General features: G+C 50.9%; 3 long non-coding RNA genes across 3 annotated transcripts; all 3 read right to left on the reverse strand.

Moving 5' to 3' along the window:
* Window positions 1-11,882: 11,882 nt before the first annotated feature.
* LOC144740855 (uncharacterized) lies at window positions 11,883-13,258 on the reverse strand. The gene is made up of 2 exons (XR_013589802.1): window positions 13,019-13,258; window positions 11,883-12,839 (listed from the first exon to the last, which is right to left on the reverse strand). It is a non-coding gene; the product is annotated as an uncharacterized LOC144740855 (long non-coding RNA).
* An 8,544-nt stretch (window positions 13,259-21,802) lies between these two features.
* Window positions 21,803-30,743, reverse strand: LOC144740857 (uncharacterized). Its single transcript, XR_013589804.1, has 3 exons — window positions 30,533-30,743; window positions 23,457-23,519; window positions 21,803-22,047 (listed from the first exon to the last, which is right to left on the reverse strand). It is a non-coding gene; the product is annotated as an uncharacterized LOC144740857 (long non-coding RNA).
* A 2,626-nt stretch (window positions 30,744-33,369) lies between these two features.
* On the reverse strand, window positions 33,370-52,408 carry LOC144740856 (uncharacterized). The gene is made up of 4 exons (XR_013589803.1): window positions 51,660-52,408; window positions 41,042-41,161; window positions 38,515-38,736; window positions 33,370-33,584 (listed from the first exon to the last, which is right to left on the reverse strand). It is a non-coding gene; the product is annotated as an uncharacterized LOC144740856 (long non-coding RNA).
* Window positions 52,409-68,374: the final 15,966 nt, after the last annotated feature.

Here is a 68,374-nt window from a genome sequence, read left to right on the forward strand (position 1 = left end):
CTCTCTATTGCCAGTTAATTTTACGAGCCATTGCATCACAGCAGCCCCCTCCAGTATTTAATGTTTAACGAGGGTCTCTCTCTCTCTGCGTGTACATCAGGGTAATATTTAATGAGGTGGTGTGGACGTCTCGCTGCTTCGTGATGGATGTGATGGCAGTGGGAAAGTGGGGCAATGGAACAGCGGGGCATAAGGGCAGAGTAGCACCAGCGCAGTGGAGCAGCGGAGCATAGGGGCATTGAGGCAGTGGGGCAGAGGGGCAGTGGGGCAGAGGGCATTGGGGCAGCAGGACAGCGGAGCAGCTTGGCAGAGGGGCAGTGGGGCAGTTAGGGGGCGGATGTGTCAGACGAATCGCCTGATTATCTTTTCCCACCACTGCCTGTACACGTTCTGAAGAAGGGCCATTGCCTGAAACTTCTCTCATGACATCGTTGTCATTGTGTAGTGGTGGTATTGACGTGCGCCGACTGTGACAGTGATGGATCACGGGGCGGCGCGGGGTGCGGGGTTGGGCACGCGTTGTGGGCGTGGTGTGGACGCGCGCGCCGGGAGTGACAGATGACGGGGCGGCGCGGCGTGAGTGGTGAGGCACGATGAGATGTGGGAAAAGAGGATCGTAGCCAGCGCCCGGCGATTGGTCGAATAAGTGGGTGCTCGCAGCGACGTCCGCAGGTGGGGTATAAAGGGGGACGCGCGAGAGCACTCGGGGAGAGTTACCCAGTTGAAGACCCGAAGACGGAGCTGAAGACCTAGTGCCACGAGACCCCTAGTCCCGCCGTCCTTGTGGGGACCGGGGCCCTGTGTGGCTCGGAGGCGAGGCTGTGGGACCCGGGGTCCGACGCCCCCGTGGGTCGGGCTGGGGACCCACAGTCGAGACGGATACCCCGGGCAGGGAGTGTCCCGAGTAGCTCAGGGGCGTTAGTCGCCGAGTAGCTAAGTGGATGTTGGTCATCCGAGTAGCTCAGTGGCGTTAGTCGCCGAGTAGCTAAGTGGGTGTTTGTCACCCGAGATACTAAGTGGATGTTGGTCATCCGAGTAGCTCAGTGGGCGTTAGTCGCCAAGTAGCTAAGTGGGTGTTTGTCACCCGAGATACTAAGTGGGTGTTTGTCACCCGAGATACTAAGTGGGTGTTTGTCACCCGAGATACAAAGTAGGTGTTAGTCACCTGTGAACGAGTTTGATAAAATAAAGAGTGTGTTACCCGTGAAGTCGTCTCCCGCCGAGTTACTACATTACAACTGGCGTCAGAAGTAAACCTGTCTTCAAGAAGTATGGACACAAGGAAGACTACCCGTACCCACGAGCGAGGTCGGGATGACGACGGCGTACCGGGGACACCGACCTCGGGAGTAGAGGACGAGGAGTTGCCGCCGATGCAGCACTTCGCGGTGATGGCCGACGCTCCGCTTGCCTCCGACACCAGCCTCCAGGACGCGCACTCCCGGTTGGCGGAGTTGCTACTCGCCGCCGCCGCTGTCTTGCCCGACATCTCCGTTCCGGCGAGCGGAAAAACGGCTGCGGGGGTCGTGGAGGAAGCGACGTTGGAGGATTCCCGCCAAAAGGCGCTTCGCGCCAAAAGTCTGGAAGATGCCGCCGTTTTTGGGGGGCCGCCACCGATTGGCGGGAAAGACGGACGCCACGTGGCCGGACACCTCCGCGCAGCGCAGCCCACGTCATCAGCGCGCGCCGGAGCCCTCCATTTTGCGCCTGACAACCGAGCCGACATTTTACACAACTCCAGCGGAGCGCGGGAAAATCTCTCCGACGTCGACGACGATCGGGTCCTCCAGCAAAGATTGCCCGCGCTGTCGGCGTTCAAGGCGGATGGGGGCGACTGGGGAGCCTTCCAACGAAGGTTCCTCGCTCATCAGGAGATGTCGGGGTGGTCCGACACCACTGCCCTGCGTGCGTTGCCAGCGATGCTTGACGACGACGCGCTTGCAGCCTTCACATCTGCTGCAAGGTCGTCCCGCTCTATGCTCCAGGCCGCACTACACCTGATGGCGAAGGTGTTCGGGCCGCCCTCCACGTGTCGCCACCAGTTCTACGATCGGCGGAAGGTGGCTGGGGAAACGACGCTAGCCTACCGCACGGCACTACTCGCCTTGGCGGACGCAGCTTTTCCCCGCATGGATAAGGAGGGGAAGGACGCCATGGTGACGGAGCAGCTGCTGGTGTTGGCCCACGAGTTGGGGGTCCCCATCAACGTGGCAGACGAGATGGATATCTGCTCCCTGGCGATCGCCACGAGCATTCACGCGTACGAGGTCCTCAAACGCAAGCCGGGGGTCGTCTGCAAATGGGCGGGGGAACGCGGCACTGGCCGCCACGATCGCCGAACCTCAGCCAGCTGCGGTGCAGGAGCAGGCCTTCGCTGCATCGCGTCCGGGGGAGTGGAGAACGGGAGGTCGTTCGCCCACACGTTCGCCCCGCAAGCTGGAGCAACCGAAACCTACGACGTCCGTCGTCTGCTACAACTGCGGCCTTCGGGGTCACGTCGCAGCCGGGTGCCGGGCCCCGCGTCAGCGCGCCACAGGACCACGTCGGGACGACGACCAGGGCCACAAGTCATCCCAACAAAACCCGGCAAGTCGCGGCACCTCACACGTTCGGTCCACAAACACGGCACATTCGGGTCGCCGCTTCGCGGTGGGGGGTTCGCGGCTGGGTGCCGGGGGTTCAATTCGGCGAGGGGGGTCCGTACGCGGCCCGCAAGCAGTCGAGTGGTCCGAATTGGCCCACAGGATCGTGGCTGCGTCGGCCGGGTCGTCCGTGGTAACGGGGTTCATTGACGGGGTTGAGGTCCGGGTGCTTGTTGACACGGGTGCGTCGGCCACCATCATCTCGGACCTTATTTATAACATTCTTCCCGTCCGAAGTAGACCCCTTCTGCCAGTAGACGTGCCATTTTATGCGGCGAATGGGGGATCCCTGGGGATCATCGGCCAGATTCGGGCGACTATTTGCATTGGTGACATTAAATTAGCGGGCCCTATTTTTGTATCATCATCGCTGGCCGTTCCCTGTTTGCTAGGTACGGACTTTTTGTCCAAAATGCCCATCAAAATTCTTATAGATCAGGCCTGCATAGAGCTTCCGTCAGGTCGGCGGGTTGCGTTCTTGTCGAGCCCTACCAAAGTGCGCACGGTTTGTGCGACGGTGCAGGCGCTGGCGACTCACACTGTACGGGTGCCCCCGGGATCGCAAATGTTAGTACCCCTTCGGTTCAGGAAGCCACTCGAGGTGGGTGCGGAGGCACAGGGGGTGCTGTTGGGGCCGTCAAACAGAGCCAGTAAGGGCCTCGACTTAGCGGTTGCTCAAACCATGGTGAGAGGGGACAGTGAGCCGTTCGTAATGGTCCTGAATACGGGGTCGCGGCCGGCCGTAATTGCGCAGGGAACGGTGCTGGCTCACGCCGCGCCGCTAACCGTTGAGGAACGGCTCGTGGCTCAAGCAGATTTCACTGTCAAGTCGCATCCTCAAAGTGATGAGGGGACTGAGTGGTTGGACTCGCTGTGTGCGGGTTCTGCTAACTTGTCCGGGGTGCAATTGGGAGCATTGAGGGGTTTGCTCATCGAGTTTGCTGACGTGTTCAGCAAACATAAGTACGATATCGGCTGCACTGACCTGTTGCGCCACCACATAGCTACAGGGGACGCGGCCCCTATTCGTCAGAATCCCTTCCGGCTCAGCCCAGCCGAGAAGGAACATGTGCAATCGGCGGTTAATGATATGTTGGCGGCCGATATCATTTCGCCCTCTTCTAGTCCGTGGGGTGCTCCTATTGTCCTAGTAAAGAAACAAGACGGGTCCTTGCGGTTTTGTGTCGATTTCCACCGCTTAAACAAAATCTCGATGGCGGATGCGTATCCGCTCCCCAGGATGGATGAGTCGCTGGATGCCTTGGCGGGAGCGCAGTTTTTTTCCACACTCGATCTGCTTTCTGGATTTTGGCAATTGCCACTCGATAACGAGTCTAAACCTAAAACTGCTTTCCGGACACCTGGGGGCCTATTTGAATTCAACCGTTTGCCCATGGGCTTACATTCCGCTCCCGCCACGTTCCAGAGACTCATGGAATTGGTTTTGTCGGGCCTCCAATGGGATACCTGTTTGATTTATCTTGACGATATCATCGTCTTTAGTCGGACTTTCGAGGAGCACCTCCAGCGACTGAGAGCGGTGTTCCTCAGGATGCGTTCCGCTAAGCTTAAATTTAAACCGGCTAAATGTTTTCTGCTTCGGGAATCGGTCAGGTATTTGGGCCATATCGTGAGTCGTTCAGGGATCTCGACGGACCCTGCTAAGACGCATTGCGTCAGCTCATGGCCAACGCCAACCTCGGTCACGGAGGTTCGTAGTTTCATTGGTTTTGCCTCCTATTACCGTCGTTTTGTCAAGCAATTTGCCACCATAGCCAAGCCCCTGCACGCTTTGACGGCTAAGGGTGTGAGGTTTCACTGGGGGGCGGAAGAGGAGGCTGCGTTCTGCTCCCTCCGTGACGCCTTGGTGCAGGCTCCCCCCTTGTGTTACCCCGATTTCACACAACCGTTTTTGCTTGACACGGACGCCAGCAATACGGGTATCGGGGGGGTGCTCTCACAGGTGGTCGGGGGGGTTGAACGGGTGGTCGCCTACGGTAGTAGGGTTCTTTCCCCCGCAGAACAACGCTATTGCGTAACTCGTCGTGAATTGTTAGCCATTGTGTTTTTTACACAGCAATTCAGGCCGTATCTTTACGGCCGTCATTTTACGGTCCGGACGGACCATGCGGCTCTACAATACGCTATGCGCGTGGCACAGCCATCGGGCCAATTGTCCCGATGGTTGGAGGTCCTTCAAGACTACCAATTCACGACGATTTACCGCAAGGGGTTGCGACACTCAAACGCGGACGCCTTGTCGCGGTTGCCGCCGTGCACGGACTGCACATGTTTGTTGGGATCGGCGCGGTGCAAACCCCCGGTCGCCGGCACCCCGGGAGTTGCGCTCGCCGCCACTGACACCCCGGGAGAGGACGCCCCCACGGGGAGGGATTCGCTGTTGTCGTTGCCCCTCATTGAGTGGGGCCGCCTCCAGATGTCCGACAGCTCCCTACTTACGCTACGTCGGAAAGTTGGCGCTCCCGAAGAAGGGGAGGCGCGGGTCGGTTCCTGGGTGTGCAGACAGGGCCTTTTGATGAGGTGGGACAACATGTCCCGGCGTCACGTGCTCGTTGTGCCTGTTGCTATGCGGGGTAGGGTTGTTCTGGCAGCTCATGAACGGCTCATGCATCTGGGTTTTCACAAAACGCTCGCCCTAATCCAGCGAGACTATTATTGGCCGGGGATGGGTAACGACGTGGCGAATATTCTTAAGGGATGCGTAGTGTGCGCCAAAAGGAAACCGCCACCATTGGCAGCTAATCCACCGCTGCAATCCATTCAGGTTTCGCGTATAAACGAATTGGTAGCGTTGGACATCTTGGGGCCCTTTCCGGCTACACCAAGGGGAAATAGGTTCCTGCTGGTTGGCGTGGAATACTTCACCCGATGGCCTATGGCATGGCCGCTCGCCAACCAGTCGGCTGCGGCGGTGGCGGACGCCTTTGTCCAGGGTTATGTGTTGGACAAGGGCGCCCCCGAACGCTTGCTGACGGATCAAGGGAAGAATTTTTGGAGCGTTTTGTTGCGCGAGGTGTGCGACCTGTTGGGTACAAAGAAAGTGCGTACTTCCCCCTACCACCCGCAGACTGACGGGATGGTTGAGCGTCTGAACAGGACGATTACGTCTATGTTGTGCCAACAGGTCTGCGACGATCAGGTTGATTGGGACTTACAGGTGCCGGGGGTACTCGCGGCCTATCGAATGGCCCCTCATGCGGCGACGGGGTTTTCCCCATTTTTTCTTATGTATGGGCGGGAGGCCGATCCGGCCATGGACGTCCAACTGGGGATTTCCCAGCCACGTGCAAAATCTAAATTGGCAGACCACATCAAATTTAATATCGCCAAATTGACTGAAGCGCGGGAGGCGGCAAGGTTGAATTCGCGGTCGCGGCAAATTGCAAACGAGAAATTGCATGAGCGGAGGGTGCATACGCATGATTGGAAACCAGGCGATAAGGCCTGGCTGCATTGTCCACATGCACCGTTGGCTACGTCCCCCAAGTTGTTGAGACCTTGGAGGGGACCGGTGGAAATTGTGCGGGTTGCACGACCCCAGAGTATACAGATTAAATGGGGGAAACGCCGTTGGTACGTGCACCCCTCCCGACTGAAGCCCTATGCGGCACCGTGTGACCCCGTTCTGTGCCGTGACGACCGGGCGTGTGATGTGACCGTCGACTCGGGGAGGGAGGTGTCGCAGGCTGATCCTCACGTGTCTCCACCTGACCCACCCCCAGGTGCCTCGGGCTTGACGGCTGCTGACCGTCGAGAGCCTGAACCCCGGGGCACGCACGAGTCCTCGATGCCTGGCCGATGTCTTCCTGAACCGCCGGCACCACCGGACGTTCAACCGCGTCTGGTGCCGTACGACGGACCGGCAAGGCGGACTCGGGCTAGGTCTCAACAATTTTCATGAAGACGGTTTTTCTCTACACCGAGCTCGCCCGGTGTTCCCCTCTGCCGGGGTAATGTCCCGTTGTAGGGACGCTCGGAAGAAAAAGGGGACACTGCACGAGTCGAAAGAAAAAAAAAAAAAAAAAAATTTCCATTTATTTTCCTTTTTGCATACACATTGCTATTGTCACTCGCCGGTTTGTATATATTGTTCTATTGTCGCGGTGGCATTGGTTGAGGGTTGCGGATGGTAGTGTTCGCGTCGTGTTGTGTTGTTAGGTTAGTTGTTGTTCTTGTTGTTGTGTTGTGTTACGGGGCACACAGGGGGGTTTGTATATTTTTATAGCAGCCGGGGCGGCTGCGAGCTATGTGGTAGGGGGTGATGTAGTGGTGGTATTGACGTGCGCCGACTGTGACAGTGATGGATCACGGGGCGGCGCGGGGTGCGGGGTTGGGCACGCGTTGTGGGCGTGGTGTGGACGCGCGCGCCGGGAGTGACAGATGACGGGGCGGCGCGGCGTGAGTGGTGAGGCACGATGAGATGTGGGAAAAGAGGATCGTAGCCAGCGCCCGGCGATTGGTCGAATAAGTGGGTGCTCGCAGCGACGTCCGCAGGTGGGGTATAAAGGGGGACGCGCGAGAGCACTCGGGGAGAGTTACCCAGTTGAAGACCCGAAGACGGAGCTGAAGACCTAGTGCCACGAGACCCCTAGTCCCGCCTCCTTGTGGGGACCGGGGCCCTGTGTGGCTCGGAGGCGAGGCTGTGGGACCCGGGGTCCGACGCCCCCGTGGGTCGGGCTGGGGACCCACAGTCGAGACGGATACCCCGGGCAGGGAGTGTCCCGAGTAGCTCAGGGGCGTTAGTCGCCGAGTAGCTAAGTGGATGTTGGTCATCCGAGTAGCTCAGTGGCGTTAGTCGCCGAGTAGCTAAGTGGGTGTTTGTCACCCGAGATACTAAGTGGATGTTGGTCATCCGAGTAGCTCAGTGGGCGTTAGTCGCCAAGTAGCTAAGTGGGTGTTTGTCACCCGAGATACTAAGTGGGTGTTTGTCACCCGAGATACTAAGTGGGTGTTTGTCACCCGAGATACAAAGTAGGTGTTAGTCACCTGTGAACGAGTTTGATAAAATAAAGAGTGTGTTACCCGTGAAGTCGTCTCCCGCCGAGTTACTACATTACAATTGTACCGCCGCACACACAGCCGGGACACTGCACACGAGCCAAGGCACATTTAACAAACCCTGGCAGCACTCACAAGCAATGCAAAGTTACATTGTTTCCTCATAAGTTCATGTCATGACGTTAATAATAAAAACAACAATGATAAGTAATACATTGGATTGATCCTATCTCTGAACAGAGTTAGTCTGTTGGCAGCAGTCATTGTCCAGTCCAGTCCTGGCATCTGCTGCTCAGTTTCCTTCCCCGGCTGCGGTCCCAGTGGCACCGTCTTTCCGGGGAACCGTGTGGTGTGTGTGGTGTGTGTGGTGTGAGTGGTGTGTGTGGTGTGTGTGGTGTGTGTGGTGTGAGTGGTGTGTGTGGTGTGTGTAGTGTGAGTGGTGTGAGTGGTGTGAGTGGTGTGTGTGTGTGAGTGGTGTGTGCGGTGTGTGCGGTGTGTGCGGTGTGTGCGGTGTGTGCGGTGAGTGGTGTGTGTGGTTTGTGTGGTGTGTGTGGTGTGTGTGGTGTGTGTGGTGTATATGGTGTATATGGTGTATATGGTGTGTGTGGTGTGTGGTGTGTGTGGTGTGTGGTGTGAGTGGTGTGTGTGGTGTGAGTGGTGTGTGTGGTGTGTGTGCTGTGTGTGGTGTTTGTGGTGTGTGGTGTGTATGGTGTTTGTGGTGTGTATGGTGTTTGTGGTGTGTGTGGTGTGTGTGGTGTGAGTGGGGTGTGTGGTGTTTGTGGTGTGTGTGGTGTGAGTGGTGTGTGTGGTGTTTGTGGTGTGTGTGGTGTGAGTGGTGTTTGTGGTGTTTGTGGTGTGTGTGGTGTGTGTGGTGTGTGTGGTGTGAGTGGTGTGTGTGGTGTGAGTGGTGTGTATCACGGGGTGGGTGGGTAGATGGTGTGGTGCATGTGGTGATAGCGGTCATGGTAAGCACCGCACCACCTCCATCACCCCAACTGTGCGGTCGACCGGTCGCAACAAAACAGCATCATGCTGCGGAGGAGCGCACGGATCGCCTTCGCCACACGAGCCAGGCCCTGTCGTTACTGCACTACCACCTCCTCCTGCGTGTAGGTGTGTGTAAGTGTATAGAGGTGTGTGTAGGTGTTTAGGTGTATAGAGGTGTGTGTGTAAGTGTATATAGGTGTGTGTGTAGGTGTGTGTACGTGTATAGAGGTGTGTGTGTAGGTGTGAGTAAGGGTATAGAGGTGTGTGTGTGGGTGTTTAGGTGTAGAGAAGTGTGTGTTTAAGTGTATAGAGGTGTGTGTGTAAGTGTATAGAGGTGTGTGTGTAGGTGTGTGTAAGTGTATAGAGGTGTATGTGTAGGTGTGTGTACGTGTATAGAGGTGTGTGTGTGTAGGTGTTTAGGTGTATAGAGGTGTGTGTGTAGGTGTTTAGGTGTATAGAGGTGTGTGTAGGTGTAAGTGTATAGAGGTGTGTGTGTAGGTGTGTGTAAGTATATAAAGGTGTGTGTATAGGTGTGTATAGGTGTGTGTAGGTGTGTAGAGGTGTGTGTGTAGGTGTGTGTAAGTGTATAGAGGTGTGTGTCAGTGTGTGTGAGTGTATAGAGGTGTGTGTAGGTGTGTGTGAGTGTATAGAGGTGTGTGTAGGTGTGTGTGAGTGTATACAGGTGTGTGTATAGAGGTGTGTGTGTAGGTGTGTATAAGTGTCTAGAGGTGTGTGTGTAGGTGTGTGTGAGTGTATAGAAGTGTGTGTGTGTAGGTGTGAGTGTATAGAGGTGTCTGTGTAGGTGTGTAGGTGTATAGAGGTACTTGTGTGTAGGTGTGTGTAAGTGTATAGAGGTGTGTGTGTAGGTGTGTGTAGGTGTGTAGAGGTGTGTGTAAGTGTATATAGGTGTGTGTATGTGTGTGTGTGTAAGTGTATAGAGGTGTGTATGTAGGTGTGTAGAGGTGTGTGTATGTGTGTGTAAGTGTATAGAGGTGTGTGTGTAAGTGTATATAGGTGTGTGTGAGGTCCTGGGGGAGGGAAAATCTCTCAGCCAGGAAAACATCATGGCACAAAGTGGGGATAACCCTGCTGAGGCTGCGGTGCCTCAAATATTGGAGGAGGTCACCCCCTGTGAGTGGCTGGCTGAGGTGCCATCTGTTGAAGTACTGAAGGCGATCCGGAGTCTGAGACCAGGAAAGGCACCGGGCAGATATGATCTTCCAAGCGAAATGCTGAGGGAGGGTGGCGCTTGTGCACAGACTGCCCTATATGACATCATAACAACAGTTTGGACCGCTGGACGGGTACCGCAGGATTGGAAGGATGCCCTGGTGGTCCCCCTCTTTAAGAAGGGGGACCGCACAGACTGTAACAACTACAGAGGCATCTCACTCCTAAGTGTGCCGGGAAAGGTCCTGGCAAGGATTATTCAACATCGCCTTGCGAGGCACGCTGAGGAGAGGCTTGCAGAACCCCAATGCGGTTTCAGGAAAGGGCGGTCCTGTACAGATGCCATATTTTCTGTCCGTCTGCTACAGCAGAGGTATAGGGAATTCCAACAAGACCTTCATCTCTGCTTTATTGACCTGGTCAAGGCCTATGATACCATCAGTAGGCATGGGCTCTGTGTTGTTCTTCGTGCTTACGGAGTCCCTGACCCTCTGCTCACGATCATTAAGGACCTTCATGATGGTGAGCGGGCCCGGGTAAAACTACGTGGCCGGGAATCAGAGCCTTCCCCTGTACACCTTGGGGTATGACAGGGATGTCCTCTGGCTCCCACATTATTTAACATCTATTTCGACTGCGTAGTTCGTGAAGCCTTCAATAGCTGTACCGGGGGAATTACCATTTGGTACAGATATAATGGGAGGCTGATCGACGCCCGGGTGCGATCAAGGGATGGCTCCCTATTGGTCAACCACGTTATGTATGCCGATGATTTGGTAATAGCTGCTCATTCAGAAGAGGAGTTGGAGACGCTGCTGCTGAGGCTGGAGTGTGCCACTAAGAGGTGGGGCCTTACCATCAGCCCCACCAAAACTAAGCACCTGCCTGGGTATTTTGTACCATCGGGCACTCCGCCCCCACAACTCCCAATCGGTGATGGGGCAGCTGTGGAGAGAGTAGAGAGTTTCCCATACCTGGGCAGTGTGCTCATGACCAGCTCCAGTTTATCAGCTGAGGTCTCACTCCGAATCAGTCGAGCGGCAATATCTTTTCATCGGTTGCGTAACGCTGTGTGGAAGCTACCTGGTCTGTCGCTCCGCACGAAGCTTCAGGTCTTCTCGGCCACGGTCATTCCCTCCCTTCTCTACGCTTGCGAAACGTGGACCCCCCTAGTGGAGCATCTTCGCCGGTTGGAAACATTTAGGCTGGCCTGCCTACGATCCATCCTGGGTTTGACCAGGCTGGATTTTGTGAGGAGCTCACAAGTCCTTGAAAGATCTGGGCAAAGTCCCATCAGTGAGCTCCTCCGGCAGGCAAGGCTGCGTTGGCTGGGTCATGTAGCCCGCATGCCCAGCCACCGCATGCCTAAACAGCTTTTGTTCGGCCGGATCGAGGGGGCTAAACGGGCGCGGCACGGGCTAGAGAAGAGATGGAGTGATGTGGTACAGGAGGACGTGGAGCTGAGTGGACTTGCCGATGACTGGTACCAGCGGTGTCAAGATCGGCCTCAGTGGAGGAGGCTCGTGAAGGACGCTACTGGGCAGTTGGAGGCAGTCGCCCTCCAACAACAACGGAGGGCGGAGGAGCGACGCTCACAACAACGAGCGGAGCGCCGGGTGGCTAAAGCACAGCAAGTTGGCACAGTAGGGGGCACAGGTGGTGCATCAGCCAGTCATCTCGGTCATCTCGGTCAGTCGACCCGTGGCACCTGGGTCTGCCCCGTGACCTCCTGCCAGCGGGCGTTCGACACTTCACGTGGCCTCAAGGTGCACATGGCCTGGCACAAGCGTCGTGGTGACGTCACCGCCACTTAGTGGCGAATGGCGGTTGTTGTTGTGGGCGGGGTGTGTGTGTTGTGGGTGCGTTGTGTGTCGTGGGTGTGCTGTGTGTGCTGGGGGAGTTCCTGGCTAGTTGTATATACGCGCTTTTACGGATTTCGTATTTATACGGGGGGGGGGGGGGTGCGTCGGACATTCCCTTCGGGGGTGTGCTTGTTCTTCTTGTTGTTCTTGTTGTTGTTGTTCAATTTGCATTTTGTTGAAAAAAAATGAGGCACACACGGGGTTGAGGGGTAAATGTTCCTTTATTGGAATTGTTGCAGCCGGGACGGCTGCGAGCTGTAATGGGGGGAGTGATGTAGGGTTGTTACGGGAGGGCTGTAGGTGCATGGGATCCAACGGGGAATAAACACAGTGGGCGGAGCTCCGGGAGTACACGGGGGGGGTGCCCGCAGCGACGTCCGCATCAGGCAGCCTGGGGGGTTGTGATCCTGACGGGGGGTATAAAGGGGGAGGACAGAGAGAGCTCGTGGCTGAGTCTGGGAACGAAGGAGGAAGAAGGAAGATCTGCTAGTTAGAAGCCCTGGACTCCCCTCGACGCCGCCCTTGTAAGGGCTGCGGAGGATCGAGCCAGAGGCGTGGTTCCGTGAACCAGGGTCAGTACCCTGGGACTCCGGAGACCGTAGCCCGACTCACCAGTGTCGGGCCAGTTAGCCTCCCCTAGCCCGTTAGTGGAGGACTTGGGGTTAGGTCAGGATTAGCTAGGGTGTATCCCCAGTTATCCGGGTGAGGGGGCCGCTACTCCCTCTAGTGCTGTCCTGTACCGACAACTTGTAATAAAGATACGTGTGCCTCAACCTGGGTGTCCAGCGTACTTACCGGTACTTCACAAGTAATTGCAGGGCTGCACCATTAACCTCACGTGTACAACAATCATCTGGTTTACGTGCATTTCAGAACTCCTTGATCCAGACCCCAGCATCCCAGTGCTGCAGGCTCAGTGCTCTGCATCGGTGTTACCATTGCGCCGTTGCTCCTCTGCAACCCCGTGCCACCCGTTGCCGCGTGTGACGTCGCTGCGCCCTGTGCACCGCACGTGTCCCCAGCCCCTGCCGCTGCTCCGCCGGGACACCGGCTTGATGCTGACGATGTCTCAGGAGCAGGCCGCCTGCCTCCTGGCCAACGCCTTCTTCTGCACGTTCCCCCGGAGCAACGCCACCGGGACCCGGAGCGAGGACTCTGCCTGCCCCGACATCAACGTCAACAGGTGCAGCAGCAGCAGCCCATCACTGTGCATTACACAACGTACACCGTGTGTCATGCAGTACACACACACAGATGCAATGCTCTCTCTATGTAGAGTATTTCTTGCTGTATATGTAGCGTCGGAAATGCAAAGCACACACCACACTGTATGCTTACCTGTAGTTGCGGGCACGAGTCGACAGGGGGTGCCACCCTGAGTTAGAGAGAGAACCGGGACCGTTGAGAGGCCGAGTTCCCCCCCCGACCCCAGGTGAGGGGTTGGGGGGTTATTCCAGAGCCACCTGGAAGGTTCCAGAAAGGTGGCGGTACCGGGGGTGGAGAGTCCCCGAGGTGGGTATAAAAGACGGACCCCAGGACGGCCCGAGGCAGTGCTCTGAAGACGAAGACTGAAGACCGGCTAGGCTAGAACCCTGGGACCCTGGGACCCGACGTCCTTTTATGGGCCGGGGCCGAGCACGGACCAGTGGTCGAGACCAGCACCTTGGCTGGGTCGGGTCAGCATAGCCTCCCCTAGGCCACCCTTAGTCGGAGGACTCAGAGCCCGTAGCCCCAGTGATAGGGCACGTTAGCCCGGAGGCCATACCTCCCCAAGTAGTGGGAGTAAAAGGGGCTTCTGTTATAAGATTTAAATAAACCGTGTTGCCTCTAAGCAACGTCTCCAGTCTCTGTGGAAACCCACTACATATACACAAGAAATGCTGTTCTACACATAACGGCCATGCCACGTTTCAGTTCAAAGTAACGCTGCAGTACGTGCACAGGCTATGCTCCTTTACACATACTCTGTATTATACAGCACACACTTTCATGGTGCTGTGTTCACGGTATATGATGCGTTACACATAGGCCATGCTGTATTATAAACTCCGTTCAAAGTATCAGTTTATACGTAGCCAATGCCACTGTACAAAGACAAAGATCCCCCTCATAGCCTTAACAGATTTTTGAGGCAAGTGGTGTTAGTGAGGACCTACAGAGGACGGGCACAGTACACAGGGGAGTGGGTAGCCAACACCACGCATTTGTCTCCCTCGTGGTGATGTGTACACACTGTATCAGGTACTCATTTGAGGTTGAGTCGATCAAGGGGAGGCCCAGGACCGGTTCAGATATTTCCCACTGTTATACCGGTAGGAACAGGTTCCACACTGCCCACCATGGATTATTTGTCTGTCGTGCATATGGGGAGGGGAGGGTGGGGGTGGGAGGGGTGGGGCTGGGTGGAGGGTGGGAGAGGTGGGGCTGGGTGGGGAGGGGCTGGTCACCCCGTGGTGCCCTTATAAAACTCAACGTTTAACCTACACACTACACTATACACGACACGATACACTACACGATACACTACACTTATACAAGTGTAGTGAGTTCTCAGGGAGACAGACGACGTAGTTGAGGCACACTCTTTTATTTAACCAAAAGGCGGTAACATTACTTGAAGGGGTAACGGCCCCTTCACCCGTACTCAATGGGAAACACCCCGAGCACTATCCCCTGACTTCTCCTATTCCCAGTCCTCCGCTATGAGTGCTAGGGGAGGCTATCTGATCCAGCCCTGGTCAAGCACGGATCCCGGCACCCAGCTAACCAGGCCGTGCTCTTACAAGAGCAGCGGTCCTGGAGCTCTTGGGGCCGCGCCACTGGCTTGCCCTGCTCGGCCCTGACAAGGACAGCGAGCCAGGGGTGTTCCAGGGCCTATTCTGCCGGTCTTCAGTCTTCCCTGGTAAGCATCTCACACACTGGACCCGAGCTCTCTGGCTCCCCGCCTTTTATAAGAATCCTCTCCGAGGGGTGGGGCTATGGGGGATCACCAGAGGTGTGGACTCGAGTCATGTGACTTGGACTCGAGTCAGACTCGAGTCATGAATTTGATGACTTGCGACTCGACTTGGACTTGCATAACAATGACTTTGTCCCACCTATGAGATGTGGACTCGAGTCATGTGACTTGGACTCGAGTCAGACTCGAGTCATGAATTTGATGACTTGCGACTCGACTTGGACTTGCATAACAATGACTTTGTCCCACCTCTGGGGATCACAACGCCCCCATGCCCCCCCAGGGTTAACCGATGCGGACGTGGATGTAGACACCCGTGTGTGGGTCCAAACACCCTTGTGTTTGTCCGCCTTTCTTCCCGTAACAACCCTAAATTTGTATTTAGTGTTGAAAAACTGGCAGGATTTTACGTACTTTGTGCTTATATGCTCAGTTATTTTGTGACTTGCCTACATTTTTACACTTTGCACTCATTTTCTTTTGTTTGTTGTTGACACTTGCTGACCCTGTGCCTCGACTGCATATCTGTGAAAGAAGAGCTTCATAGCTTATCGGATTCCTCTTCATCCAGTCTAAATAATTTATTCTGATTTTGGAAACCAATGCAGGATAAAACGGGGGGGGGGGGGGTAGAACACACTCCACATTCCACACGGAGAAAGTGGCCCAAGTTTGGGCATCAAACCCAGGTCCCTCTGTGCGTTCCAGCCCTGCCGCCTGCAAACGAACACATGTACAGTTCAAACCCCACGTGTACATTCGGTTATATACGGATGTATTTTTATAATTGGTTTCTGGGTGAGGACAAATAATGAAGCAGCCATATCTTTGCCATGTAGCCTTTCATCCAGTGTGATATCGCAAGACTAATGCCCATTTTGTAACCAGACCCACGATGGGCAAAGGTATGCTGTGTTACTGCAGCATCGTTATTAACCTGGTTAATCTATCTCCGCACGATGGTGGGGGCGGGGAGTGCGATCTCTGCTGTAGCAGGAAGTTGGAACGGTGTCGTGCGCATCTCTTAACAGAGCGGAGCCGGCGCTGCCCCCATCCTCCGCGCTCGCCCAGGCCTCTAAATGGCTGACGGTTGTTGTGGAGGAAGAGGAGACTCCGGTGGAGGAGCTGGTGGTGCAGGAGGAGGAGACCCTGGTGGAGGAGCTGGTGGTGCAGGAGGAGGAGACTCTGGTGGAGGAGCTGGTGGTGCAGGAGGAGGAGACCCTGGTGGAGGAGCTGGTGGTGCAGGAGGAGGAGACCCTGGTGGAGGAGCTGTTGGTGCAGGAGGAGGAGACCCTGGTGGAGGAGCTGTTGGTGCAGGAGGAGGAGACCCTGGTAGAGGAGCTGGTGGTGCAGGAGGAGGAGACCCTGGTGGAGGAGCTGTTGGTGCAGGAGGAGGAGACTCTGGTGGAGGAGCTGTTAGTGCAGGAGGAGGAGACCCTGGTGGAGGAGCTGTTGGTGCAGGAGGAGGAGACCCTGGTGGAGGAGCTGTTGGTGCAGGAGGAGGAGACCCTGGTAGAGGAGCTGGTGGTGCAGGAGGAGGAGACCCTGGTAGAGGAGCTGTTGGTGCAGGAGGAGGAGACCCTGGTGGAGGAGCTGGTGGTGCAGGAGGAGGAGACCCTGGTGGAGGAGCTGTTGGTGCAGGAGGAGGAGACCCTGGTGGAGGAGCTGTTGGTGCAGGAGGAGGAGACCCTGGTGGAGGAGCTGGTGGTGCTGGAGGAGGAGACCCTGGTGGAGGAGCTGGTGGTGCAGGAAGAAGAGATGAGGGGGGAGACAGAGGAGGTATGGACGAAGGAGCAGGAGGAGGAGATGGTGGTGCAGGTGGAGGAGACATTGGTGGAGAAGATGGTGAAGGAGATGACAAGGAAAGAGGATCAGGTAATGGTGATGCAGGAGGAGAAGAGGAAGCGAGGGAGTCTGGCCCGCATAGGGGGAACCATCCGTTCACTCCTTCGACGCGTGCTGCTGTGTGGTGGCCGGTCCACCACACAGTAGAGTGGTCACGGATCGTTGTGAACCATAACCACTATCACCATACCCACCACACACACCCTGCACCCATTCACCCCCCTGTGATACCTACCACCCAACGCACACCACACACACCCTGCACCCACCCACCCCATGATCCCACCCCCACCACATTCCACACAAAGGGTTAGGGGTTTAGAGGGTTAGGGATTTATTAAGTTAAGGGTTTAGAGGTTTTGGGTTATTTCAGGGATAAGGGGTTTAGAGGTTTAGGGATTTCGAGGGTTATAGGGTTTAGGGGTTGAGGGGATTCGAGAGATAGGGGTTTAGAGGGTTGGGGTTTAGAGGGTTAGGTGTTTAGAGGATTAGGCTATTTGGGGTATAGAGTTTAGAGGGTTAGGGTTTTCAGGGTAAAGGGGTTAAGGGTAAAGGAGTTTAGAGGGTAAAGGGGTTTAGAGGGTTAGGAGTTTATAGGGTTTTGGGTTTACAGTGAGGGAAAAAAGTATTTGATCCCCTGCTGATTTTATACGTTTGCCCACTGACAAAGAAATGATCAGTCTATAATTTTAATGGTAGGTTTATTTGAACAGTGAAAGACAGAATAACAACAAAATCCAGAAAAACGCACGTCAAAAATGTTATAACTTGATTTGCATTTTAATGAGGGAAATAAGTATTTGACCCCCTCTCAATCAGAAAGATTTCTGGCTCCCAGGTGTCTTTTATACAGGTAACGAGCTGAGATTAGGAGCACACTCTTAAAGGGAGTGCTCCTAATCTCGGCTTGTTACCTGTGTAGTGGTGATACGCGCTGGGTGTATATGTCGTGTGCCAGCGCGTATGTACGGGTGTGTGTGTGGTGACGCGCGCTGACGGGGAGGAGCAGGCGTCAGTGCGCGGGTGGGGGTAGTGCTGCTGATTGGCTGTGTGCCGGTGACGCGCCCAGAGGGAGTGATCGGGTAGCAGCGCGGTGTGATTGGTCGGGGAGTGGAAACACGCGCTGAGCGGAACCGGATCGTAGGGATAGCGCGTGGGGATTGGGTAACTGAGGAGCGGTGCCGACGTTGAGGTCCGCATCCGCTCCGTCTCCCGGGAAGAAGGGGTATATAAGGTGATGCACAGAGGAGCAGGGGCAGAAGTGGAACCATCTAAGAATGAAGACGAAGGTGCAGAGATAGAGCCCGGAGAGGAGAGTAATGGAGAGTAATGGAGAGTAGAGGAGAGTAAGGTATAAGTGTGTAGCCAGCGAGAGAGAACGGTCTACACGAGCTGAGTAATGTATAGTGTGTAGCCAGCGAGAGAGAACGGTCTACACGAGCTGAGTAATGTATAGTGTGTAGCCAGCGAGAGAGAACGGTCTACACGAGCTGAGTAATGTATAGTGTGTAGCCAGCGAGAGAGAACGGTCTACACGAGCTGAGTAATGTATAGTGTGTAGCCAGCGAGAGAGAACGGTCTACACGAGCTGAGTAATGTATAGTGTGTAGCCAGCGAGAGAGAACGGTCTACACGAGCTGAGTAATGTATAGTGTGTAGCCAGCGAGAGAGAACGGTCTACACGAGCCGAGTATGCATACGGTGTAGCCAGAGAGAGAGGAAGGTCTACACGAGCCGAGTATGCATACGGTGTAGCCAGAGAGAGAGATGCAAAGTCTACACGAGGCGAGTGGAGAGTGTAGCAGAGGCGCAGAGTCTACACGAGGCGAGAGAGGAGTGTAGCCGAGGCGCGGAGTCTACACGAGGCACAGAGAGCCGGCAGCACAGAATCCAGAGTCAAGAGAAGCGCATTGTGAAGAAGAGAGGCCACGCGTTGTATTGTTACAAGTCAAGATTTAATAAAAGAAGTGTGTTCCCGTCAAGGAGTTTCCTGCCGTCATTTTCCAATACTTCATCTGGCGTCAGAAGTGAAACGGGCTTCCAAGTATGGAGACGAGGAAGACCCGTAGGACCCACGGGATTGACCGCGAGGAAGACCTGGACGACTCGGGGCCGCTGGTGGCGGGGGGTGAGGAAGAGGACTTGCCCACGCTGCAGGGTCCGTCGACGGCGCCGGCCGAGCGACCGGGGACAGACGCCGGGCTTCGTGAGGCGCACTCCCGACTGGCGGAGCTGCTGCTCGCCGCCGCGTCCATCTTGGCGGAGATCAGCTCGTCGGGAGGAGCGGGGACGGTGGGGGACATTTTACAAGGTCGCCCCGCAGATTCCCGCCAAAATGAATGGGGGATTCCCGCCATTGCGCCTGGGCCTACTTTTGGCGGGAACGGCGAGCGCCACGTGGTGGTGGGTTCCCAAGCGCGCGCATCGACGTCATCAGCGCGCGAGGGGGTCCGCCATCTTACGTCTGCTGCTGGAGCCGCCATCTTAGACACCGACGGACAGGCGGAGAGGAACCACGAGGCGGATGACTTCATTTTTCAGCAGCGCCTGCCCACGTTGTCAGCCTTCAAGGCGGAAGGCGGAGACTGGGGCCAATTTCAGCGAAGGTTTTTGGCGCATCAAGAGATGTCAGCGTGGTCCGATGCTACGGCGCTGCGGGCATTGCCCGCCATGCTGGACGACGATGCGCTCGCGGCCTTCAGGGCTGCACGGAAGTCGGACCGCTCCACGCTGAAGGATGCGCTGGGTTTGTTGGCCAGGGTCTACGGGCCTCCCTCTACGTGCCGCCATCAGTTCTACGCAAGACGGAAAGCGGCCACGGAGACCGCGCTGGCCTATCGCACGGCGTTGCTGGCTCTTGCTGATGCTGCGTTCCCTCGGATGGACGAGGAGGGCCAAGACGCGATGGTTTTGGAGCAGCTGCTCAAGTTGGCGCAGGACCTGGGGGTCCCTATCAACACAGCTGACGAGATTGATATTTCTTCTTTGAGAGTCGCCACGAGTATTCAAGCGCACGAGGCCCTACAACGGAAGCAAGGCGTTGGTTGCAACGCTGCTGTCGTCGCAGCCCCGGGTTTGGTGGTCGCCGAACCCCAAGTCGTCAGCCCACGAGAGGAGGCGTTCGCCACGGGACGACCAGGGGACTGGAGGCCGGGGGCCCGGTCGCCTCTGCGATCGGGCCGAAAGTCGGAGCAACCAAGATCTACTCCGACCCTCGTCACGTGCTATAACTGCGGCCTCCGGGGCCACGTGGCGTCCGGGTGCCGCGCTCCGCGGCAGCGCGCCATGGGAGCTCGGCTGGACGACGACCGAGAGCCCAAGTCATCTCTACAATCCCCGACTGACGGGATGGTGGAGAGACTCCACAAAACCTTGACTTCCATGCTGTGCCAGCAGGTGTGCGAGGCACATGTAGATTGGGACCTGCAGGTCCCGGGAGTCCTTGCCGCGTATAGAATGGCCCCCCATGCAGCTACGGGGTTTTCCCCATTCTATTTGATGTACGGTCGGGAAGCTGACCCGCCAATAGAAACGCAACTTGGCCTGTCCGCTCCACGAACTAATTCTAATTTGGCAGAACATATTAAGTTTAATATTCACAAGCTGACAGAGGCGAGGGAGGCCGCGCGGCTTAATTCGCGGGCTCGCCAAATTGCTAATGAACGGTTGCGGGCACGGAAGGTGTCCATGCACGAATGGAAACCAGGTGACAGGGCCTGGCTGCATTGCCCTCAGGCACCCTTGGCTACGTCGCCTAAATTGTTGAGACCGTGGGGGGGACCCGTGGAGGTCGTGCGCGTTGCACGGCCCCAGTGCGTTCAGATAAAGTGGGGAAAGCGCCGGTGGTACGTTCACCCCTCCCGACTAAAACCGTTCTCGCCTCCATATGGCCTCCCCTTGTGTCGTGATGGCCGGGCGTGTGACGTGACCGGCGACCCAGAGGGAAAAATGTCTCTGCCTGATCCACACGTATTTTCGCCTGATCTGCTCCCAGGTGTCTCGGAACTGACAGCTGCCGATCACCGGCGGCCGGATCTCCGCGGCGGGGCCGGCCCTTTCAGGCCCGTTCCGCGCCGTCTGGAGCAGCCGGAACCGCCGGACGGTCGTCAGTGTCCCGCCCCATACGATGGACCAGCCAGACGGACTCGCGCCAGGTCGTGCTACTTTGCATGACCTGCCTCGTGAGGAGTCGGGGCAGTTGGAGCGCCTCGTCAATGCGTGTAGTCGCAGGGACGTGGGGCGCGTTCGTTTCGACTTTGCTCGTATCGTGTTATTGTTGACTTTTCGGGTTCATTGTCAATCTGTACATAGTTATTCTTGTTGTTGTTGTGTTATGTTACGGGGCACACTCGGGGGGTTACGGGGTTTTTTTTTGTTGGTTGTCGTTTTATCGTCGCGGTTGGTTGTTGTTAGCAGCCGGGCCGGCTGCGAGCTATGTGGGAGGGGGTGATGTAGTGGTGATACGCGCTGGGTGTATATGTCGTGTGCCAGCGCGTATGTACGGGTGTGTGTGTGGTGACGCGCGCTGACGGGGAGGAGCAGGCGTCAGTGCGCGGGTGGGGGTAGTGCTGCTGATTGGCTGTGTGCCGGTGACGCGCCCAGAGGGAGTGATCGGGTAGCAGCGCGGTGTGATTGGTCGGGGAGTGGAAACACGCGCTGAGCGGAACCGGATCGTAGGGATAGCGCGTGGGGATTGGGTAACTGAGGAGCGGTGCCGACGTTGAGGTCCGCATCCGCTCCGTCTCCCGGGAAGAAGGGGTATATAAGGTGATGCACAGAGGAGCAGGGGCAGAAGTGGAACCATCTAAGAATGAAGACGAAGGTGCAGAGATAGAGCCCGGAGAGGAGAGTAATGGAGAGTAATGGAGAGTAGAGGAGAGTAAGGTATAAGTGTGTAGCCAGCGAGAGAGAACGGTCTACACGAGCTGAGTAATGTATAGTGTGTAGCCAGCGAGAGAGAACGGTCTACACGAGCTGAGTAATGTATAGTGTGTAGCCAGCGAGAGAGAACGGTCTACACGAGCTGAGTAATGTATAGTGTGTAGCCAGCGAGAGAGAACGGTCTACACGAGCTGAGTAATGTATAGTGTGTAGCCAGCGAGAGAGAACGGTCTACACGAGCTGAGTAATGTATAGTGTGTAGCCAGCGAGAGAGAACGGTCTACACGAGCTGAGTAATGTATAGTGTGTAGCCAGCGAGAGAGAACGGTCTACACGAGCCGAGTATGCATACGGTGTAGCCAGAGAGAGAGGAAGGTCTACACGAGCCGAGTATGCATACGGTGTAGCCAGAGAGAGAGATGCAAAGTCTACACGAGGCGAGTGGAGAGTGTAGCAGAGGCGCAGAGTCTACACGAGGCGAGAGAGGAGTGTAGCCGAGGCGCGGAGTCTACACGAGGCACAGAGAGCCGGCAGCACAGAATCCAGAGTCAAGAGAAGCGCATTGTGAAGAAGAGAGGCCACGCGTTGTATTGTTACAAGTCAAGATTTAATAAAAGAAGTGTGTTCCCGTCAAGGAGTTTCCTGCCGTCATTTTCCAATACTTCACCTGTATAAAAGACACCTGTTCACAGAAGAGTTTTAGAAGGTTATGGGTTTAGAGGTTTTGATGTTTAGGGGATTAGGGGTTTATAAGGTGAGGGGTTTAGTGGGTTACGGTTTTACAGGTTGAGGGGTTTAGACGGTTTGGGGTTTATAAGGTTAAGGGTTTAGGCAGTTAAGAGTGTTGGGGGTTTATGGGTTGCGGTTTTATAGGGTGAGGTGTTTAGACGGTTGGGGTCTTAAGGGGAAAGTCCTTCATAAGATTTGGTGTTTAGAGGGTTAGAGTTTAGAACGTTTTGAGTTTAGAGGGTTTAGAGAGTTACGTGTTTAGAGGTTTATGGGTTTTAGAGGGTTAGGGGTTTAGAGAGTTACGTGTTTAGAGGTTTTTGTGTTTCGATTGTTGGATGTTGAATGGTTTAGATGGTTAGTAGTTGAGGTTATAAGGGTATGTGTTTAGGGGTTTAGAGGTATCGGGGTTTCAAGGGTTAGTGATTTACAGTGTTAGGGGTTTAGTGGTTTGAGAGTTGAGGGTTTAACACGTAGACTTTCACAACTAATATTGTCCATAATAAAGGTTGTTTTGGTTTAGTCTCTAACACTAAATGGCACTTTTTGTTGATGTGACAAATTTTACTAATTGGCTGTTTCAGGTGGTGGTTGGTTTAACGACACGTTTATATTTACATAATCTAACAAAAAAAACCTTTATGGGTTTAGAGGGTTCCGGGTGTAGTGGATTATGTGTTTAGAGGGTTAGCATTTTAGGGGCATAGGTGTTTTAAGGGTTAGGTGTCTAGAGGGTTCGTTCTTTAGAGGGTTGGGGTTTAAATGTGTTGGGATTAGGTTACAGATTTAGGGTTCTAGAACGTTAGGGGTTTGAGGGTTAGGGTTTTAGAGGTTGAGGATTTAGGAGGTTATGAGTTCAGAGGGTTAGGGGTCTAGAGGGTTAGTTCTTTAGAGGGTAGTGGTTTAGATTGGTTGGTATTTAGAATGTTAAGGATTTAGGGTTTTAGAAGGTTAGGGTTTCAAGGTTTAGAGGGTTATGGATTCAGAGGGTTTAGAAGTTTTGGTTTTTAATGGCTTAGACGGTTAGGGTTAAAATAATAAGGGGTTTAGAGAGTGAGGGTTTTGGTGGGTTAGGGTTTTAAGGGTAAAGGGGTTGAGGGTTAGGGGTATAGGAATTTAGAGGGTTAGGGGTTGAGATGGTTAGTGTTTTGGTGGTTTAGAGTTTAAGCTTTTAGAGGGCGAGGGGTTTAAAGATTAGGGTTGTAAGGGTAAATGGGTTGAGAGGGTTAGCGGTTTAGATGGTTATGGATTTAGATAGTTAGGGGTTTAGAGGGTTTTAATTGTTCGAGGTTTAGTGGTTACGGTCTCTATGGTAAGATAAAAAGAGTTTAGTTTAATTTGTATATTTCGAAACAATTTGTTTACCTTTCCTGTGATGTTTTTGTATTGTATTTTTGTTGTTATTTTCTGACCCACCCGATTCGACGTCTGTGAAAACATCGTTATAGCTCATCAGATTCATCCAGTATAAATACATATTCAAATTAAAATTCTATTGACATCTGTGCGAATCTATGGATTTCTGTTAGTTTTTGGGCCTTTGAGTGTATGGATCTCTGTGTGAGGCTATGGGTCTCTGTGCATGTCTACCGGTCTCTGTGAGTATGGGGTCGCTGTGTGAGTCTGAGTGTCTGTAGTAATGTATGAGTCTCTGTTGGAGTCTATGGGTTTCTGGGTATGGTTGTTTGTGCGAGTCTTACATGCACAAATTTAACTTAAAAAGGCCATTGAGGGTTGCGGAATCCAAGTTGAATATTAAGTTCCCTGCAGTGCAAGCCAGCTCTCTAGTCGTGTCATCAAACAGCCCCTTTAACTCTTTATAATAATAAAATAGACTTACTCCAGGAGATCCACACTGAGTCACAGTCAGGTCCTGAATTGTTTTTTTACATTTTCGACGAATAAATGATGAGTTCTTACACAAGTGGAGGGGGGGGGGGGAATTCGAGAGACTTGCACCGTTGTTTCAACTGCCATAGAAACAAACTGGTGACCTTAGGATCATCGCAAATCCAGTGTGCTAACCATTACACTGTGGCAAATCACCCACACGCTCACTCACCGAGCTACACGCTCACCTGTACACACATTCACTCACGACCGCAGCTCACAACACTTCTCTTTCTGCTTCTTCTCTTTTACTGACCCCATGCATAAAACATCAAGGTGCCTTACAATGGGGGGGGGGGGTAAGAAGAGGCTAAATTAAAATTCGAGATGCTTTCTTAAAAGATAAATATTTTTAGGGGGGACCTGAAGGCCCAAACTGAACTAGACTCCCTGACCAACTTTGACAGAGAGTTCCAAAGTCCAATGGCCACCGAAGCAAAATCCCGGTCGCCCATGGACCACTTTGAGCTTTCTTCTCGCGACACAGAGATCTAAATCAGCGATTCTGATGATGCAATTTACATGAAAGTGACGCTTCACAGTGGACGTTACAATTCCCGCTGATGGCATTACTACTATAATAGCCCAGAAATGTGTGTAATGCACGTGACGTCACTCCACATGCCCCCTCCCCCGTCATTAATAATAAAATAATCATGAGCGGGTGGATTTTTACACTCACGCGGAAGGCCGAGTGGAAAGATAGTTTTTTCGCAAAGTTGCTTCAAATATGACGTTTCTTTACAGAAAGTAAAAAATAAATATACGCAGCAGTGCTAAATCCGTACGTGACGTCACTGCAAAAGAGACACCCCCCCCTCATTCATAATCATGAGCGGGTGGATTTTTACATTCCCGCAGGTTGATTGGAAATAATTTGTTTTACGCAAATTAACTTTAAATTTGACGTTTCTTTATTGAAATGTAATCAAATCAATATTTCTACGCAGCAACAAAGTGTATTTGGTGTCTTTATTTATTTCTTCAGCACTTGAAACAAAAGGTAAGTCTAATTTTTGCTTCTAAATTATTATAAAAGTAGCCTATACCCCGTCCAAGGACGGGTGTATTGCAGTTAATCTGAAATATTCAATCGAAAATAAAGACCCGCTCATGATTATTAATGAGGGGGTGGGGCCAGGGTCCACATGAGTGACGCCATCATTCCATGATTATTGATGAAGGGGGGGAGCTCCATGTGGAGTGACGGAATCCGCTCATGATTATTTATCAGGGGGGGGAACTCCATGTGGAATGACATCATCCACTCTTGATTATTAATGAGGGGGTGGGTGGCGTGGTCCACATCAGTGACGTCATCCGCTCATGATTATTAATTAGAGAGTTTGTGTCCCGCGCGTGACGTCACTCCACATGCCGCACCCCCGTCATTAAGGTAGAGCAGAATTATTATTTGTTGCAAATTCGCTTTAAGTTTCACGTTTCTTTATTTAAAATGAATCTAATAAATAATTCTACGCGGCAACAAATTGGATTTGGGGTCTATATTTTTTCCTAAGATAAGTCTAATTTATGCTTCTACATTTTGGTTAAATAGACATTTCTCGGTGATTTTCCAGATACTGTATTGCAATCCAATTTATTTGCACCCCAGCAACCGAAAGCAGAAAATAATAAAGTATCAGAGCAGTGAATTAGAACAAATTGAAGGTCAGTTATATACAGTGCTACAGTGAAATGCAGTGAAGTGTTTTATGACATAATTTCGTGCAAGATTCACTGCCATTCAATTAACACAAGATACAATTATACTCTGCTAATTTTTTTCGTAAATATTACAGCTTCCATCCTAGGATGGGCAAAGAAGCTAGTTTGATAAGAGTAGGCCAATGTGTGTTGCTGTCACGGTTCAAATTTTCCAAATTCACAAATGACCGACAAATTCTTCAATTGGCATTCCACAAAGCAACATCACAACATGTAGCTACTGCAGACTACTGTATGTGCTGTACTGCGCCTTCGTGATAGCCTTGCGCTGTAAGCCTTGCGATTTTACACCTCCCCCTTTTATATCATTTAGAAAATACGTTGTCACTTCATTATCAACACCACCGCTACCCGACTAGCGTTGCCTCAACCCACACTCATGTCGCTGACAGCATCGTCTGCCCTTTCTCGTAACCGTCGCCTCTCAACCTTCACCTCCACCTAACCCTGTACACAAACTACTTTGCATCGCGCATAAAGAAATGTTCTGTACTGTGGAGTACAATATAGTATCTTCTTGGTTCTTTCGGTAAAGTCACGTAGAAGGGAAGTAATAAAATAATAAAAATAAAACATAATAAAACAATTCTCACGACGTTTCGGCCACAACGCAAGCAGCCGTCCTCAGGCGAAGAATGAGAACATTATCAAGCTAGGAGCTTATATAGGTGTAGCGAGGAGGAGCGCCTTAACAAAAGAATGTGCATATGAAGAGGAATTTAGCATACCAATGGACAATTCGTAGGAGGTGGGCGGAGGGGTTTCAAAGTCCCATTATGCCCATGCATTATGCAGGATCAACAGCACCACGGGGGGGCGCAAGGAACAGCGTTAATAAAGGAAAGGAATGTTAGTAATATGTAGCTGCATTTACCAAACAACCACGTAGAAAACCAAAGTAAAAACTACATAAAAAACTAAAATATAAACTGAAACTTACTATACTCTACAATAAGCTGAGTTACTAACAACAAATAATAAATTACAATTCTACGTCGTAAGAAGTATATACTATACTTCCATCTAAACTTTATTCTCTTAGCATATACAGTACTATATACTGCCATAGATAAACCCAACATTAAATTATATACTGTATTGCTGTAAACCACCCTATACTTTATACATTTTAATATAACACTATGTATTATTCAACTCACCCTAATGTGTATCGAAATGGTTTATTACGTCCTTCCAATGATTGCTAAGCCTGAATCCATCTTCTCGGTTAAAATTGTCTCTGTGTTTGTATATGTGAATCGCCTCATGAACGAATCTCTCATGATAGCCAGATGGCTTGCAGAGAACCTCCGTCTTGGAGAAGTCAATGTCATGTGAGCCCACTGAGTTGTAACAGTGGTCTGCCACGGCTGAGGTGTTTGTCCTACCGTGTTTTAGATCAGCTTTATGTTCACGAATGCGGTCTGAGACGTGTCGTTTGGTTTCCCCAATGTAACTGCTACCACAGAGGCAACTTAGTTTGTAGACGCCAGGGTACTGTATGTCTGGAATCACATCTTTTACAGATGGTACCAGATCACGGATTTTATGTACTGTGTTGAATCGGACCTGGATCTTGTGTTTAATCAGGATTTTGGAGATCTTTTTTGTGACCCCAGCAATGTAGGGTAAGGTGATGGTCTTGAAAGGCTCCTCAACAGGATCTTTCTTGATGGTTGGAGTGATGGCTTTGCGGATTGTGTAGTCGGAGTAACCATTAGCCTTAAGAGCTTGGCGTACGTAGATCAGTTAGACAAGACACTCTACAAATCACACTTATCTTTGAGTGCAACAATGTCCACATCGGATTGGGAACACGTGGAAAAAATGACTCCCTCTTTAGCTGCCGCTATGTCGACTAAATGTAAGGACAACTTGATTTCCAAATTCAACCGCCTCTCAAACAAGAAACCGGACCCACACATTGAAAAGCTAGATGTTAACAAAGTCGTAATTAATCGCAGTAACAGTCCTATTTCTGAAGGTTTGAAATCCGTTTTAGCTAAAGGACTAAACTTTGCAGTCACACCTAGACACATACCAGTTAATGATATAATTGCTCGAGTAGATGTAGCTCTCAAGGGCTTGAGTCACATCGCTGCAGACGTAGCAAGATCTGAAATCTCTGTAACCCTCAAAAACGCTAAGATGCCAGCTAGCAACATCAGCAAAGATGAGCGTTTTGAATTAGCTCAATTAAAAAAGAGGGATGACATTGTCATCCTCTCAGCCGACAAAGGCAATGCCACTGTCATCATGGACAAAATAGAATACAACAACAAAATTCAAGAACTACTCAACGATGGCAGCTATACAAAAATAAAAAGAGACCCCACCAACAGCCTCGTCTCCAAAACCAACAACATAATTTCTGCTTCAACCGCATTAATTGATCAGACCAAACAGTTCTCGTTGAAACCTTCTGCAGCCAGGCCACCAAGATTGTACGGCTTGCCAAAGATACATAAAGAAGATACACCTCTTCGTCCCATTGTCTCTACTATCAACTCCCCCACTTACAAACTGGCTCGTTTTTTGTCCGAAATCCTACGGCCTTTCACTGGAAAAACCACCTCTGCAGTACTAAACTCTACTGACCTGGTATCGACAATCAAGGGGATTGCGCTGTCCCCAGACGACCTACTTGTCAGTTTTGATGTGGTTTCCTTGTTCACAAAGGTGCCTGTGCCTGACACCATCGCAATCATTGAAGACTTGGTTCATCAAGGACTAAATGCTGGGGTACCCCCCCTGGTGAGACACTGCTTAACCAATACATACTTCACCTGGAATGGAACCTTCTACAAGCAAATTGAGGGCACCCCAATGGGCTCCCCCCTATCTCCGGTTGTAGCCAACATCTTCATGGAGAAATTTGAGACGGACGCCATCCAGACTGCCACTCTACGCCCGACCTTATGGAAGAGGTACGTAGACGACACTTTTGTCATCTGGCCACATGGCCGGCCTGCTCTAGACAAATTTCTCGACCACATCAATTCCATACACCCAGCCATCAGATTCACCATGGAAGTCGAAAATGATGGCAAGCTACCCCTTTTTGGATGTCCTAATCAAAAGGAGACCTGATGGTTCAATGAGCCACTCTGTCTACAGGAAAGCCACCCACACGGATGCTTATCTAAAACCGGATTCCCACCACCATCCATCCCAGAAGAATTCCCTAATCAAGACTCTATATCATAGAGCCCAATGCATCTCCGACCATGAACACATTTCCAGGGAACTCAAACACGTACGCCAAGCTCTTAAGGCTAATGGTTACTCCGACTACACAATCCGCAAAGCCATCACTCCAACCATCAAGAAAGATCCTGTTGAGGAGCCTTTCAAGACCATCACCTTACCCTACATTGCTGGGGTCACAAAAAAGATCTCCAAAATCCTGATTAAACACAAGATCCAGGTCCGATTCAACACAGTACATAAAATCCGTGATCTGGTACCATCTGTAAAAGATGTGATTCCAGACATACAGTACCCTGGCGTCTACAAACTAAGTTGCCTCTGTGGTAGCAGTTACATTGGGGAAACCAAACGACACGTCTCAGACCGCATTCGTGAACATAAAGCTGATCTAAAACACGGTAGGACAAACACCTCAGCCGTGGCAGACCACTGTTACAACTCAGTGGGCTCACATGACATTGACTTCTCCAAGACGGAGGTTCTCTGCAAGCCATCTGGCTATCATGAGATTCGTTCATGAGGCGATTCACATATACAAACACAGAGACAATTTTAACCGAGAAGATGGATTCAGGCTTAGCAATCATTGGAAGGACGTAATAAACCATTTCGATACACATTAGGGTGAGTTGAATAATACATAGTGTTATATTAAAATGTATAAAGTATAGGGTGGTTTACAGCAATACAGTATATAATTTAATGTTGGGTTTATCTATGGCAGTATATAGTACTGTATATGCTAAGAGAATAAAGTTTAGATGGAAGTATAGTATATACTTCTTACGACGTAGAATTGTAATTTATTATTTGTTGTTAGTAACTCAGCTTATTGTAGAGTATAGTAAGTTTCAGTTTATATTTTAGTTTTTTATGTAGTTTTTACTTTGGTTTTCTACGTGGTTGTTTGGTAAATGCAGCTACATATCACTAACATTCCTTTCCTTTATTAACGCTGTTCCTTGCGCCCCCCCGTGGTGCTGTTGATCCTGCATAATGCATGGGCATAATGGGACTTTGAAACCCCTCCGCCCACCTCCTACGCATTGTCCATTGGTATGCTAAATTCCTCTTCATATGCACATTCTTTTGTTAAGGCGCTCCTCCTCGCTACACCTATATAAGCTCCTAGCTTGATAATGTTCTCATTCTTCGCCTGAGGACGGCTGCTTGCGTTGTGGCCGAAACGTCGTGAGAATTGTTTTATTATGTTTTATTTTTATTATTTTATTACTTCCCTTCTACGTGACTTTACCGAAAGAACCAAGAAGATGAATCCCTGCAGTCACGAAAGCTTTAAATCGAAATACAATATAGTAATTACGCATGATATTTTAGTGATTTTATTTTCATAATGTACTGCTAATAATGTTTTAACATTTACTGCCGAAACTAGTATTGAGTGTAGTATTTTTAGTAATTGAATGTAATGTTGCGGATACGTCTAGGATGAAGATGCACGCATTAACACGGCTTCAGCATTGTTTAGTCCTCGTGGCAAAATTGCGTTGATTTACGTCGTTTCGGTATTCGTTGTCGCACATTTAAGGAAAGCATCCCCAACATAAACCGGGGTATTACTGTCAACTAAATTATTATTATTCAAGACTTACCACCTCACGTGTAGGTCGTCGCGATCGCATGCTAGAAGCTTGCACATTTGCCTGTTTCTCATTACGAACGTGTCCCAAGGCCTTGTTCAGATCACCTTGAGTGTGGGCCAAGGCAACTGCGTGCACGGACAGTGACCCACACTCGGCGCGGAGACGTGCCACCACCCCACGCACCTCGCGGCTGTACAGGTACATGTGGCGCACACTCACATTCATCTCCACCTGTCAGGAGGACAGAAACAAGAGTTAGGGACAAGGACATTTTTATTATTGTTACACTTCCTGACCCAGAAAATCCTAAGTCTCAAGAATATTTTTAACGAGGGTCATGCCATTTTTTTGGCAGCAGGAGGGGATGATGATTGCATCTGTCATCCGAATTCAGTAATTTTGCAAGTAATTTCCAGCATTGGGATAGATGAGCAATACATGTTCAATTGGAAGGGGTTTTTTATTTTATGGGAGGAAATCCATGTGTAGTGAGTCCAACTGAGTTGCAGAAGTTCTTCTTCAGAGGCAACACAGTGCATCGCACGCCGTGCTCTGCTAGAGCCGGCATCACTCTGCAACACACACGATGCTGTCCGGCACCATACAGTGACATCCCCAATGTCACTCACTACACATGTGTAGAGTAGTATGACGACATGACATCATGAGCGCTGTGAGGCGCAATGACGTCATGTCACGGGAAATACTTAAGGGGGACCCCGTGGCGAAAGCGGGGTCGTTGTGGGAGCCCGGGATGGTGAGCGTCTTAAGAAGGTCTCTCCTGCTCGTGACCGGACGGTGTTGGCTGATCCCCCGTCCGGGTTCTACGAGTAGGAGAGCCGAAGATACAGCCAGGGGTAGGGCTCAGAGAAGTCTGCAAGAGCCGGTTAAGATTACGTGGGGTGCTGCTCTCCTCGGTCGGGTGGTGTTGGATAAGCCCCCATCCCAACTCGAGTGAGAGGCCAAGAGATAGCCCAGGCTAGGAATAGATAGAGCCTGACGTCCGCGTCAAGGACTGTGTGTAGGGACACATACCTCTGGTGTGTTTTGTTACCTCTGTGTTAATAAACTGGCGCAAGCCCTTACTAAGAGTTCAGTCTACGAGTCGTCCATGTACAGCAGGTGGAGAACATACACACTCCTTAATTAAGCCCACAAATCAACTATGCATCATACCTAAGTTTATGAATAAAATAATTGACGTGGCTCAGCGGTAGTGCATTTGCCACTTGTTGCAGAGGTTTGCGGTTCTATTCCGACAGGCCGTCCTGGTTAATACTAAGATGATGTACGAGCCGTAAAATAAACGCCATCGGCTTCACAGGGGACATCGTATATCCCGTTTAACACGTAGGCTTTCACGACGAATATCATCCATAAGAGGTTTGTTTTGTTAGATCGTGTAAATATATGTGTCGTTAAAATCCACCACCACCCGACACAGCCAACTAGTAAGGGTTGTAATGTAAACAGAACATGCCAATTTGTCACTAGTACAGCACACTGGTGTGTTGGAGAGCCAAGCCACAACATTTACAATCTGAGTACGATGTTTTGCCAGTATTACAACTAGCTTCATCAGGCGACAGACAGATTTGTGGAGAAGTCCACCTGTTTTGTTCCTTATATAGAGGCGTAGATGTGGTGACCACACTTCACGCTCTTGCGCAAAGTGGAGGGGGGGGGGCGAATAATGAGTCAACGTACATTATGCATGTGCATTATACGAGCCCTTTAATCTTGTCCTTCCAGTCCATTGTGTGTATTAAAATAGCCATATCAATGACAATACTATATTCTATCAAAAAAAATAAAAAATATATTTTGAAACAATCTTTTTTTATATGTTATGTTTCGGCTTGGGTCTAATTGTCAACGCTCAACTTACGTAGGCTGTAATTGACCACGGTCCCTTACATTATGGCAAGCCTCGGGGCCACTTCCTGGAGTTGTGGAGTTCTGCCATTACTCATACGGTACATTTCATTAAAGCGTGTTTAAAAAAAAGTATTTTAAAATATTACTTATCCAAAAGAAGTTTTAGCATCTGTATTATTAGTGCTGTTACCAATACCTCAATGAAGCCCTCATATATTGCTCATACATGTGCCATAATACAGGTCGACAACAAGCGACTGTGTTCATTCAGACGCTGTCTTTCCGACAGACCTGTTCTTCACCTGAGGACGGCTGCTTGCGTTGTGGCCGAAACGTCGTGAAAATTGTATTTTATTATGCTTTATTTTTATTATTTTATTATTTCCCTTCTACGTGACTTTACCGAAAGAACCAAGAAGAAGCGACTGTGTCTCCGTCTGTTTATTTCTTCGTTATATGGACAGCTTGCGTTCCGCTCTCTCGGACGTTCCACGGCGCGTCGCGTGAGCTGGCAAGTCCCGCTCTCACGCCATTCTCTCGCTCTCGGCGCGTGAGCTGGCGTCCCGCTTCCCCGCTCCCGCGCACCGCTGGCAGACGGCGCGCTGGGAGCCGTCTCCGCGTCGCCAGGTGGCCGATGGCTCACGGAGACCCGCGACGTGGTCCAGCTTCCAGCTCTCACCAACTGACCTCGAGCCCCTTCCGGCTCTCCATTATATCCCCTTCCCGCGTCACTCAGACTCTGCCCTTCACCACACCCCTTAAGAACTTTCCAGATAATACCACCCCCTAGCGCCCGCGGGCTCCACCCTTGAACCCTTTACCCGATGGCTCGTGTTGCCTGGATGGCTTAGGGGCTGGGGCGGCGAAGCCCCAGCCTACGCTCGCATTACACATGTAAGAATTAAAGCTGTTGGGAATGCATCCCCAAATATACAATTGTTTAATGAACTCCTTTATGCGCCAATTTGATTAGTGGCCACTTCTCCAGCATACACATTTTGAGCGCTAAGCGAGGTCTGCCTGTACAATAATTTTCACTATTATTATTCAAGCATACAAATACCTCTCTAGACGTGGGCAGCATGGCTCGACCTCTGGTCTTGCTCCGTGAATTGCCGGCATTCTCGCAGACGCCCCATGCCTCACTGCATGCAGCTAAAGACATGGCTGTACTCTCCAATTGCTGTCAAATGAGAAGAGAGTTTAAAACACCATGAAGCACTTTTCTTGACACTGCAACACCACCACACCATCTTGACTAGTTTTACCGTGTCAATGACCACATATGCCAATGCAATTTATATACAGTGAGGGAAAAAAGTATTTGATCCCCTGCTGATTTTGTACGTTTGCCTACTGACAAAGAAATGATCAGTCTATAATTTTAATGGTAGGTTTATTTGAACAGTGAAAGACAGAATAACAACAAAATCCAGAAAAACGCACGTCAAAAATGTTATAACTTGATTTGCATTTTAATGAGGGAAATAAGTATTTGACCCCCTCTCAATCAGAAAGATTTCTGGCTCCCAGGTGTCTTTTATACAGGTAACTTATGAGATTAGGAGCACACTCTTAAAGGGAGTGCTCCTAATCTCGGCTTGTTACCTGTATAAAAGACACCTGTTCACAGAAGAGTTTTAGAAGGTTATGGGTTTAGAGGTTTTGATATTTAGGGGATTAGGTGAGGGGTTTAGTGGGTTACGGTTTTACAGGTTGAGGGGTTTAGACGGTTTGGGGTTTATAAGGTTAAGGGTTTAGGCAGTTAAGAGTGTTGGGGGTTTATGGGTTGCGGTTTAATAGGGTGAGGTGTTTAGACGGTTGGGGTCTTAAGGGGAAAGTCCTTCAGAGGATTTGGTGTTTAGAGGGTTAGAGTTTAGAACGTTTTGAGTTTACAGGGTTTAGAGAGTTACGTGTTTAGAGGTTTATGGGTTTTAGAGGGTTAGCGGTTTAGAGAGTTACGTGTTTAGAGGTTTTTGTGTTTCGATTGTTGGATGTTGAATGGTTTAGATGGTTAGTAGTTGAGGTTATAAGGGTATGTGTTTAGGTGTTTAGAGGTATCGGGGTTTCAAGGGTTAGTGATTTACAGTGTTAGGGGTTTAGTGGTTTGAGAGTTGAGGGTTTAACACGTAGACTTTCACAACTAATATTGTCCATAATAAAGTATTTTTTTGGTTTAGTCTCCAACACTAAATGGTACTTTTTGTTGATGTGACAAATTTTACTAATTGGCTGTTTCAGGTGGTGGTTGGTTTAACGACACGTTTATATTTACATAATCTAACAAAAAAAACCTTTATGGGTTTAGAGGGTTCCGGGTGTAGTGGATTATGTTTAGAGGGTTAGCATTTTAGGGGCATAGGTGTTTTAAGGGTTAGGTGTCTAGAGGGTTCGTTCTTTAGAGGGTTGGGGTTTAAACGTATTGAGATTAGGTTACAGATTTAGGGTTTTAGAACGTTAGGGGTTTGAGGGTTAGGGTTTTAGAGGTTGAGGATTTAGGAGGTTATGAGTTCAGAGGGTTAGGGGTCTAGAGGGTTAGTTGTTTAGAGGGTAGTGGTTTAGATTGGTTGGTATTTAGAATGTTAAGGATTTAGGGTTTTAGAAGGTTAGGGTTTCAAGGTTTAGAGGGTTAGGGATTCAGAGGGTTTAGAAGTTTTGGTTTTTAATGGCTTAGACGGTTAGGGTTAAAAGAATAAGGGGTTTAGAGAGTGAGGGTTTTGGTGGGTTAGGGTTTTAAGGGTAAAGGGGTTGAGGGTTAGGGGTATAGGAATTTAGAGGGTTAGGGGTTGAGATGGTTAGTGTTTTGGTGGTTTAGAGTTTAAGCTTTTAGAGGGCGAGGGGTTTAAAGATTAGGGTTGTAAGGGTAAATGGGTTGAGAGGGTTAGCGGTTTAGATGGTTATGGATTTAGATAGTTAGGGGTTTAGAGGGTTTTAATTGTTCGAGGTTTAGTGGTTAAGGTCTCTGTGCGAGTCCAACATGTTTCTATGAGTCAATGGTAAGATAAAAAGAGTTCAATTTAATTTGTATATTTCGAAACAATTTGTTTACTTTTCCTGTGATGTTTTTGTATTGTATTTTTGTTGTTATTTTCTGACCCACCCGATTGGACGTCTGTGAAAACATCGTTATAGCTCATCAGATTCATCCAGTATAAATAAATATTCAAATTAAAATTCTATTGACATCTGTGCGAATCTATGGATTTCTGTGAGTTTTTGGGCCTTTGAGTGTATGGATCTCTGTGTGAGGCTATGGGTCTCTGTGCATGTCTATCGGTCTCAGTGAGTATGGGGTCGCTGTGTGAGTCTGAGTGTCTGTAGTAATGTATGAGTCTCTGTTGGAGTCTATGGGTTTCTGGGTATGGTTGTTTGTGCGAGTCTTACATGCACAAATTTAACTTAAAAAGGCCATTGAGGGTTGCGGAATCCAAGTTGAATATTAAGTTCCCTGCAGTGCAAGCCAGCTCTCTAGTCGTGTCATCAAACAGCCCCTTTAACTCTTTATAATAATAAAATAGACTTACTCCAGGAGATCCACACTGAGTCACAGTCAGGTCCTGAATTGTTTTTTTACATTTTCGACGAATAAATGATGAGTTCTTACACAAGTGGAGGGGGGGGGGGAATTCGAGAGACTTGCACCGTTGTTTCAACTGCCATAGAAACAAACTGGTGACCTTAGGATCATCGCAAATCCAGTGTGCTAACCATTACACTGTGGCAAATCACCCACACGCTCACTCACCGAGCTACACGCTCACCTGTACACACATTCACTCACGACCGCAGCTCACAACACTTCTCTTTCTGCTTCTTCTCTTTTACTGACCCCATGCATAAAACATCAAGGTGCCTTACAATGGGGGGGGGGGGGGGTAAGAAGAGGCTAAATTAAAATTCGAGATGCTTTCTTAAAAGATAAATATTTTTAGGGGGGACCTGAAGGCCCAAACTGAACTAGACTCCCTGACCAACTTTGACAGAGAGTTGCAAAGTCCAATGGCCACCGAAGCAAAATCCCGGTCGCCCATGGACCACTTTGAGCTTTCTTCTCGCGACACAGAGATCTAAATCAGCGATTCTGATGATGCAATTTACATGAAAGTGACGCTTCACAGTGGACGTTACAATTCCCGCTGATGGCATTACTACTATAATAGCCCAGAAATGTGTGTAATGCACGTGACGTCACTCCACATGCCCCCTCCCCCGTCATTAATAATAAAATAATCATGAGCGGGTGGATTTTTACACTCACGCGGAAGGCCGAGTGGAAAGATAGTTTTTTCGCAAAGTTGCTTCAAATATGACGTTTCTTTACAGAAAGTAAAAAATAAATATACGCAGCAGTGCTAAATCCGTACGTGACGTCACTGCAAAAGAGACACCCCCCCCTCATTCATAATCATGAGCGGGTGGATTTTTACATTCCCGCAGGTTGATTGGAAATAATTTGTTTTACGCAAATTAACTTTAAATTTGACGTTTCTTTATTGAAATGTAATCAAATCAATATTTCTACGCAGCAACAAAGTGTATTTGGTGTCTTTATTTATTTCTTCAGCACTTGAAACAAAAGGTAAGTCTAATTTTTGCTTCTAAATTATTATAAAAGTAGCCTATAGCCCGTCCAAGGACGGGTGTATTGCAGTTAATCTGAAATATTCAATCGAAAATAAAGACCCGCTCATGATTATTAATGAGGGGGTGGGGCCAGGGTCCACATGAGTGACGTCATCATGCCATGATTATTGATGAAGGGGGGGAGCTCCATGTGGAGTGACGGAATCCGCTCATGATTATTGATCAGGGGGGGGGAACTCCATGTGGAATGACATCATCCACTCTTGATTATTAATGAGGGGGTGGGTGGCGTGGTCCACATCAGTGACGTCATCCGCTCATGATTATTAATTAGGGAGTTTGTGTCCCGCGCGTGACGTCACTCCACATGCCGCACCCCCGTCATTAAGGTAGAGCAGAATTATTATTTGTTGCAAATTCGCTTTAAGTTTCACGATTCTTTATTTAAAATGAATCTAATAAATAATTCTACGCGGCAACAAATTGGATTTGGGGTCTATATTTATTCCTAAGATAAGTCTAATTTATGCTTCTACATTTTGGTTAAATAGACATTTCTCGGTGATTTTCCAGATATTGTATTGCAATCCAATTTATTTGCACCCCAGCGGCCGAAAGCAGAAAATAATAAAGTATCAGAGCAGTGAATTAGAACAAATTGAAGGTCAGTTATATACAGTGCTACAGTGAAATGCAGTGAAGTGTTTTATGACATAATTTCGTGCAAGATTCACTGCCATTCAATTAACACAAGATACAATTATACTCTGCTAATTTTTTTCGTAAATATTACAGCTTCCGTCCTAGGATGGGCAAAGAAGCTATTTTGATAAGAGTAGGCCAATGTGTGTTGCTGTCACGGTTCAAATTTTCCAAATTCACAAATGACCGACAAATTCCTCAATTGGCATTCCACAAAGCAACATCACAACATGTAGCTACTGCAGACTACTGTATGTGCTGTACTGCGCCTTCGTGATAGCCTTGCGCTGTAAGCCTTGCAATTTTACACCTCCCCCTTTTATATCGTTTAGAAAATACGTTGTCACTTCATTATCAACGCCACCGCTACCCGACTAGCGTTGCCTCAACCCACACTCATGTCGCTGACAGCATCGTCTGCCCTTTCTCGCAACCGTCGCCTCTCAACCTTCACCTCCACCTAACCCTGTACACAAACTACTTTGTATCGCGCATAAAGAAATGTTCTGTACTGTGGAGTACAATATAGTAATTACGCATGATATTTTAGTGATTTTATTTTCATAATGTACTGCTAATAATGTTTTAACGTTTACTGCCGAAACTAGTATTGAGTGTAGTATTTTTAGTAATTGAATGTAATGTTGCGGATATACGTCTAGGATGAAGATGCACGCATTAACACGGCTTCAGCATTGTTTAGTCCTCGTGGCAAAATTGCGTTGATTTACGTCGTTTCGGTATTCGTTGTCGCACATTTAAGCAAAGCATCCCCGACATAAACCGGGGTATTACTGTCAACTAAATTATTATTATTCAAGACTTACCACCTCACGTGTAGGTCGTCGCGATCGCATGCTAGAAGCTTGCACATTTGCCTGTTTCTCATTACGAACGTGTCCCAAGGCCTTGTTCAGATCACCTTGAGTGTGGGCCAAGGCAACTGCGTGCACGGACAGTGACCCACACTCGGCGCGGAGACGTGCCACCACCCCACGCACCTCGCGGCTGTACAGGTACATGTGGCGCACACTCACATTCACCTCCACCTGTCAGGAGGACAGAAACAAGAGTTAGGGACAAGGACATTTTTATTATTGTTACACTTCCTGACCCAGAAAATCCTAAGTCTCAAGAATATTTTTAACGAGGGTCATGCCATTTTTTTGGCAGCAGGAGGGGATGATGATTGCATGTGTCATCCGAATTCAGTAATTTTGCAAGTAATTTCCAGCATTGGGATAGATGAGCAATACATGTTCAATTGGAAGGGGTTTTTTATTTTCTGGGAGGAAATCCATGTGTAGTGAGTCCAACTGAGTTGCAGAAGTTCTTCTTCAGAGGCAACACAGTGCATCGCACGCCGTGCTCTGCTAGAGCCGGCATCACTCTGCAACACACACGATGCTGTCCGGCACCATACAGTGACATCCCCAATGTCACTCACTACACATGTGTAGAGTAGTATGACGACATGACATCATAAGCGCTGTGAGGCGCAATGACGTCATGTCACGGGAAATACTTAAGGGGGACCCCGTGGCGAAAGCGGGGTCGTTGTGGGAGCCCGGGATGGTGAGCGTCTTAAGAAGGTCTCTCCTGCTCGTGACCGGACGGTGTTGGCTGATCCCCCGTCCGGGTTCTACGAGTAGGAGAGCCGAAGATACAGCCAGGGGTAGGGCTCAGAGAAGTCTGCAAGAGCCGGTTAATATTACGTGGGGTGCTGCTCTCCTCAGTCGGGTGGTGTTGGATAAGCCCCCATCCCAACTCGAGTGAGAGGCCAAGAGATAGCCCAGGCTAGGAATAGATAGAGCCTGACGTCCGCGTCAAGGACTGAGTGTAGGGACACCTACCTCTGGTGTGTTTTGTTACCTCTGTGTTAATAAACTGGCGCAAGCCCTTACTAAGAGTTCAGTCTACGAGTCGTCCATGTACAGCAGGTGGAGAACATACACACTCCTCAATTAAGCCCACAAATCAACTATGCATCATAACGCTGGCCGTGGAAACCTAAGTTTATGAATAAAATAATTGACGTGGCTCAGCGGTAGTGCATTTGCCACTTGTTGCAGAGGTTTGCGGTTCTATTCCGACAGGCCGTCCTGGTTAATACTAAGATGTACGAGCCGTAAAATAAACGCCATCGGCTTCACAGGGGACATCGAATATCCCGTTTAACACGTCCATTGTGTGTATTAAAATAGCCGTATCAATGACAATACTATATTCTATCAAAAAAAATAAAAAAATATATTTTGAAACAATCTTTTTTATATGTTATGTTTCGGCTTGGGTCTAGTTGTCAACGCTCAACTTACGTAGGCTGTAATTGACCACGGTCCCTTATATTATGGCAAGCCTCGGGGCCACTTCCTGGAGTTGTGGAGTTCTGCCATTACTCATACGGTACATTTCATTAAAGCGTGTTTAAAAAAAAGTATTTTAAAATATTACTTATTCAAAAGAAGTTTTAGCATCTGTATTATTAGTGCTGTTACCAATACCTCAATGAAGCCCTCATATATTGCTCATACATGTGCAATAATACAGGTCGATGACAAGCGACTGTTCATTCAGACGCTGTCTTTCCGACAGACCTGTTCTTCACCTGAGGACGGCTGCTTGCGTTGTGGCCGAAACGTCGTGAAAATTGTATTTTATTATGTTTTATTTTTATTATTTTATTATTTCCCTTCTACGTGACTTTACCGAAAGAACCAAGAAGAAGCGACTGTGTCTCCGTCTGTTTATTTCTTCGTTATATGGACAGCTCGCGTTCCGCTCTCTCGGACGTTCCGCGGCGCGTCGCGTGAGCTGGCGTCCCGCTCTCACGCCATTCTCTCGCTCACGGCGCGTCGCGTGAGCTGGCGTCCCGCTTCCCCGCTCCCGCGCACCGCTGGCAGACGGCGCGCTGGGAGCCGTCTCCGCGTCGCCACGTGGCCGATGGCTCACGGAGACCCGTGACGTGGTCCAGCTTCCAGCTCTCACCAACTGACCTCGAGCCCCTTCCGGCTCTCCATTATATCCCCTTCCCGCGTCACCCAGACCCTTAAGAACTTTCCAGATAATACCACCCCCTAGCGCCCGCGGGCTCCACCCTTGAACCCTTTACCCGATGGCTCGTGTCGCCTTGATGGCTTAGGGGCTGGGGCGGCGAAGCCCCAGCCTACGCTCGCATTACACATGTAAGAATTAAAGCTGTTGGGAATGCATCCCCATATATACAATTGTCTAATGAACTCCTTTATGCGCCGATTTGATTAGTGGCCACTTCTCCAGCATACACATTTTGAGCGCTAAGCGAGGTCTGCCTGTACAATAATTTTCACTATTATTATTCAAGCATACAAATACCTCTCTAGACGTGGGCAGCATGGCTCGACCTCTGGTCTTGCTCCGTGAATTGCCGGCATTCTCGCAGACGCCCCATGCCTCACTGCATGCAGCTAAAGACATGGCTGTACTCTCCAATTGCTGTCAAATGAGAAGAGAGTTTAAGACACCATGAAGCACTTTCCTTGACACTGCAACATCACCACACCATCTTGACTAGTTTTACCGTGTCAATGACCACATATGCCAATGCAATTTATATACAGTGAGGGAACAAAGTATTTGATCCCCTGCTGATTTTGTATGTTTGCCCACTGACAAAGAAATGATCAGTCTATAATTTTAATGGTAGGTTTATTTGAACAGTGAGAGACAGAATAACAACAACAAAATCCAGAAAAAACGCATGTCAAAAATGTTATAAATTGATTTGCATTTCAATGAGGGAAATAAGTATTTGACCCCCTCTCAATCAGGAAGATTTCTGGATCCCAGGTGTCTTTTATATAGGTAACAAGCTGAGATTAGGAGCACACTCTTAAAGGGAGTGCTCCTAATCTGAGCTTGTTACCTGTATAAAAGACACCTGTTCACAGAACCAATCAATCAATCAGATTCCAAACTCTCCACCATGGCCAAGACCAAAGAGCTCTCCAAGAATGTCAGGGACAAGATTGTAGACCTACACAAGGCTGGAATGGGCTACAAGTCCATCGCCAAGCAGCTTGGTGAGAAGGTGACAACAGTTGGTGCGATTATTCGCAAATGTAAGAAACACAAAAGAACTGTCAATCTCCCTCGGCCTGGGGCTCCACGCAAGATCTCACCTCGTGGAGTTGCAATGATCATGAGAACGGTGAGGAATCCACCCAGAAATACACGGGAGAATCTTGTCAATGATCTCAAGGCAACTGGGACCATAGACACCAAGAAAACAGTTGGTAACACAGTACGCCGTAAAGGACTGAAATCCTGCAGCGCCCGCAAGATCCCTCTGCTCAAGAAAGCACATATACATGCCCGTCTGAAGTTTGTCAATGATTCAGAGGACAACTGGGTGAAAGTGTTGTGGTCAGATGAGACCAAAATGGAGCTCTTTGGCATCAACTCAACTCCCGTGTTTGGAGGAGGAGGAATGCTGCCTATGACCCCAAGAACACCATCCCCACCGTCAAACATGGAGGTGGAAACATTATGCTTTGGGGGTGTTTTTCTGCTAAGGGGACAGGACAACTTCACCGCATCAAAGGGACGATGGACGGGCCATGTACCGTCAAATCTTGGGTGAGAACCTCCTTCCCTCAGCCAGGGCATTGAAAATGGGTCGTGGATGGGTATTCCAGCATGACAATGACCCAAAACACACGGCCAAGGTAACAAAGGAGTGGCTCAAGAAGAAGCACATTCAGGTCCTGGAGTGGCCTAGTCAGTCTCCAGACCTTAATCCAATAGAAAATCTGTGGAGGGAGCTGAAGGTTCGAGTTGCCAAACGTCAGCCTCGAAACCGTAATGACTTGGAGAAGATCTGCAAAGAGGAGTGGGACAAAATCCCTCTTGAGATGTGTGCAAACCTGGTGGTCAACTACAAGAAACGTCTGACCACTGTGATTGCCAACAAGGGTTTTGCCACCAAGTACTAAGTCATGTTTTTCAGAGGGGTCAAATACTTATTTCCCTCATTGAAATGCAAATCAATTTATAACATTTTTGACATGCGTTTTTTCTGGATTTTGTTGTTGTTATTCTGTCTCTCACTGTTCAAATAAACCTACCATAAAAATTATAGACTGATCATTTCTTTGTCAGTGGGCAAACGTACAAAATCAGCAGGGGATCAAATACTTTTTTCCCTCACTGTATGTAAAACTGCTCAATTATTTACAACTAGCCTTTAGCCCGTCCAAGGACGGGTGTATTGCAGTTAATCTGAAACTTGCAAGTGAAAAGCAGACCGCGACGTGATATTCATTGCATCAATGCGTGTGCAATCTGTAAGGGCGCAGTGACACAGACCTATTTCATTTTAAGGTTATAATCCCTTGTTCATCATTACGTCCTTTTTACTTTGATGTCTCAATAGCATTACGGAGATTGCTTGACTTGAGGGTTTTGCCTTTGTAGTGAGGTTTGTAAGTTAACGCTGAGGAGGGGGGAGGAGGCACCTCGGCCCCCCATGTGGAGTGACGTCAGCCGCTAATTATTATGAATGGGGGGAGGTGTCCATTTGGAGGACGTCACCTTATGATTATTAATTAGGGGGGCTGTTCGATGTGGAGTGACGTCACCTGCTCATGATTATTAATTAGGGGGGTGCGTGCTCCATGTGGAGTGATGTCATCTGCTCATGATTATTAATGAGGGGGGCTGTTCGATGTGGAGTGACATCACTTACGCATGACTACACTATTGAAGTACCGGTGAAGACGCTGGACACCCAGGTTGAGGCACACGTATATTTATTTCAGCTTATCGGTACAGGACAACACTAGAGGGGGTAGCGGCCCCCTCACCCGGATAACTGGGGATACCCCCTAGCTAATCTCACCTATCCCCAAGTCCTCCTCTAACGAGCTAGGGGAGGCTAACTGGCCCGACACTGGTGAGTCGGGCTACGGTCTCCGGAGTCCCAGGGTCTAACCCTGGTTCACGGAACCACGCCTCTGGCTCGCTCCTCTGCAGCCCTGACAAGGGCGGCGTCGAGGGGAGTCCAGGGCTCTAGCTAGAGGATCTTCACTCTTCCTCCTTCTTTCCCAGACTGAGCCCCGAGCTCTCTTTGTCCTCCCCCTTTATACCCCCCAACAGGATCACAACCCCCCAGGCTGCCTGATGCGGACGTCGCTGCGGGCACCCCCCCCGTGTACTCCCGTAACTCCGCCCACTGTGTTTGTTACCCATTGGATCGTATGCACTTACAGCCCTCCCGTAACAGCCCTACATCACCCCCCCCATTACAGCTCGCAGCCGTCCCGGCTGCAACAATTCCAAATAAAGGAACAATTACCCCTCGACCCCGTGTGTGCCTCATTTTTTTAACAAAATGCAAATAGAAGAACAACAACAAGAACAACAACCATACCCCCGAAGGGAATGTCCGACGCACCCCCCCCCCCGCATAAATACGAAATCCGTAAGCACGTATGTACAACTAGCCAGGAACTCCCCCATCACACACAGCACACCCACGACACACAACGCACCCACAACACACACACCGCGCCCACACAACACAACACACTCAGTGTGCAAGGAGCACACCACCGACGCAGCATACAGTAACCATGACACGTGAAGGAAAATAAATTTTTTTCTTTTTCTTCCTGCTGTATATTATAAGAGTCTGCGCATTTTAGCGCGCGTCCTTGCCGCAGGCCCGTCACACGGGGCAACCCCGGACGGCGGACCATCCGGTGGCGGCTGTCCCATGCGAGGTGAGGTCGCGATTGAAGTCGCGCGACTGTCGGCATCACCTGTGGGGGTTCCAGGGCGTGAGCCCGTCATTCCCGGTGCACCTGTGGGTGGGACAGCCGGCAACACATCAGGCGAGAGCAGCGACGGACCCTCCGAGTCGGTCGACCCCCCACATGCTTGGCCTCGCGTGCGTGGCGTGGGCCCCCGCACCGCAACAAACGGCTTCAGCCTAGAGGGGTGTACAAACCACCGGCGCCTCCCCCATTGGATTCGAACGCACTGAGGCCTCAAAACCTCAATAACCTCGACGGGGCCCCGCCACGGGCGTACGAGTTTAGAGGAGGTCGCGAGTGGTACCTGGGGACAGTGCAGCCATGCCCTGTCCCCCGGCTTCCACTGCAGCACGTGCGCGCGAGCCAGTCTGAGGCGCTCGTTCGCCTTCTGACGCCTGTCAGAATTTAGCCTCGCCGCATCCCGCGCCTCAGTCAGTTTGTCAAGGTTAAATTTAACGTGATCGTCCAATTTAGATTTGCCCAGTGGCACGGGGATCTGCAACTGTGCCCGAACAGGTGGGTCGGGTTCGCGGCCATACATAAGAAAGAAAGGTGAAAACCCCGTCGCAGCATGGGGAGCCAATCTGTATGCCGCTAGAACCCCTTGAATTTGTAAGTCCCAATCAGCCTGTGAGTCCGAAACTTGCTGCGACAACATAGACGTGATGGTGCGATGCAGACGCTCGACCATCCCGTCCGTTTGCGGGTGATAGGGGGAGGTTCGAATTTTTTTCGTTCCCAGGAGATCACAGACTTGTTTTAGGAGTTTCCCCGAAAAATTTCTACCCTGGTCGGTCAACAACCGCTCCGGGGCACCCTTGTCCATGACATAACCTTGGACAAAGGCGTCGACGATGGCTGCTGCCGACTGATTCGCCAGGGGCCAGGCCATAGGCCAGCGCGTAAAATATTCGACCCCAGTAAGCAAATATTTATTTCCCCTGGAGGTGGCGGGGAATGGCCCCAGAATATCCAGTGCGACCAGTTCATTTATTCTGGAGACCTGGATGGATTGTAAGGGCGGGTTCGACTCCCGTGCCGGTGGTTTGCGCTGCGCACACTGAGGGCATGCCGCCAACAGATCAGCGACATCCCTTGTCATACCCGGCCAAAAAAAATTCAGCTGAAGCAAGGCGAGTGTTTTCTGGGTACCTAGGTGGAGGAGGCGCTCATGAGCAGCCCACACCACCTTACCTCGTAGGCCAGAAGGGACCACCAGCCGGTGACGCTGGGATTTCCCGTCCCAATGCATAAGCAAGCCCGCATGGGTTTCCCATGCGTCGGCATGACCCGTCACACGCCCCCTCTCCCCGGCGCGACGACGCAACGCGAGGAGGGAGGCATCCTCCAACTGGAGGCGCCCCCATTCATCAACGGGCAATCCAAGCAGGGAATCTCTCCCCTGTTCGGCGATATCAATGGGGACTACCGTTTCATCGTCGGCGGCCGCCGCCAGGACCGGAACCATCACGTCCCCCACTGGCTTGCAACGCCCCGACCCCAGGAGACATGCGCATTCGGAGGCGGTTGGCATCCGTGACAGAGCGTCAGCGTTGGTGTGGCGAACGCCCTTACGATAAGTGGTTTCAAAACTGAAATCCTGGAGGACCTCCAGCCATCGGGACAATTGTCCCGATGGCTGTTGAACCTTCAGGGCGTACTGCAGTGCCGCATGATCTGTGCGGACGGTGAAATGCCGACCGTACAGATATGGGCGATACTGTTGGATGAAATAGACAATTGCCAACAGTTCCCTACGGGTGACACAATATCTTTGCTCCGTTGGAGACAACACCCGACTGCCGTACGCGACCACCCGTTCCACGCCGTCAACCACCTGGGAAAGCACGCCTCCAATACCCGTGTTGCTCGCGTCGGTGTCGAGCAAAAACGGCCTCGAAAAATCTGGGTAAATCAAGGGAGGAGCCTTCACCAGCGCGTCCCGAAGGGAGCAGAAAGCAGCTTCCTCATCCTGACCCCAGTGGAACCGAACCCCTTTAGATGTTAACGCGTGTAGGGGTTTGGCAATTGTTGCAAAATTAGCGACGAAGCGTCGGTAATATGATGCGAAGCCAATAAAACTCCTGACCTCTCCCACCGAGGTGGGAGTCGGCCAGGAGCTGACACACTGCGTTTTGGCGGGATCGGTAGCAATACCCGAGCGCCCTACGATGTGCCCTAAATAACGCACCGACTCGCGTAACAAATGGCATTTTTGGGGCTTAAATTTCAAATTAGCAGCCCGCATCTTTAGGAAAACCGCCCGCAACCTCTGCAGATGTTCATCAAAAGTTTTACCAAAGACAATAACGTCATCCAAATAAATCAGGCACGATTCCCATTGCAATCCAGCCAAAACCAATTCCATCAATCGCTGGAAAGTTGCCGGCGCTGAGTGTAAGCCCATCGGCAACCGGTTGAATTGGAACAGGCCGTGCGGTGTACGGAAAGCAGTTTTAGGTTTAGAATCATCGTCCAGAGGAAGCTGCCAGAATCCCGAAAGTAAATCTAGTGTGGAGAAGAATCGCGCTCCCGCCAAAGCGTCCAGCGATTCGTCCATCCGTGGGAGCGGGTATGCGTCGGCAACCGAAATTTTATTAAGGCGCCGAAAATCCACGCAAAACCGCAACGAGCCGTCCTGCTTTTTAACCAGGACGATCGGCGCTCCCCACGGGCTGGTGGAGGGAGAAATGATGTCGGCGGCTAACATGTCATCAACAGCCGATTTGACATGGTCCTTTTCGGCGGGACTTAACCGAAACGGATTTTGGCGAATTGGCGCGCTGTCACCCGTGTCAATATGGTGACGCAGCAGGTGAGTGCAACCCAAATCATATTTATCACGACTGAAAACGTCGGAAAATTCCCTCAGTAGCGTTCTAAGCTGTTGGCGCTCTGAATTTGTCAGGTCCGTCGATCCCGCACAAAGCGCGTCGATCCACCCTTCATCGCTGTCCGAATGTGGGAGCATCCGGGAAGCAGTGCCAACGTGGTTCGCGACAGGTTCCTCGCAGGGCACTGGCGTCGCGTGAGCGAGCACCGTCCCTTGAGGAACCACCACCGTCTGCGATCCCACATTTAGGACCGCGATGAAAGGGTCCCCGTCCCCTCTTACGACGGTCTGGGCCGGAATCAAATGAGGCCCATTAACCCCGGCCCTAGACGGTCCCAGCAAAACACCCTGATCCCCTATGCCCTTAGCGAAGGGCTTACGAAGTTTCAGAGGCACTAGCATTTGAGCTCCCGGCGGCACACGAACAGTTTCAACGACGAACGCCGGTACCGTCGCGAACGCCGACCGAGCCGCCGCAGGGGATGGCAGGAACGCCATGCGCCGCCCCGATGGAAGCTCAATGCATCCTTGGTCGATCAAAATACGAATGGGCATTTTACCTAAGAAATCCGTCCCCAGCAGGCACGGAACCGCCAGCGAGGAGGAAACGAAAATCGGCCCCGACAATTTGATGTCCCCAATAGAAATTTGCGCTCGAATCTGTCCCATGATGCCGAGAGAGCCCCCGTTAGCGGCATAGAATGGGACGTTAACCGGCAGTAAAGGCCGGCTTTGTACGGGCAGAATATTGTAAATTAATTCCGAAATGATTGTCGCCGATGCCCCCGTATCGACCAAGATGCGTACTTCTACCCCGTCAATGTGTCCGACTACGGCCGACGACCCTGACGACGCGGCTACCACGCGATGGGCCAACACGGACCACTGTTTGGGCTCGATTTGAGTCCCCGCAGTGATCCGCGTTGGCCCCACGCAACGCGACATCGGCCCCCCGTTTGTTGTGGTGCGAGAGCGTGCAACGGGTAGGTGCTTTGGCCAAACATGTGCGGTGCCGCGACTCGCCGGGTCATGTTGCTGGAGCTTGGGAGGAGGAGGCCCGGCGTCCCGTCGAGCCGTCGTCCCGCGCTGTCGAGGAGAGCGGCACCCCGAGGCGACGTGGCCCCGGACGCCGCAGTTGAAACACCGCGGGAGCCCCGGTGGAGACGACGGGCGGTTGAAACGGCTTGACCCGTCCCGGGCCGACCGTACTTCTTGCGCCTGTTGCCGTCGATGGTCGACGGCGAAGAGCTCCTCCGTCGGAAGGGTGGCTGCAGCCACCGCACGCCCTGCCGATGCCCTGCTGGCTTTCCGCCGCAGGGACAGAAGGTTGGCGTGAAGGAGGCGCGCCGCCTGAAGGGAGGTCATCTCGGCGTCCTCCTGTGCGACGACAGCGATGTCCAGGTCGTCTGCCAGGAGGAGTATTTTCTCCGTGACCATCGCGTCCACGCCATCGTCGTCCATACGGGGAAAAGCCGTCTTAGCCAGCGCTAGGAGGCTCGTCCTGTATGCCAGGGGCGACTCCTTCTCACCCCGCTTGCGCTCGTAGAACCGCTCTCTGCATTCCGCTGAAGGTCCATAGACCCCGGCCAGCAGCTGTAGTGCCTTCGGCAGAGTAGACCGCTTCTCTTTCGGCGCCGATGTGAGGGCGGCGAGCGCGTCTGCGTCGAGGAGCGCCGGCAGCGCGCAGAGGGCTTCATCGTCGGACCACCTTGCCATTTCTTGGTGGGCGATGAAGCGTCGCTGGAAGCCGCCCCAGTCGCCCTCTGCACCAACAAATTCTTTCAGCGGAGGCAGCCGTTGTTGTAGCGCAGCGTTCGCCTTGGACGTCTGTAGGCTGCTATCCCCGGGACTCGGCTGTGCGTCGGCGCGAATGGCAGATGGAATCGCCTGTCGCGGATGTGATGACGCTCCCTCCGCTGGAGATGACGCAGCTGTCCCAGCGAGAGCGGTGTCGGACCCAAGGTTGAGCCCGGCCACGCCCTCCGCAGCTGCCGTGACGATGGCGGGAAATTCAAAGTTTGAGTTTTCAGAAATGGCGGGAAGGCGCTCAGGTTGACGACTCCCCTCGCCCCGTGGTGGACCACCAGCCCCCAGCCGCGTGATGTTTTCCAGCGTGGCGGCAGCGGCGTACAGTAGCTCCGCCAGTCTCTCGTGAGCCAGCCGTAGCGCGTCTGGCTGCGGCCCCTCTTCATGCCGATGCCCCGGTAGGAAGGCGTCGGCCCCCGGCTGCGCCATGTCTTGGTGAGCCGCCTCGGGCTCAACGACTTCAGCAGTGTCCTCCTCCGGTACTCTGGCTCGAGCTGTCTGACGTGTTTCCATGTCCGTAGTACTTCTGACACCAGATGAAGTACCGGTGAAGACGCTGGACACCCAGGTTGAGGCACACGTATATTTATTTCAGCTTATCGGTACAGGACAACACTAGAGGGGGTAGCGGCCCCCTCACCCGGATAACTGGGGATACCCCCTAGCTAATCTCACCTATCCCCAAGTCCTCCTCTAACGAGCTAGGGGAGGCTAACTGGCCCGACACTGGTGAGTCGGGCTACGGTCTCCGGAGTCCCAGGGTCTAACCCTGGTTCACGGAACCACGCCTCTGGCTCGCTCCTCTGCAGCCCTGACAAGGGCGGCGTCGAGGGGAGTCCAGGGCTCTAGCTAGAGGATCTTCACTCTTCCTCCTTCTTTCCCAGACTGAGCCCCGAGCTCTCTTTGTCCTCCCCCTTTATACCCCCCAACAGGATCACAACCCCCCAGGCTGCCTGATGCGGACGTCGCTGCGGGCACCCCCCCCGTGTACTCCCGTAACTCCGCCCACTGTGTTTGTTACCCATTGGATCGTATGCACTTACAGCCCTCCCGTAACAGCCCTACACTATGTGTAACACAATTTTTGTTCCTGGGTAGTAAGTGTTATTTTTTAATTGCTTCTGCCTAAAAAGTATAGAAAATGGCTATTATTCCCCACAAACTTTGGTTTTGTGACCAGGACAGTGATATTTAGAAATGTACCTATTTTCAATGAGAAAACGGGCGAATTTGTGTCTTTTCGTTCACATAAAGTCAGAAAAAAAACATGAATCGAAATTAAGATGTATTTATACTAAAGTAATACAAAAATTATTACAAAAGATTTAGAAGTGAGTAGTTTTTGAAGATTTACAATTATACTGTAAATTACTTTCATGAATCAGCCCCCAAATGTTAGCCTCCCATCATGTTCTCATTATACTGTCCTTGGTAGCGGCGTTCAAAGTCCAGTATATCCTGGTGGAAGCGCTCGCCCATTTCCTCCGAGTGCGCTGCCATATTCTCCTTGAATTTATCAAGATGAGCATAAAGGAAATGGACTTTGAGGGACATCCTACAGCCCATTGTGCCATCGTTCTTCACCAGTCTCAACCAGCTCCACATAGTTTTCGGCCTTGTGATTTCCCAGGAAGCCCCGAACGACTGCGACAAAGCTGTTCCAAGCCGCTTTCTCCTTACTTGTGAGCTTCTTGGGGAATTCATTGCACTCCAGGATCTTCTTTATCTGTGATTCGACGAAAACACCAGCTTTCACCTTTGCCTCAGACAGCTTCGGGAAGTACAGTGGAACCTCGGTATACAACCGCTTTGGAATACGTCGAATTTGGTATACGTCGTATACGTATAAAAAATATATCTTGGGATACGACGTCTTGCTTGGGATACGACGCCTTTGCTAAAACTTGTGTGGGTCGGGATGAGTCACCGCGTACAGTACCCGCGTATGCCCCGTTCACGACTGAAACAAAGCGAGAGTGGTGGAGTAGCGGGGGGAGGCGGGGGACGTGGGGGGGAGGGGCGGGGTGGCGTGGCGTGGGGGAGAGGGGCAGGGGATGTGGGGAAAAGGGGCAGGGTAGCGTGGTGGAGAGGGGCGGGGGACGTAGAGGAGAGGGGCGGGGGACGTGGAGGGCTGCCCCCATGGAGGGCCCCAGGTCGAGGCGCGTGCTACTTGCGGGGTTGAGACACGCCACGTGGCCAGCGCAGCTGCCAGCAGCGCGGTCACGTGGCTTCTGTAAGCATTTTCGTAATTAGTGTCTAAATTATTTTATACAACCCCATTAATGTATAATATGCCATATAAAATATCATTTATTTTCCTCTGGAACGGATTATTTCCTTTCCCTTTATTTCTTATGGGAAAAAATCGTTTGGTATACGTCATTTTCGGTATAAGTCCTACCTTCTGGAACGAATTAACGACGTATACCGAGGTTCCACTGTAGTCTTGAAGGTACTTGAAGGCTGCCGACTCCTTATCTACAGCTCTGACAAATTGTTCCATAAGGCCCACTTTGATGTGCCGTGGTGGCATCAGCACCTTCCGGGGGTCCACCAGTGGCTCCCACTTGACGTTGTTCCTCCCCACAGAGAACTCGGTCCGCTGTGGTCAGTCCCACCTGTGGTAGTGCGCCTTGGTGTCCCTGTTGTCCCAAAGGCAAAAATAGCAGGGAAACTTGGTAAAACCGCCTTGGAGACCTTTCAGGAATGCCACCATTTTTAAGTTTACGATGACCTCCCTGCCATACTCATCATACTTCAAGGCATCCAGCAAGGTCTTGATGCTGTTGTAATCCTCTTTGAGGTGCACCGAGCGAGCCAGGGGAAGAGACGGGTACTTATTACCATTACGGAGCAGCACGGCTTTGAGGCTCCTGGATGAGCTGTCAATGAAGAGGCGCCACTCATTCTGGTTACAGGCGATTCCGATTGCCTCGAACAGACTGGTCACATTGTGGCAGAAGCAGAGCCCATCTTGACGGGTGAAGAAGCTGCAAAAAGGTTGGTGACGCTTCCTCTGATCTGCGACTTGCACACTTGCATTCAACCAGTTTCACTGCTTGAGCCGAGACATCAAAAGCTCAGCATTGGACTTGGTGAGACCAAGATCTCTGATCAAGTCGTTGAGGTCTTTTTGGTTTCTCTCCTCGGCTCCACCTCTGAAAATGTCATCTGGATCTACATCTTCCTCGCTCTCTGACTTGCATTGAAAATTGTAAAACATTTTAAAATAAAAAAGTTTTACAATTTTTTATATTTTATAATATAAAATTCCGAGCAACAATTGTCCATCTTACATTCCATAGTTTTTTTTGCATTGCTGGCAGGTGAAATGAGGTGCCCAGGGTTTGTCTTGATCCCCGACAGGCATGCCGAAATATCGTAAATATGCCTTGTGGGCCTCACACATCTTAGCAGATGCTTCAACAGGTACTTTTTCGCTCTTGTATTGATAAATTGGCCGCAGACATAGCAAAATGCGTCTGCCGGATGCTTGCAGCCGCTTAATGCCATCTCAGAAAAATGCAGATATATATCCACTTCGGCAGCTGGAACTAAACTGAACTGGTGGGCTTAAGGCCCCTGTATTTATACTAGTATTTATATTACTGGAAAGTTCTAGAATGTTCTCGAAGTTACTCCAAGTTTACTCCGCACTGAATCTATCTGGAATGCTCAATGAAAATAGGTACATTTAAAAATATCACTGTCCTGGTCACAAAAGCGAAGTTTTTGGGGGGAATATCCATTTTCTGTACTTTTGAGGCATACGCAATTAGAAAATAACACTTACGACCCAGGGACAATTTTTCTTACAGTGTTATTAGTAAGGGGCAGGGGGAGTACTCCATATTGAGTGAAGTTACCCGTTTTGGATTATTAATGAGGGGAAATGGCGGAGCCAGGATTTTCAGGTAGGGGTGGCAACTCCTCCAGCAATGAAAAATGATAGTTGTTAGTAAGTAAGGACTTGTCCCTTGCTTTTTATTCGACGCGTGTGCGGCGATGTGTGCAGCCATCAATCGAGGGTCGAATTCGAACTGTGTGTGATCGGCATCGCGCTCACTTAAGATATGCCTTCAGGGAAGTCGTGTACTGTATACGCAACTGCGCACAATTCTGTGAGTCACTTATAACTGCTTTGACGTTACTTATTGCCAATTATGGACTCAGACTATTGTCATATTATCTCATAGAGTCCCTGGCACATAATAGTATGCTATACAGTGGCAGTGGGGGTCGCAAAATGCCGATTTATTACTAATAAACCCCAATGATCCGATCGAAATTAGGGATTTAGATCGGATCATTGGGGGGGCACGTGCCACCCCACCCCCCACTAGCTCCGCCAGTGAGGAGGGGTGGGGGGTCCATTTGGAGGACGTCACCTGCTCATGAATATTAATGAGGCGGGCTGGTCGATGTGGAGTGAGGTCACGAGCGTTAAGGACAGTCATTCCTGGGTGGTTATTTACAATAGTTATTTTGGTTAGACTACATAACAAACTAGCCAAGATTATGTCATAAGACTCTCCAAAAAGGTGAATTGTCATGTCCACAAGCATTTAACGTGCTAATTATTGTTGTTTGAGCTCATTGGTACATCAGTACACTTGGTTAATATAAAAAATAAAATTACGTAGAGGGACAGATATTTGAAGGAGACATTGCTTATTTATTATTACTGTACTTGTATTCTGCACAACGATGCTACAAATAATTTTGTCTGGCATGCATAACATTCTCCACATGTAGAGCCACTTATAAAGTGCTATATAGTGCTATATTAGTAGTAATGTACATGTGGAGTATGATAATTAGCTGTACACATATACAATATTATATAGTATACTAAATAAAATAATTAATACTGTATCGTCATTGTGAAAAATGTAAGTCCAATAATAATCCAATAATCCGCGTTCCTGTGGGGGATCAAATCGTGGGTCCTGTAACCTGCGGTACACCGTGGAGAGTCGTTAAACAATCCCCGTGAAAACATGTTTACGCTGACGTATGCTATGGATTATGGGATGAATTAACTGCACAGTTGCATTCATTATATGAAATAAAATCACTGATTTTTTTATTACGCGTTTTCTAACACCCAAATGGTGCAACATCTTCCATGTGCATAATAGAGGTTTTTTGGGTTAGATCACGTAAATACAGAAATGTGTCGTTAAACCCGCCACCACCTGACACAGCAAAGTAGTAAGGGTTGTCACGTAAACAGAACATGCCAATACGTCACGAGTACATCACACCAGTTTGTTGGAGAGCCAAGCCACAACGTTGACAATCTGAGTACGACGTTTCCCAAAAACCTCTTTATGAATTATATTGGTCGCGAAAGCCTACGTGTTAAATGTTTCATGTGGGTCTATATTAGAAGATGTCCTTGCATTACACCGTATTGGCGGTACACCGCTGGTGCGCGGTACAGTATCATAACAAAAAATTTGGAATACATTTTAATTTTCCCGCAATTCACAACCCCGGTCAGAAAATATTGCGTCTGTGCGTCAAAATCAATCGGAAGACCAATGTTATGAGCAGCTGAACACAAAGCTTCACAGTCTGTTGCCGTATAGCAGCACCCAGTCTGATTGCGATTGACTGGCTCCGTGTTCCAAAGGCAAGATTTGACTCCTCGTGCCCTAGACTTGGTCGGACGGTTCTTCGAATAATTTCCGGAATCATTGCTCGTCGGACGGTGGTATTAAAATATTATAGGACTCAGGGTGTCATCACATGTTCGAATGGGGAAAGTAGCCACTGAATCTAAGTGCACCTTGTGATGGAGAGTTCTGCAGCTCACTCAAGGGGCAACAGCGACATCGTCAGACTGCTTCATGAGGACCACCGTTATCTTAATTTGGAGCTTTCGTGACTACAGGAATTACTCTTTGGTTCTTTCGGTAAAGTCACGTATAAAGATAAAATAATAAATTAAATACTAGCATACGACGTTTCTCTAACCCCTCCCTCTCTCCGCCCCCTCTGTCTATTTAAGGCCTTGCCACAGAGACGATCGTCAAATAGTCCCCATAATCTGTATGGTGTGGGAAAGCACTCATTCAGCTGTGGATTGATCAAAGGGCTGCACGTGTACACGTGGGAAAATCATCATGATTACCATAACAATGCAATACCAATACCAACAGCATGACTATTGTTGTCATTACAATGACATCATTATCATCTCCCCCATTGTCGGCATCCTCATAACCTCCTCCAACAATCAACATCATCATAGTCATCACCGCCATTATCATCGTGATCATGAACGTCATAATCATTATTGTGACTATCATAATCATGTAAATCATGAACGATTGTCACCATTACCAACACCATCATCATCATAACTACCCCAAACAACAACCACCATCATCAACATCATTACCCCTACCAAAATAAATACAATCATCACTCACAATGCTATCACTACCATCAACATCATCATTACTAACGTAACTTTATCTGTGAAACATCCTGTTGTATTTAAAACAGGTATTCCTAGAATATAAAAAAAAATCACACAACCGGTTTCATTAAGCTATAATATTCTGACATTCATGTTGATTCCAATGACTGCTACGGTATATGGGCATTTCAGTCGGGCAGAATGTAACAAAGACAAAAGATCCCTGCATAGCCTCAACAGACCGCAGGGGCAAGTGCTGTTATTGAACACCTATGAACGCCAACACGGCATAAAATGGGGTGTTTTGGACACATTTATCTAGTGATATTACACACCACACCAGGAACTCATTTCACTTTGAGTATATATGGGGGGGGCGGGGGAGTTCAGCACCGGTGGAAATATTTGCCACCAATGTTGGCCGTGAGCGGGAATCAGGTCAACGGATTTGTCGCGCAGTGCAAAATCCGCCATACTTCTACACAGACGCCGCCCAGATCGTTGAAACAATCGCCAAGTCGCACGCTACCGCGTCCACCACCACAGCCAACAGTGGACACGCGCCCACCACGCGCACGATCGCCCATCGCCCTGTGCCATGACATCATCGGTAGTCGGTTGGTGTCTCTCCCCCCTGGCCTGGACTCGAACAACCCGTGTGTGCGCAGAGTCAGCGGAGCCATCCTTCACGCGAGACGTTTCAACCGATCTCGCGTCTACCCACGTGGACATTAAAGAAGACCCCGTGGCTCTTTGTGATAAAAGCGGCAGACAACCCCAGTGACCCGGTACAAAACAAACAAAAACATCTAACTACGGGTCAATAAGTGTTCGTGCCTTCGCCATATTCTCCCGCACGTGGCTGGTTCACGAAGCGACTTCACCGCACCATGCCGACCGGCCAGCCCGGCTCGGCGTGCCTGTAAATGAGAGCGATGGATCTCCGATGGTGAACCCAGCAGGGATAATGCTAAATCATAAAAGGGATAATAAGATACACCTTTAAGCCATATAGCCTTCTGGCTGGTGGGGGGGGGGTATTCTAGGCGAGCAACCCTGAAGGCTGGCAGAATGTTTATTGGGTTGCTGTTGCAAAAACAATGTCTTTCTAATGTTGACACACCCGACTGTATAAAGTATACATTTTTGGCCGAGTTTACCTAGGGCAGCTAAGTGAACGTAGATTCTGACGAGGCAGGGTGCAGAGCATGAGCCTGAGAAGCATTCACAGAGGATGGAAGCCTACTTTCTGTACTGCCTCCAACAATTACTTTCCTCTCTGTGCCTATGTGTTACTCTCTCTCTATGTATCTTGGTGATATCTGTCTGCTTATATGTCTGTCTATAGTTTTCTGATTAGATTTTTGTTGCTATTTCATGTATACCTGATAATTGGTTTTTTACCCTTCTATCTGGCAACAAAACTGACACCTTTTTACAAGGAGTCATGTTTGCATAGACCGCAATACCTGCAGTCATAATACAAACAAAAGACATAACTCTGATAATGTGCACTGTCCTTGAAGTTGATAAAAAGGTGTCAGTTTTGTTGCCAGATAGAAGGGTAAAAAACCAATTATCTATTTTTACTGGCAAATGAGGTTCTCATTTATACCTGTATGTTATTATTTAATTTATTATTGTATCTTTATACGTGACTTTACCGAAAGAACCAAAGAGTGACCACCGTTATGTTATGCTGTACCGGTGTTGTATTTATGATACTTGATATCCAAGTAAATACATGCTAAATACTTCCTAACAGATCGCGTGAGCACAGCTAGTCTATACTGATACAAACCCAAAAGACGACATTGCTGGATTACGGAAGCAAATCGCGAATCACAAATCCCCGAATTACAGGGATTTGTAGATTACCACATCGCGAATTATTGGATTTCTGCTGTAACAAAAGACATTACACGCCTCCTGCACATATATATGTCCCTCTACGTACAAAACAACTATGTATATCTGCCTTTTGGGAGCGCATCTCAGACAGCATGGGTTCAACGCAAGCAAACTCTGGACCGGTTTTGACATTCAGTGTCTCCATCAGCAGTCCGATTTGGAAGAAACCACAGCTGAAACTTTCTAAATGGTTAGTAGCAATTTCCACTGTCGACGAGTGCTCATTTTGCGTGTCGCGTATTTACAGGTGTCGAGGTTGACCCGATTCGAACAGAGCGTCCATTCGCCAATCAACATCTGGTAGCACGCAAAAAAGATCCTCCATGTCGCCTTAACAGACTGTCGGGGCAAGTGCTGGTAGCGAGCAGCACCCACGAAGGCCACACGAGGGGGCGGCCAACACCACGCGCGACCGCGTTTGTCTCCCAGTGGCGATGTTTCTACACACCGTACCAGGTTCTTACATTGAAACCGAGTCGACCTAGGAGAGGCCCAGGACCGCTAACCACGACGCTACCCCTCCCCACGCACACACAATTCTGGCTCTGACTGATGCGGGACGCTCACTGCCCGTGGTGTTCTCGTGTCGCACCGCGTGTGTGGACGCGCTGGCGAGATGGTAGCTACGTCGCTTGGTATACAGGTCGTCGGTTCTATCCCAACCCCGACTTCGGCTGTATATTTTGAGTTTGCGTGTCTCTCTCTCTCCCCGTGTTCGCGTGGATTTTTTTCCGGGTTTTCCCCTCCACATTAAGAATCAACGCGCGTTTGGCTGCTATAAATTTACACGCGATGATACGCCACTTCCGTTGAGGTATAATGTGGTAGTCAGGTCGATTCTGAAAAAGAGCTATAATACAGCTCAGTGTGGAGCCTTAGCTGGTAAAATATAAAACATACTGAATATAGTTTTGAATAGTTTTAGTTGACTGTTACCTGCACCGCTGTCTCCACTCGCCCCGCGTCTCTCCGGCAACCAACCGCGCGGCGACGTCACGCATCGAGTCCCGATCAATGGGCGAGCGGCGCCTCACACAGCGCCTTGCCACACCCCCACCCCAGCAGGTTGTGCGCACTACTTTTGTAACATTGAATGCGACTTTGGAGTTAACGTACATTGTAATTCGATTTGACTCAACTGAATATTTTCAAACTCTGAGAACGTCCTTTAAAAACATTTGAGCGTATGACAAGATCACTTCATTTTTTGTCCCGGAGGCGGAAAACAACCGCTTGCACGCCATCTCGGCGTGATGACGCGAGTGGGGAGACATCGATTAACAACACTTGAATCGATTCGAAGCCGACGACAATTGATTTTCAAGAGAGCTGCCGTTCGCCACTCAGTGGTGGTGACGTCACCACAGCGCTTGTGCCAGGCTAGGTGCATCTTACGGCTACATGTACTCATCTTCTTGGTTCTTTCGGTAAAGTCACGTAGAATGGAAATAATAAAAATAAAACATAATAATTCTCACGACGTTTCGGCCACAACGCAAGCAGCTGTCCTCAAATGAAGAACAGGTCTGTCATTTCCCATAAATATGCTAAATTCCTCTTGATATCTTCTTGGTTCTTTCGGTAAAGTCACGTAGAAAGGAAGTAACAAAATAATAAAAATAAAACATAATAAAATAATTCTCACGACGTTTCGGCCACAACGCAAGCAGCCGTCCTCAGGTGAAAACCAGGTCTGTCGAGGCGACAGCGTCTGAATGAAACAGCACACGTGCTTGGAGACTATATATAAGCTGGATTGGAAGGGGGGGAAAGGGCGCCTTGACAAAATAATATGCATATCAAGAGGAATTTAGCATATTTATGGGAAATGCAGGTATGTGATTAGTATTACTTATGCCCGTGCATTATGCAGGATTAGCAGCATCAAAGGGAGGGGATATGGGAAATGCAGGTATGTGATTAGTACTATTTATGCCCATGCATTATGCAGGATTAGCAGCATCAAAGGGAGGGGATCTGGGAAATGCAGGAATGTGATTAGTACTACTTATGCCCGTGCATTATGCAGGATTAGCAGCATCAAAGGGAGGGGAAGAAGTGTTAATAGTATGTAGCTGCAGTAACTAAAACCACCACGTAAACAACTAAAGTATAAACTACATAGTATCATCAGTATGCTAAATATACTCTACAATAAGCTGAGTTACTAACAGTAAGTAATACATTACAATTCTACATCGTAAAAAATATATAATATGCTTCCATCTAAACTTTATTCTCTTACATCACACGAGTCTACACCGTACTATATACTGCCATAGACAAACCCAACATTAAATTATATACTGTATTGCTATAAACTATATACATTGTAATATTACACTATGTATTATTCTACCCACCCTAATGTATATCATACTGCTGTATATTCACTATACAATTACGATACTATATATTGCTTTGTACATTGTATTAAGCATATACATTTTTCTATTTGTTATTATACACTGTACCATTGACCGTCGTGTGAAAGATACTAAGAGAAAGCAACGAAATATGTCAATGGGAGAGTAGGGGGAGGGAAACTTGCAGCGGAGCAAAGAATCCATTCCCTGCGGAGAATACAATGCCAGTGAGTGGAACGCGGTCTGAAAGTCACCGTAAACGTGAACACAATCAGTTAAGATCCGAAATGGTTTATCACGTCCTTCCAATGATTGCTAAGCCAGAATCCATCTTCTCGGTTGAAATTGTCTCTGTTTGTATATGTGATCGCCTCATGAACGAATCTCTCATGGTAGCCAGATGGCTTGCAGAGAACCTCTGTCTTGGAGAAGTCAATATCATGTGAGCCCACTGAATTGTAACAGTGATCTGCCACGGCTGAGGTGTTTGTCCTACCGTGTTTTAAGTTTGCTTTATGTTCACGGATGCGGTCCGAGACATGTCGTTTGGTTTCTCCAATGTAACTGCTACCACAGAGGCAACTTAGTTTGTAGCCGCCAGGGTACTGTATGTCTGGAACCACATATTTTACAGACGGGACCAAAAATTCCTCTTGATATGCTAATTATTTTGTCAAGGCGCTCTCCCCCCCTCCATCCCAGCTTAAAAAAGACGCTCCAAGCCTGGGGTTGTCATTCAGACTCTGTCTCCTTGACAGAACTGTTCTTCACCTGAGGACGGCTGCCTGCGTTGTGGCCGAAACGTCGTGAGAATTATTTTATTATGTTTTATTTTTATTATTTTATTATTTCCATTTTACGTGACTTTACCGAAAGAACCAAGAAGATGAATCCCTGCAGTCACGAAAGCTTTAAATCGAAAGGCTACATGTACTGTTTAACTTCTTTCGCACCATACGTAGCCAATCCGTTTTCAAACTGTTTATTTAAAGTGAATAGCTCCCAGGGGTTTCCTAATATCGGAAGAGCGTTCTATAGACAGTCACAGAAACGCATTTGAAAGCGATGCAGTGACCGTCTTTTTTCGATGGCTCGCTGGCAGGAGGTAATGGGACAGACCCAGCAGGTGCCATGGGCTGACTGAGATGACTGGCAGAGGCACCAGCTTTGCCAACTTTCTGCCATTTATTCGCCCGGCGCTCCACTTGCTGTTGTGAACGTTGCTCCTCTGCCATCCGCTGTTGATGGAGACTGCCTCCAAACGCCCAGTAGCGTCCTTCACGAGCCTCCTCTATAAAGGCCGATCCTGACACTTTTGGTACCGGTCATCAACAATTCCACTCAAGTCCTGTGTAGTGTTGTATATATTGACGAATAAACTTCGAGGCAACACAATATTTATTGTCTTTTCTCAACACGGTCCCTAACACACAAGGGGTATAACAGTCCCCTTACCCGATTCCTGGGGAAGTATGGCCTCCGGACTCTGCGGGACCTAACACTGGTAACCCGTAACCTATCGTCCTCTGGCTGGGACCTAAGGGAGGCTATCTGACCCGACCTTCTCACTGAGCTCCGGCCCTTAGAAGGACATCAGAGCTTGGGGTCCAGGGTCCTCTCTGACAGGGACCTATTCTCCCCTGACCACTGGCCTCACTGAGCTCCGGCCCTTAGAAGGACATCGGAGCTTGGGGTCCAGTGTCCTCTTCTCCAGCCCGGGCTTCAGTCTTCGGCGTGTAGATAACTGAGCCAGAGCTCTGAGTGTTCTGGCTTATATACTCGTCCGTGGCTTGCACCGCCTGAGCCACGCCTTCCTTCTGGAACACTCTGGACCATCCTGGAAGATGACATTATTCCCCCGGTCCCCCCCACCCGGGGGCCTAGGGAATGTGTGCCAGGATCCGTTCACTGGGATCCGCCATTGGCCCCTCTCTGGCATCATGGACATGTGCTCTGGCGAGGTACTGCTTCTGCCCCCGATCGACCTTAAGGGGAACTACTGACTTGCCAAATGGTGAGTGACAATCACCTCTACATCACCCCCCCCCCCTTCAGAGACCACAGCCGTCCCTGGCTGTAATAATTGAATGAACATTAATGACGATGTGCCTCGCAAAAACACAACAAGAAGATGCCGACATAAATACCCCCCCAACAAGGACACACCCTATATACATATTAACACGAGAACACCGAGCAAACACGCATAACGCGGTAACAACAAGCCAACGGCCAATGAAAGAAAACTGAATTGTCACAGGATCTCCGTGCTATGGAAGGTAAGTACCCCCCACAGACACGCAGCAAAACGCGGCACAAGGTATCAATCAACCAGACCGCGTATGTGTGAGGGAACGAACGAGGTCCTCACGAAAACACCCGAGATTTAGCGCGAGTGCGTGTTGCTGGCCCGTCGTAGGGGACGGGCGGTTTCCTTGGCGGTACAGGCGGGCAGGGTGAGGCGACAAGCGGGCCGGGTGAGTCGGCGGGCCGGGTGAGTCAGCAGGCATGCCTGGGGGGGCCGTGAGGACTCAGCGTCCACAGCGGGCAACTGTGCCCTGCACAGCCCCATTACTCCCACGTCTCCTGCAGGAAGGATGACACGTCTGCGCTGAGGGTTAGGCACCAACGAGGCATCACTCGGCTCGTCGGATGCGTCGCACGCTCGGCCTCCATGATGTGTGTGACGTGGGAACGCGCGGCGCAACGAAATGCTTCAACCGGGAGGGGTGGACAAACCAACGACGCTTTCCCTATCGGATTTTAATGCAGTGGGGCCGAACCTCAACAATTTCGACGGGGCCCCGCCATGGTTTAAGAAGTGTGGTTGACGTGGACACTGGCACCTGGGGGCAATCAAGCCAGGCTTTGTCCCCCGCCGTCCACTCGTCTCTCCTCACCCATCGCCTCACCCATCTCCTCACCCATCGCCTCACCCATCTCCTCACCCATCGCCTCACCCATCGCATCACCCATCTCCTCACCCATCGCCTCACCCATCTCCTCACCCATCGCCTCACCCATCTCCTCACCCATCTCCTCACCCATCGCCTCACCCATCTCCTCACCCATCGCCTCACCCATCTCCTCACCCATCTCCTCACCCATCTCCTCACCATCGCCTCACCCATCGCCTCACCCATCTCCTCACCCATCTCCTCACCTATCGCCTCACCCATCTCCTCACCATCGCCTCACCCATCTCCTCACCCATCTCCTCACCCATCTCCTCACCATCGCCTCACCCATCGCCTCACCCATCTCCTCACCCATCTCCTCACCTATCGCCTCACCCATCTCCTCACCATCGCCTCACCCATCTCCTCACCCATCGCCTCACCCATCGCCTCACCCATCTCCTCACCCATCTCCTCACCCATCTCCTCACCATCGCCTCACCCATCGCCTCACCCATCTCCTCACCCATCTCCTCACCCATCGCCTCACCCATCGCCTCACCCATCTCCTGACCCATCGCCTCACCCATCTCCTCACCCATCTCCTCACCCATCGCCTCACCCATCTCCTCACCCATCTCCTCACCCATCTCCTCACCCATCTCCTCACCCATCGCCTCACCCATCTCCTCACCCATCGCCTCACCCATCTCCTCACCCATCTCCTCACCCATCGCCTCACCCATCTCCTCACCCATCGCCTCACCCATCTCCTCACCCATCTCCTCACCATCGCCTCACCCATCGCCTCACCCATCTCCTCACCCATCTCCTCACCATCGCCTCACCCATCTCCTCACCCATCTCACCCATCTCCTCACCCATCTCCTCACCCATCTCCTCACCCATCTCCTCACCCATCTCCTCACCCATCGCCTCACCCATCTCCTCACCCATCGCCTCACCCATCTCCTCACCCATCTCCTCACCCATCGCCTCACCCATCTCCTCACCCATCTCCTCACCCATCGCCTCACCCATCTCCTCACCCATCGCCTCACCCATCTCCTCACCCATCTCCTCACCATCGCCTCACCCATCGCCTCACCCATCTCCTCACCCATCTCCTCACCATCGCCTCACCCATCTCCTCACCCATCTCCTCACCCATCGCCTCACCCATCTCCTCACCCATCTCCTCACCCATCTCCTCACCATCGCCTCACCCATCGCCTCACCCATCTCCTCATCCATCTCCTCACCCATCGCCTCACCCATCTCCTCACCCATCGCCTCACCCATCTCCTCACCCATCTCCTCACCCATCGCCTCACCTATCTCCTCACCCATCGCCTCACCCATCTCCTCACCCATCTCCTCACCCATCGCCTCACCCATCGCCTCACCCATCTCCTCACCCATCTCCTCACCCATCGCCTCACCCATCTCCTCACCCATCGCCTCACCCATCTCCTCACCCATCTCCTCACCATCGCCTCACCCATCGCCTCACCCATCTCCTCACCCATCTCCTCACCATCGCCTCACCCATCTCCTCACCCATCTCACCCATCTCCTCACCCATCTCCTCACCCATCTCCTCACCCATCTCCTCACCATCGCCTCACCCATCTCCTCACCCATCTCCTCACCCATCGCCTCACCCATCTCCTCACCCATCTCCTCACCCATCTCCTCACCATCGCCTCACCCATCGCCTCACCCATCTCCCCACCCATCTCCTCACCCATCGCCTCACCCATCTCCTCACCATCGCCTCACCCATCGCCTCACCCATCTCCTCACCCATCTCCTCACCATCGCCTCACCCATCTCCTCACCCATCTCCTCACCCATCGCCTCACCCATCTCCTCACCCATCTCCTCACCCATCTCCTCACCATCGCCTCACCCATCGCCTCACCCATCTCCTCACCCATCGCCTCACCCATCTCCTCACCCATCGCCTCACCCATCTCCTCACCCATCTCCTCACCCATCGCCTCACCTATCTCCTCACCCATCGCCTCACCCATCTCCTCACCCATCTCCTCACCCATCGCCTCACCCATCTCCTCACCCATCGCCTCACCTATCTCCTCACCCATCTCCTCACCCATCGCCTCACCCATCTCCTCACCCATCGCCTCACCCATCTCCTCACCCATCTCCTCACCATCGCCTCACCCATCGCCTCACCCATCTCCTCACCCATCTCCTCACCATCGCCTCACCCATCTCCTCACCCATCTCCTCACCATCGCCTCACCTGTCCCGTGACCTCATCCTGCAACTCGCCTGGCACAGCAGGCACCGTGGCGACGTCACCATCGCTTAGCGACGAAGGGAGGGGAGGGGGTGAACGGGGGCAAGGGGGTGACGTCACCATCGCTTAGCGACGAAGGGAGGGGAGGGGGTGAACGGGGGCAAGGGGTGACGTCACCATCGCTTAGCGACGAAGGGAGGGGAGGGGGTGAACGGGGGCAAGGGGGTGACGTCACACGTCTCTAAAAGCGCGGGAACCCCCCCCCCCCCAGCGATGGCGGCTGTCTCCGAGTCGTCCTCGTGGTCGCCACCGCCCGCGTGGAGGCCCAAGCGCCGCCTCGGCGATGCCGCCCTCGGGCACCACGGGGGCCCGGCGGACCGCCATCGACATCAGTAAGGTTGGAATCTGTGCATCTCGTTCCTCACCATCCTCACAACCTCATCAACCTCTCCCCATCACCTCACCTCGTCCCCCTCCTCACCCATCACCTCACCTGCCTCCTCACCCATCTCCTCACCCATCTCCTCACCCATCGCCTCACCCATCGCCTCACCCATCTCCTCACCCATCTCCTCACCATCGCCTTACCCATCTCCTCACCCATCGCCTCACCCATCTCCTCACCCATCTCACCCATCTCCTCACCATCGCCTCACCCATCGCCTCACCCATCTCCTCACCCATCTCCTCACCCATCGCCTCACCCATCGCCTCACCCATCGCCTCACCCATCTCCTCACCCATCTCCTCACCATCGCCTCACCCATCGCCTCACCCATCTCCTCACCCATCGCCTCACCCATCTCCTCACCCATCTCCTCACCCATCTCCTCACCCATCTCCTCACCCATCTCCTCACCCATCGCCTCACCCATCTCCTCACCCATCTCCTCACCCATCGCCTCACCCATCTCACCCATCGCCTCACCCATCGCCTCACCCATCGCCTCACCCATCGCCTCACCCATCTCCTCACCCATCTCCTCACCCATCTCACCCATCGCCTCACCCATCGCCTCACCCATCGCCTCACCCATCGCCTCACCCATCGCCTCACCCATCTCCTCACCCATCTCCTCACCCATCTCCTCACCCATCTCCTCACCCATCGCCTCACCCATCTCCTCACCCATCTCCTCACCCATCGCCTCACCCATCGCCTCACCCATCTCCTCACCATCGCCTCACCCATCTCCTCACCCATCTCCTCACCCATCTCCTCACCCATCTCCTCACCCATCTCCTCACCCATCGCCTCACCCATCGCCTCACCCATCGCCTCACCCATCGCCTCACCCATCGCCTCACCCATCGCCTCACCCATCTCCTCACCCATCTCCTCACCCATCGCCTCACCCATCTCCTCACCCATCTCCTCACCCATCTCCTCACCCATCTCCTCACCCATCTCCTCACCCATCTCCTCACCATCGCCTCACCATCGCCTCACCCATCGCCTCACCCATCTCCTCACCATCTCCTCACCATCGCCTCACCCATCTCCTCACCCATCGCCTCACCCATCGCCTCACCCATCTCCTCACCCATCGCCTTACCCATCTCCTCACCCATCGCCTCACCCATCTCCTCACCCATCTCCTCACCCATCTTCTCACCCATCTCCTCACCCATCTCCTCACCATCGCCTCACCCATCTCCTCACCCATCTCCTCACCCATCTCCTCACCATCTCCTCACCATCTCCTCACCATCTCCTCACCATCGCCTCACCATCGCCTCACCCATCGCCTCACCCATCGCCTCACCCATCGCCTCACCCATCGCCTCACCCATCGCCTCACCCATCTCCTCACCCATCTCCTCACCCATCTCCTCACCCATCTCCTCACCCATCTCCTCACCCATCTCCTCACCCATCTCCTCACCCATCTCCTCACCCATCTCCTCACCCATCTCCTCACCCATCTCCTCACCCATCTCCTCACCCATCTCCTCACCCATCTCCTCACCCATCTCCTCACCCATCTCCTCACCCATCTCCTCACCCATCTCCTCACCCATCTCCTCACCCATCTCCTCACCCATCTCCTCACCCATCTCCTCACCCATCTCCTCACCCATCTCTTCACCCATCTCTTCACCCATCTCCTCACCCATCTCCTCACCCATCTCCTCACCCATCTCCTCACCCATCTCCTCACCCATCTCCTCACCCATCTCCTCACCCATCTCCTCACCCATCTCCTCACCCATCTCCTCACCCATCGCCTCACCCATCTCCTCACCCATCTTCTCACCCATCTTCTCACCCATCTTCTCACCCATCTCCTCACCATCGCCTCACCCATCTCCTCACCCATCTCCTCACCCATCTCCTCACCCATCTCCTCACCCATCTCCTCACCCATCTCCTCACCCATCTCCTCACCCATCGCCTCACCCATCTCCTCACCCATCTCCTCACCCATCGCCTCACCCATCTCCTCACCCATCTCCTCACCCATCTCCTCACCCATCTCCTCACCCATCTCCTCACCCATCTCCTCACCCATCTCCTCACCCATCTCCTCACCATCTCCTCACCATCGCCTCACCATCGCCTCACCCATCGCCTCACCCATCGCCTCACCCATCGCCTCACCCATCGCCTCACCCATCGCCTCACCCATCTCCTCACCCATCTCCTCACCCATCTCCTCACCCATCTCCTCACCCATCTCCTCACCCATCTCCTCACCCATCTCCTCACCCATCTCCTCACCCATCTCCTCACCCATCTCCTCACCCATCTCCTCACCCATCTCCTCACCCATCTCCTCACCCATCTCCTCACCCATCTCCTCACCCATCTCCTCACCCATCTCCTCACCCATCTCCTCACCCATCTCCTCACCCATCTCCTCACCCATCTCCTCACCCATCTCCTCACCCATCTCCTCACCCATCTCCTCACCCATCTCCTCACCCATCTCCTCACCCATCTCCTCACCCATCTCCTCACCCATCTCCTCACCCATCTCCTCACCCATCTCCTCACCCATCTCCTCACCCATCTCCTCACCCATCTCCTCACCCATCTCCTCACCCATCTCCTCACCCATCTCCTCACCCATCGCCTCACCCATCGCCTCACCCATCTCCTCACCCATCTCCTCACCCATCTCCTCACCATCTCCTCACCATCTCCTCACCATCGCCTCACCATCGCCTCACCCATCGCCTCACCCATCGCCTCACCCATCGCCTCACCCATCGCCTCACCCATCGCCTCACCCATCGCCTCACCCATCGCCTCACCCATCTCCTCACCCATCTCCTCACCCATCTCCTCACCCATCTCCTCACCCATCTCCTCACCCATCTCCTCACCCATCTCCTCACCCATCTCCTCACCCATCTCCTCACCCATCTCCTCACCCATCT

Source organism: Lampetra planeri, unplaced genomic scaffold (assembly GCF_965212315.1).
Source record: "Lampetra planeri unplaced genomic scaffold, kcLamPlan1.2.h2 scaffold_317, whole genome shotgun sequence".
Lineage (NCBI taxonomy): Eukaryota > Metazoa > Chordata > Hyperoartia > Petromyzontiformes > Petromyzontidae > Lampetra > Lampetra planeri.